Source organism: Myotis daubentonii, chromosome 1 (genome assembly GCF_963259705.1).
Source record: "Myotis daubentonii chromosome 1, mMyoDau2.1, whole genome shotgun sequence".
Taxonomy (NCBI): Eukaryota; Metazoa; Chordata; class Mammalia; order Chiroptera; family Vespertilionidae; genus Myotis; species Myotis daubentonii.
In genome coordinates, this window is record NC_081840.1 from 65,637,985 (window position 1) to 65,689,872 (window position 51,888).

Consider the following 51,888-nt stretch of genomic DNA (forward strand, 5'->3'; position numbering starts at 1 on the left):
TTATTGTGGTGATTACAGTTTTATATATTTGTCACAACCCATCAACTAAGTGCATTTTATTATATTAAGTTATACCCCAATAAAGTCGCTTTTTAAAGTAAAAGAAGTAGAAGTCAATTCACCGAATGATCAGTTTACCAAAAATGCAATCATCCTACAGGGCTGTCCGCCACCATCCCTTCATGTGGTGTTCACTGAGCCTCCTGGAACCCCAGCTGAACAATTCTCACGGATGGCTCACACAGCCCTGCTCCCTTTCGCATGCCCACTGCTGTCAACTGCCAGGACCCCTCACGCAGCCTTGGAGAGTTTCCTAGTCCTGAGTCTGCCCAGGCCTCTCCCTCTGCTCTCTGGTGGGCAAAGGGCACCTCTGAGGCCACAGCTCCCTAAGGCCAGTGGGCAGCAGGACACACGCACTCTCCAATAAGGGGCCCAAGAGTCTCTATTAAACCTTTACTGTTGGATAGTGGAGGTGGGGGCACATAATAGGATAAATGACTGAGTATTTTGTCATATCTATCATTTATAGGAAAACTGAGGCCCAGAGAAATTCAGAAGCTAAGATTTAAGTTCTGTTTCTCTTTGTATTTTAAAGATGGCCTCCTTCCTTGGGGCAGAGGCCAGGGGCCAGTTTGAGGGAAGAAAAGACTGTAGGGATTTCAGGAACCAAAACATAAGACGAAACTGCATAAGTTAAAATGTTTATATTCTGTTGTTTTCTTTTTTTTATTTTATTTATTTTTTTATTTCTTCTTCTTCTCTGATCACTGTGGCTGGGGCTTCCAGTACTATGTTGAATAAGAGTGGTGAAAGCGGACATCCCTGTCTTGTTTCTGTTCTTAGGGAAATGGTTTTAGTTTTTGCCCATTGAGTATGATATTAGCTATAGGTTTGTCATATATGGCCTTTATCATGTTGAGATATGCTCCCTCTATCCCACTTTGCTGAGAGTTTTTATAAACATGGCTGTTGGATTTTGTCAAATGCTTTTTCTGTCTGTTGATGTGATCATGTGATTTTTGTCTCTCAATTTGTTTATGTGATGTATCACATTTATTGATTTGCAAATATTATACCAGCCTTGCATCCCCAGAATAAATCCCACTTGGTCATGGTGTATGACCTCTTTAATATATTGCAGGATCCGCTTTGCTAATATTTTGTTGAGGATTTTAGTATCTATGTTCATCAGAGATATTTGCTGGGGTCCAACCCCAGCAGGTCCAGGGGTTCCCCAAGGTGTGGACAGAGTCGGCGAAGAAGGAATGACACGGAGACAGCGTTCAGTTGATCAGCAGCCTAGCCAGGATCTCTAGCCAGGATCTCCAGCCAGGATCTCCAGCCAAGTTCTGGTCTGGATCTCCAGCCAAGTTCTGGTTAGGATCTCCAGCCAAAGGTTCTGTGTCCATGTTCTCTAGCTAGGTTCTCCATGTTGTTTTCTTTTTTAACTCCTTGGTAAATCTTTGATTCTCAGGGGAAGATATTTTCTAAGCAAAGAGCCCCTTACGTGGAAGAAGTCTCTGTTCAGAATCAGTTTCTCCAGAATCAGAGCCCAGTGCTGGGACCTCATGAGCGCGCAGTGAATGTTCTCCGATGTAAAGTCAGCTGCTGCCACTTAGCAATGTTATCCGGGGCTGGCACTTGGCACCCTCTGGACTCCATGGCCAGGTGACTCCTGTCCAGCTCGGCCTCTGCCAACATCCAATCTCGATCCAGCAAGGGGCCCTTCTGCCCTGTGAAGTAGCCGGAGGGAAAGGCAGTGTCTGCCTGTGTAGACTTAGCCTGACCCAAACACAGGTGGACAGGGTTCTGCTCCGGCCTGGCCCCGCCAACCGGAGGCAAAGTGAAGAAATGAATGGAGCCTGCAAGCCTGCCTCTCACAATCTCCCTCTGATACCACGTTTCCCTCTGACACAGGCTTTGCTCTGAATCCCTTCTCCTCCTTCTTCTCCTTTACCCCTCTTCCTCCTCCTCCACAAATATGCACATTTATCTTTCTGAGCCCTATCCCCTTGGGCCGAGAGAGACAGCCAGTGAATCTGAGGCAGGGTCTGCAGGGCACTGGGGGCCCGGAGAGCTTGCGGGCGTTTGGATAGGACAAGACCCCGGGCCTTCGTCACAGGTGAAGAGGAAGACATTTGTCAGGGGCCGCTTGCAGGCACCGTTTGCCCCAAGGAGCCACAGGGGGCTGACTAAAGGAAGCGCACCTCCACTCCAGCTAACCGAAACCACACGGTGCCGATCACCTGTAGGAGTGGCATTTGCTTGTTTTCTTAAACGCTCTGCTCAGAAAACTTCCATAAGTCATCGCTATCAACAAAAGAACATTAATTCTTTCACTTGACACCTGGGTATTTCTTTAATCTCCGTTCTGAGTCTTCACACCTTTTCTCCTGCTTTTCATTCATCAGGTCCCCAGCCCCCCCCCCCCCCCTGTTCAAGGCCAAGTTCTTGCTCTCCAGCCTGGATGGCCATGCTCTCTGCTCAGCATGTTTTCACACCTCTCCTCATGGGTGACACGATCATCTAAAGACCGTTTGAATGCCTTCCTGTCTCACCCAACGTAGGTGGTGAGCTCCTTGGGGCAGGGGTGGCGTTTTTGTGTCTCTGATGTTACTGTAGTGTCTATCACACGGCTTATGTGAACCCATCGCTAATGAAGGGTCAGCCATGTGCTAAGATCTTTTCTCTCATTTAGTATCCACAACCAGCCTAGGAGGTAGGAACAATTATGCTGCACAGAGTTGGGGGGAAACTCAGGCTTACAGAGGTAAATTTACCCAAGTTTATGCAGCTAATATGTAGCCGAACCAGTGTTCAAAGTCCAGACCCTTCATCAACTATACCATACTCAGTCAGGTTTGAGACAATGACACCTTCATCCTCACAGAGGTGACAAGTGAGGGAGTAAATTCAGTGTACAAAAGACCCCAGGCAGTCTTGCTATGTGAGAGAGACGAGAGTGGTCAGTAAAACCTACTATCAGATTGAAACCAGAGGCCACAAGTTTGAGCCAAGCACTGAGCCAGACCTCAACTTCCTGTTGTAAAGATAAAGAAGAAAGACAGAAAATATTTGTGAGCCAATCCATTGATAACACTAAGACTATATATATTTTTATATTTTTATTGATTTCAGAGAGGAAGGGTGAGGGAGAGAGAGATAGAAACATCAATGGTGAGAGAGAACCATTGACCGGCTGCCCCCTGCATGCCCCACACTAGGAACTGAGCCTGCAACCCACGCATGTACACTGACCAGGAATCGAACCGTGACTCCTGATTCATAGGTCAATGCTCAACCACTGAGCCACGCCAGCTGGGCAACACTAAGAATATTAAGATGGCCTATATTGGGATAAAAGTCTTTTCTTGTCATCTCTCTCTTTTCTGTATCTTTTCATCATGAAATAGTCATGTCTAGCTTATTGGTCAGAGGTTCTGAGACATATCTTGATATAGTAAGTCCAATAGTTGATTTTTATTTCCCATTATCTGGACAGTGATGTTTGTTTTACTTTATGTTGTGAAGTTTTCTTTACTTACTGTATGTTTGTTTTAGGAAATTTAACTTTATTTGTCAAGGAACATAGGAGCATAAAGAAGCTTTAAAAAACAATGGGGAACCCTGCTTTTCAGGACAATAATGAATACTGAGAGGCTGAGTGTATGGCAGTTAAGCCAGAAGTTCTGGGGCCAGACTGGCTTTCATCCCAGCCCTGTCACTTACCAGGGTGACTCTGAGCAAGTTACCTATCCTCTCCATGTCTCAATTCTTCTTTAAAAGGAGAATATTGGTATCTGCTTCACAGGTAATATAAAATATGTAGAATAGTCTCTGTCCCTTTGTAACTTTTAATCTGTGAAGTAATCCAGGGTGTGAATGTGTCAACAAATCTAACCATCCCCTGACTGATGGGCATTAGGTGTGTCCAGTTAACGAACAAGACAAGCAATGTCCCTGCCCTGAAAAGGGTTACGGTCAGGTGGAAAGAGGCAAAAACGAATAAATGAGCAAGATAATTCCAGATATGATACATTAAGTCACATTCATAGCAAGAGCGATACGGAAGCACACAGGTGAGGGGAAAGCACACCCATTGGGGAAGGAGGTCAGGGAAGGGCTGCAGGAGAAGACAGCATCTGAGCAGAGCCATGATGGAGCAGAACGAGCCAGCTATGCATCGTGGGAGGTCAAGGACTTCAGAAGCCCTGATGTGGGAAAGAATTTGGCGTGTTCAGGACATGGAGGGCCAGTGTAGCTGGAACTTGTGCACGAGGGAAGGAGTAGAACAGATGTGAGGGGACAGACCATACGGGACCTTTCAGAGCCATGGCAAATATAAGGGCAGCAGAAGCTCTGAGAGAATGTTAATTAGGGCAGCCACACAGTCTAGCTAACATTTCTAGACTGCTTGAGCTCTTCTGTAGAGAAGGGCTTATAGGAAGACAAAAGTGGAAGCAGGGTTTCCATTGACCAGTTAGGCTAATGCAGTAGCTGAGATGAGTGAAGGTAATGGTCTGGACTGGAGCAGTGGCCATGAAGCAGGGGGAAAGCTGGAGGGGAGGATTTCACCTGAGGGCAACAGCTCAGGACATGGCTCGTATCACCCTTGGTCACAGTGAGGTTCCACGCTTGCCTTCTTTTTTTAAAAAAAAAAATTAAATATTTATTGTTCAGATTATTACAGTTGTTCTTTTCTCACCCCATAGCTCCCCTCCACCCGGTTCCCACCCCACCCTCTGCCCTTACCCCCACCTCACTGTCCTCATCCATAGGTGCACGATTTTTATCCAGTCTCTTCCCGCACCCCCACACCCCTTTCACCCTGAAAATTGTCAGTCCACTCCCTTTCTATGCCCCTGATTCTATTATATTCACCAGTTTATTCTGTTCATCAGATTTTTTATTCACTTGATTTTCAGATTCACTTGTTGATAGATATGTACTTGTTGCTCATAGTTTTAATCTTTACCTTTTCTTCTTCTTCCTTTTCTTAAAGAATACCTTTCACCATTTCATATAATACTGGTTTGGTGGTGATGAACTCCTTTAGCTTTTTCTTATCTGTGAAGCTTTTTATCTGACCTTTAATTCTGAATGATAGCTTTGCTGGGTAAAGTAATCTTGGTTGTAGGTTCTTGCTATTCATCACTTTGAATATTTCTTGCCACTCCCTTCTGGCCTGCGTGGTTTCTGTTGAGAAATCAGCTGACAGTCGTATGGGTACTCCTTGTAGGTAACTGACTTTTTTTCTCTTGCTGCTTTTAAGATTCTCTCTTTGTCTTTTGCTCTTGGCATTTTAATTATGATGTGTCTTGGTGTGGTCCTCTTTGGATTCCTTTTGTTTGGGGTTCTCTGCGCTTCCTGGACTTGTAAGTCTATTTCTTTTACCAGGTAGGGGAAGTTTTCTGTCATTATTTCTTCAAATAGGTTTTCAATATCTTGCTCTCTCTCTTCTTCTGGAACCCCCATAATTTGGATGTTGGTACATTTGAAGTTGTCCCAGAGGCTCCTCACACTGTCTTCATATTTTTGGATTCTTTTTTCTTTTTGCTTTTCTGGTTGGGTGTTTTTTGCTTCTTCGTATTTCAAATCTTTGACTTGATTCTTGTGATCCTCTTGTCTGCTGTTGGATCTCTGTATATTATTCTTTATTTCAGTTAGTGTATGCTTAATTTCTAGTTGGTCCTTTTTCATATCCTCGAGGGTCTCACTAAATTTATCAGCGGTTTCTAGAAAATTCTTGAAAAACCTTATAACCGTGGTTTTCAACTCTATATCCAATCGTTTGCTTTTCTCCATTTCTATCATTTGTGACCTGTTTCTTTGTCTCCCCATTTTGGCTGCTTCCCTGTGTTGACAAAGTGGCTTTGTGTGCTAGGTGTCCTATAGGGCCCAGTGGCTCAACCTCCCCAATTACCTGAAGTGGACACTCTTGGTGCACTCCTTTGTGGGCTTTGTGCACAGTCTTGTTATAGTTAAGCCTTGATTGTTGTTGGTATCACTAGGAGGAGTTGACCTCCAGGCCAATTGGCTGTGAGAATCAGCTGTGTCTACCGTACGAGAACTTCTGTGCTGGAGACACCCTTATGGGGCAAGACTTGCTTCAGTGTGGCTTTGGTGCTCACTGAATCTGCCCCCTGAGTGTGTCCCTTATGGATCTGAGGAGTTGTAATCTGGATGGTCCCACTCTGACCACTGGGTACACTGGCTCTTGTATCTCTAAGGAGGTGCTAATTTAGCCTCTGCCTGAGGCTACCCAGCAGGAGCAACAGAGAGATCTGCAGATTCCTCTTCCTTGTTTGGGGTTTGGAGGTGCCCAGATGAGACCCAGCTGGGAAGCAATGCAAGCTGCTGTGGGTTCTTGGGCCTTCTTTTGGTTGTTCTGGGTCTCTCTGACTCAGCTGCAGTTTGTTAGGTAATTTTAGATTGCAAAGAGCCAAGGCATTTATATGCAAAAGCCTCTGCGCACACCTTGAGTGGGGCGGGGTCTCAGGGAATCAACAGGGCGGAGCAAACAGCTATGGCTGATCCTCAGCCCTGCCCTAAGAGGCTCCGGGTCTCAGTGTCTCATGGTAATCGCTGTAAGCACCTCTGAGGGAAAGCTACCCTAGAGTTCTGACCGCTGCCAGACAGTCCAGTTTCTCCCCGTATGAGTATGGGTCCCCAGAGACTTGCCCAGAACTGGAGTTCAGAGCTGTCGGAAGCTTGTGACTCCCTCCAGATTGAAAAAGACAACTGCGTCCTCAGTTGCCAGCCCTTTACGCGTGCACCTCCATACCTCTGCACTTTCCTTCTGCACCTCCTCTGAGTCTCAGTGTGCTTTTCTCTTTCCTTCTAGTTGTAGAATTTCCACTCAGCCAGCCCTTCTGTGGTTCTGGATGATGTCCATTTTGTCTTTTTTAGTTGTATTTTTGAAGTGGTTGTACGAGGCAGCAATTTCAGGTGTTTACCTATGCCACCATCTTTCTTTTCTCCTCCCACGCTTGCCTTCTTGATGGCCATTTCCCTGTACCCACATGTCCTTTCCTATTCTCTCCCCATAGAAAGGCAACCACAATTCAACTTACTCAAGTGTTTCCCAATTTAATAGCTGCAATAAAATCTCATTTCCCTGGGTATCAGTAATTTTGAGCATTTCCTCAAGAGCTTATTAGCTTTCTGGGTTTCCCCTTCTATACATACCAGGTTCAAATCTTTGGCCCATTTGTATGTCAGCATGACCATTGTTTTCTTGTGGCGTCTGTAAGAATTCTTTGTATGACTAGATATTACTCCTTTGGTGATTTGCAAATGCATTGCGAGTATCTTCTGTCATTCTGTCAACTATCAACATATTAACTTTTTCTGTGTGTTCTCAGTTGATACAAATCATTAATTCTTATGTAATCAAATTTACAAGTTTTTTCCCCCCTTATGGTTCATGGTTTCAAAATGTTGTTTAAGAACTCCTTCTTGTACCAAGATCACAAATAGATTATCCTACATTGTCTTCTATTAACTTTATAGTTTTTCATTTCATGCATTGATTTGTTTATAGCCCATCTTTTTATCTGAGTTTAAGGGGAGATGTGTTATTTTCCTCTATATAGTGAGCCACTGGAGATCATGTCAGCCATTAAACAGTGTTCTCTTTTCCTATTGAACTGCAGTGCCGATTTTATCATACATTAAGTTCCCTTAAATATCAGGGTCTGTCTCTGACCCCTCTATTTTGTTTCATTGGTCCCATTCTTGCGTCAACAACCTACTGTTTGTGTTATGTGGCTTTGTAGTTGATCTTAGGATCTGGTAGGGCAAGACTCTCCTCTTTACTGTTATCTTTTAAGGTTGATATTGTTGCCTAGCGATATTTATTAAGAGGAGGAAATTTGGGATATATTTTGGAGCTGGAACTGTGCTTACGGCATCTCCAGCTTCACTGCAGTTTTACATTCCTGTATGTTCACACCTGGCAATACTTTTCCCTCTTGGCTTCTAGATTTTGTACTTTGTTTAGGGAGCTCTGCCTCATCCCAATAGTACATGAATATCCTCTAATAACTTATTTTAACTCTTCTATAGCATTATTTTAATAGATAGATATTTAACCTGTAGCATTTATTTTTGTATAGTTATGAAGTTAGGATCTAACTATTTTATTCCAATGGTAAGCTAGTTTTTCTGATAATAAAGTCTGTTCTTTCTTCCCTGATTTAAATTACTTCCTTTATCATAGACTAAAATTCGATGTATACGTAGGGCTGTTTCTGGGCTCTCCTTGGTTTAAGGAAGTTTTGGGATCCAGAATGTGTTGGCAAGAATGGAAAAGCATCGGATGCCCTGGAGCAGGGGAATAGCAGGTTGAAGGGAGTGGTCACACAGTTCACTGGCCGCCAGCCAGCGGTGTGGGGTGAATCCGGGAGAGGCAGAGGTGCTGGGAGAAAGATGCTGCTGAAAGACAGGGTGGGAAGGAAGGGACAGGTCCCGGAAGCATGTTGAAAAAGGAAAGGAAAGAATTCATCTTTGCTCTGTTCACCGGGGAGTGCTGTCAGCTGAGGCGCTGAGAGGAATGCACTTGTCAATGCTGGGTCACCGGAGGCCAGGAGGCTGTGGGCCAAAGGCAGGTCCTCGTCACCCCATCAGTGGGAGCCAGCGAGCAAGTCCCCAAACACGCCCACCCGAGGTAGAGGCCTCGACTCCCGCTCCTCAGGGAGGAGGGGTGCTGGGTGAAAGGAACTTGGTCCCTTCCACTCTGTGCAGAGACGGCCGCAGCATCCACATGAAGGAACGCAGGGGCAGGGAGAGAGGGGCCTCGATTAGAGCACCGGGTGTAGCAAGAACAGGCCTTTAGCTTAAGTTTTATGTTCATTTGGAGACACACTGGATTAGAGGAGGGGATTAGGCTCCCCTCATTTTGTCTGCAAATGTTGTCTCTTTGCCTGCCGCTCCTTACCTTCCCAGCCCGATTCCCACTGACCCCGCACTGGAGTTCTCTCTCCCCTCCTGCCCCGCACTGGAGTTCACCCTGGACAATTCAGCACTCAGTTTAGCCCTTTTTCCCTCTCACTAGATCATAAATTCTCTGTGTTTTCTTCCAAAATCTGCCCTGAGCCTTCAGCACCCAGCTGGGCACACAACAGGCACTCGATAAGTGCTTGCTGGTAGAACGTCGACTCGGTTGACTATGGTGCCTGGGTCAGAGGCTGGATCAGAGGCGGGAAACTTCCACCCACCTCCTGCTCAATTTGCTTTCATTTCACTGGAGCGAGGCTCTGCTCCTGAGGAGCTGGTGCACAATGAGCAAACACAGGGTGGGAGAGCGAGATCTTCCGTGCGCTGCCTCGGGCGGATGGAGCAGGGTGGGCTCCTCCGGTGAGAAGAGCATCAGGTTCCAAGCTGTGAAGAATGCCCTGGAGTTTGGGCTTGTCCTAGGCCTGTTTCACGGGGGAAGGGTTGGGAGTGGTGAGAATGTGGAGACAGGTGGGATCCTCAGGGAGAAGGTCCTCTGGGCCTCACCATAGCCCTCACCCTGTCACTTTTAGACGCTGCTGTGCTGTGGGTTGGGTTGCCCACCACATCAGCCTTGCCTGCTAGTTCAACTCTCCTGCTCAAAAACTATCGATGGCTCCCCATTGCCTGGAGAATAAGTGTAAACTTAAAGCATGGCCTTGAAGGGTCACAACTGTGGGCCCTAATGTATAACTGTCCAGGTTTTCCTCCACAAAGCCTCCTGGTTCTCTGCCCAATTTCCACCGCCCACTGTGTCCCACTCTCAATCCCCGCTCCCCGCCTCTATATCCTCCCTTAACACTCACTACTCTGACACCAGACCACTTGTGTACCTGGCATGCCCTGTTTCCCGGCCTCCCTATGCTTGCTCATGCTTTCCCTTGCTCTCGTCATGCCTTTCCCGCCTCTCATCAGCTTCTGCAATCTTACCCATCCTCCAAGACCCGATTCAGATGTCACCTCCTCCATGAAGCCTTTTCAGACCCGCTCTTCCCTTCCCAGCCGACATCCACTTTTCATCGTCTGTGCTCTCTGGTCAATTACTGGCTCTGTAAGCCACGGGTGCCCACCAATGTGAAGGGTTCTATTGACCCTCCTAGGATATCCCTGTTAGCACAGGAGACTCGCACTCTGAGCCTCTGAGGGGTTGGGAGCATTTGGCTCCCGAGATGGACTGTCAACCATTTCAAGCCTGGCATTTCCTCTCTTACAGTGTATGCAGTAGATGCTCACTAAGTGTGTAAACTAAATTTAATTTAGTAGGACCCACGGAGGGGTGTGGGTGCGAAGTTTGTGTCCTTGGCAGTTGGACAGATGTCAGGGGCAGGGAAGGGCATGGGCTGGGTGGGGTCCAAGCCAAGGCCCATTTCCCCGCTGGAGGGCCTGGCAGGCAGCGGGAACGGGGCGGGGACATCCTCTACCTGGCACAGGAAGAGGTCCCACAGATACCACCCATCAGGTTCCATCCCGTGCTTGGGCCCAGTCAGCTGTGTGTTCAGATCTCACCCTTGGTTTCATAAATGCACTTTAATCTGCGGGCCAGAAAAGCCGGTTGTGGGCCCCAGGCGATAGCTCAGGCAGGAAACTCCCACTATACCTAGCTGGGCAGCCGAGCAGGTGAAGCCAACTCACTGGGCCCCCTAGTGAACCAGCCACCAAGCCAGAGATAAGATCAGCTGGGTGGGGCAGGAGCATCCTCTAAGCTGCCCAGAGACCAGGCAGGGCTGGGCACACCCTCTCTCTCCCAGGCCTCGCGGGAGGAACAGCTGGGGGCACCTGCCCTTGACCAACTCTCTTCGCCAAGGATTTGGACAACGATTTTCTTTCTTTACCTTCTGACTTTAGGAGCCCTGGCCATGATCCCTGCCTCCCATGAGGCCCCTGCCCACAGCTCCTATGGTTCCGAGCCATGGGACTAAATAGAGTTAGGCAGGCATCTTGTCCCCCACCCCCGGGGGCAGGACTTCGATTAGCTGAAGAGACGGGGCTTATCCTATAGTTGTGAGGGTCAGCATCCTCTCCCTGCCACCCTCTGTTCCCACAACTGGTTATTCTGAGCTTCTAGGGGCAGAAGATTGCTGACCCAAGGGCCAGACCCCTTGCTGGTCCCTGCATTTCCAAGATCTGAAGACCAAGGATACTAAGAGGCGTGGGCCAGGGTTCCCTATCTGCTCATCCACCTTAACCCCCTCCCTGGGCAGTCCCAGCCAATGCCAAGAGGCATCCAGAGGGTGGAGCTCTGAGTCAGAGTATAAATTCCCAGGCTCACCACCCAGCTGGAGAGCCGCCACGATGCTCCAGAAGCAGATACTCGCCTGGGTCTCCCACTACCTGCCAGACCCACGCCAAGCAGAAGATGACAGACCCTCAGCCACCTGCGCCTTGGAGGTGAGGAGGCAGTGGTGGGCAGGTGGGGCCGGGAGCTGAGGGCAGGAGACAGGCTCAGGGAGGCTGGGGGCATTGTGGACTCCAGAGACATGGGGCTCCTCTGCTGGGGCAGCATCCATCTAGCACCCAAGGGCATAGCCTGGCCCAGTTGGGGCTGGGGCTCTGGGACAGTTGGCCCAGCTGTGGGTACCACCGGCTTGACAAAATGCCATCGAGTGGCTCAGGGCCATCCTGGGCCCAGGCCAGCAGCCAGGTAGACAGTGCTCAGCACTGCCAGGAGTGGGTCCACGTTTGGCCTATCCCAGCAGCGAGCAGGCACTTGCCCTGTGGACATCCTAACTGCCTGCTGTGTGAGTGTGCGGAGTGACGTCTTGTGAGGATCAGTGACGTGGGCCAAGAGGGCTCCCACCTGGGTCTGTAGTCAAGACTCCTGGGTCTCTCCAGCTCCTCTCAGCCTGGCAGGAAGACCCCAGGTTCATGGTCAGATTGCCAGGGCTCTGGAGCAGCTCTGCCCTGGCTTTCCTCTCTTATCTCACTCTTGTAATTTGCTTTAGACACGCCATGCCAAGGACTGTCAGCAGCAACTTATTTCTCATTACCTTCCCCCAGCCCACGCTAAATCACCGAATGAAATGAGTGCTGCCCTGAAAGTGCCTTGTCCTTTGGGGTGGGGGGAGAGGGAGACCCTGATCAGTCTCCAGGAGCCCAGGAGGGGAGCTCAGTGCTGCGTGATGTCAGTGCCCCGCTGCCCTTCAGGAATGTACCCACAGTTCCCCCCAGCCCTCGGGGAAACTTTACTTAGCAGCTAAATAGCCCTCACTGGCATCCTAGGAAGACCTTTATAAATCCTTCACATTACGGCATCTGTGGTTTGCAGAGCTAATAACTGGCTAGAGAACTCAGAAAATGAAAAGCGGATGTTACCTGGGAAGGGACAGAGTGGATCTGAGAAGGCTTCATGGAGGAGGAGGACAGCACTTGCTCCTCCCTCTCCAGTCTTACTGAGCCTCCAAGAGCCTGGGCTGGGCTGTGGGGTCCCTCCCCAGAAGGGACCGAGCTTACCCCGAAGGGGGAGTGAAGCAACAGAGAACTGCGTCTGTCCTTCTCAGCTCCTGGAGGGTCCATGACTCAGAGCTGGGACTTTTTGCCCTGACCCCTCACTTAGCCTGGGTGGTAAAAAAGAAAACAGGCTCCTTACAGGTGACCCCTGGTCTCAAACTAGCTGGGATGTGTCCATGGGCCCCACAGAGTCCCCACCCCAATGGCGTCCTTGTAAGGAGGGCCTGCGCATCCTGGAAGCTCTCTCCCGGCTGGTCGGAGCTCCGACAGTGTCGAAAGGGACTGTGGACCCACCCAGCTCTCTGGGACAGAGGAGATGGCATCACCAGCCGGGCCTGCTCTGAGAAGCCCTGGGGAGAGGAGTTCCCACAGGCTCCACGGGAGCTGTCTCCCCTCTTTAGCACCAGACCTTGTGGGCTGGCTTGGTTAGGGTAGGCCTGCCCCCAGGATGGGCATCGGACCTACCCCTTCCCTACGCCCACCCTCCCCTGGGAGCATGACCCTGAGTGACTATCTGTGACTAAACATCCGTCTGACTTGCAGCGGTGGCTACATTCTTGGCATGTAAGGAGAGTCCTGAATTGGGAGTCGGGGGTTTTACTCCTGCCTCTGCTATGAACTAGCGTAGGGCATGAGCTGGGACAGGATTGGATTCACGGTGAGGGCCGGCGTCCAGGGGGCTGCACTCCGGGAGACCTGCGCCTGAGTCCTGTCACTCCTGGGCTGTGTGGCCCAGCATGAGATGCAGCTTCTCTCAACTCAGGCTTCTCTGCAAAGCGGGCATCACAGCACCTTCTCGGCACAGGGGGAGGCTACAGATGCAGTGCACCCAGTGCCGCCAGGCCTCGCACCCTGAGGGTAACGGAGTGTGTTCTCCAGCCTCCCCGCCAGACGGTCCAGCTATAAAGTGAGGGGTGGGAAGGATACCACTGGATTGCACGATCGCCTCTCCTGAGAGTCAGGGGGTTACAGCTTCTCCCCATGAGCCGGTGATGCCCTCTGTCCCGAGGAAGCCTGGAGGGAAATGAAGTCCTGGTGAGATCAGCCCCAGGGACCAGGACCGGGGAGGGGGGCAGAGCCATGTGTGTCTGCAGCCTAAGGAGTGGTGCCCAGGAAACTGCTCCCAGCCGTCCTCCCCACACAGCAGTTAAATGCACCTCTGTGCCGTTTGCCGGAGTCCCTGCCTGGTGCTCCAGCGCACCGAGTGCTCCCTAGTCCTCACCCCAGGACCCCCAACACCCCATGACCCGCAGGATTCAGGCCTGTCCCTGCTCCAGGCCTGCAGCCCAGGTGGCACGGTGCCTGGCCATGCCTGTTGTTAGGTATTTCAACTTTCACCCTGATAGCCAGCGAGGGCATCCTGTCCTAGGGACCGGCTTATCCAAGTCCCTGAAGTTCTTACCCTTAGCACCATGGCTGCCCGTACACTTGCTTTCCTTAATCTCTGATTCCCATCTGCAGAGTCACAGACACTGTGCTTTGTTCTTTTGTATTTTTCTATTGTGTATCAATTGCCTCTGGGGCCATGAATTTTGCTTATCTCTAGCACCATGCGAACTGAGCACATTACAGCAGGAGCAAAATACTCATTTTAAGCCGAGAAGGTCATTTTTCACAGTCCTGGTTCCTGGAATCCTCTGGGCCCAAGACCTGAGTGCCCTGTTCTCTCTGCCTTCCTCCTTCCCTCCTCTGGGCTCTCTCTCCAACCTGCCAGGCTCTCTCTCCCTGCTGGGAGATGGAAAAGGGCTTTGTAGAGGCCTTTGAAATTAGGTCTCTCTTGCAAATGCCTGGGCTAGAAGTTGTGACTTGAGGCTCAAGGCAGACCACAAGGAGCCCTCTGTGGCTGCTAGAAAATGGAAACTTCTCCAAGAACCCTTCCGGCTCCGATGTTCCCTGGCAGTTTAAAAAGGAGAGGCCATGGGCTCTGTCTGTTGAGCACAAGTGGGAAAATGGTCAGAGTTTGGGGTTATTTGGGGGGCATTGGGGAAATTCAAGGTAAACAGAAGAATCTGTCAGGAAAATAGATTTTAAGACCAAGGGCAGCACCTGTCTTCATGTTTGCCAAATGCCACTTTCAGGTGAGATGACAGGATAGTCATGGGTAGGAACATGGCTTTAAGAATTAGAACTGAATTCAAGCTAGGCTCCTCTGATTCTAGCTGAGTGCCTGGAGTCAAAGGACTCAGGCTCAGACTCTCCACCTGTGAAGCGAGGCTAATAACAACGGCTTCATGGGGTGTTGTTTGAGCAAGACAGATGTAGAAGTTGTATACACAACACCTGGCAGATGGCAGACCCTCAGCCAGTGGTCGCTGATGTGGTTACTGTTGCTGAGTGGTCAACGCCAGTGGAAGTCATCAGGGTATATGACAGCTGAGACCTTTACTTGGAAGGCAGGGAGACCTCAAGTGAGGTCCTGTGGGAAGCTACATAGGCTCATTCCCTTCCGGAGAAGACACAAGAGAGCAGGGCAGGGCCAAGGACCGCCCCTCCTGGAGGCAGGAGAAGGGCAGTGATGGCCGAGAGGACCATGGCCCTGAATCCAGAGCCTTTCAACACAATGAAATGACCCTGAGGACTGACCCCTGCCTGGCTAAAGCCTTGGGCGGCTCCCCATTGGAGCCCTCTAGTTGCCCTCTGAGAAAGTGGGCCAGTGGGAACAGGCTAGGCCAGAACTGCTCTCCTGGGTGCAGGCTGACTCCTCCTTCCTTACCAGATCAGGCCATGATACCACTCTGCCCAGGCGTGGAGTGAGAAGTAAGAAACCCACTGTGCTCAGAAGGGGGCTGGACAAAGGCCACAGCCATATTTCTAGGACCAGAAGAGAAGTGGTCTGTGTGTCCTTTGGCCCAAGTTACAAAGCTCAAACAAAACCCTGTTAGAGCATGTTATTGACTATGAAGATAGTCAATATTTTAGAGCTAATCTTACCAAAGGAATCTTTAATAGAAAGCGTTATTGTTGAAAGTATTACATATATCCCCCTTTTATCCCTCATTGACTCCCTCCAGCCCACCCCACCCCCACCCTGCCCCAGGCCTTCACCACCCTATTGTCTGTGTTCACAAAAGGAATCTTTAAACTAACTGTCAGATTGGCTTTGATTCTCTGATTTTGAGTCAGCTGTTGGGGAGAGAGGAGAAAGAGACCCTCAAATTGGCTTACATCTCTCTCAGCGGCTAAGCAACAGCCTTCCCAGTCATCATTCTATTGTTGCTGGTTAAAATTAAGCCCCAGGAGAGGCTGGAAGGACAGACATCAAAAAGATAGCAGTTCTCAAGACAAGTAAAAAATATTGTAACTATGTGCAATGATGGATGTTAACTAAACTTATTGTGGTGATCATATCAAATCATTATGTTGTACACCTAAACCTAGTACAGTGTTATATGTCAATTATATTTCAAATTTTATAGTATATATGTATCAACACCTCTATTACAAAGGTTTTATGATAATTAGAAACAAAGAAAAGTGTCTGACAAATAGTGTTTAATAGATGCTAGCTATTACAGATATTATTATCCTATCTAATAAAAGAGAAAAATGGTAATTGGCATACAACGATACCCTTTTCATTGGCTAATCAGGGCTATATGCAAATTAACTGCCAACTAAGATTGGCAGTTAACTGCCAACTAAGATTGGCAGTTAACTGCCAACAAGATGGCGGTTAATTTGCATATGTAGGCACAATGCAGGGAGGCGAAAGGGAAAGCAGGAAGAAGCCCCCTGCCACTGACAGTGATCGGAAACCCAGGGGGGAGCTAAGAGCTGGGGGGCAGGGCAAAGGCGGCCCCGGGGCCACCTTTGCCCTGCCCCCCAGCCATGATCGGAGAATCAGGTGCCTTTGCCGCCCTGGCCAGTGATAGCAGGAAGTAGGGGTGGAGCCAGCGATGGGAGCTGGGCACGGTTGAAGCTGGCAGTCCCGGGAGCTAGGGGTCCCTTGCCTGGGCCTAAAGCGAAGCCCATGATCGCGGGGCTGCTGCAGCTGCGGGTCCCCACTGCCCGGGCCGGACGCCTAGGCTAGAGGCGTTAGGTCTGGGCAGGGGTGGAGCCTGCAACCACGGGGAGCTGGGGTTCCCCTGCCCAGGCCTGACACCTCTGGCAGAGGCCTCAGGCCTGGGCAAGGGGCCGATCCGGTGATTGGTGATCAGAGGGTGATGAGGGTCAACTCCTCTGGCCGAGGCATCAGGCCTGGGCGGGGGGCTGAGCTGGGGATTGGGGGGATATGATGGTCCCCTTGCCCAGGCCTGAAGCCTGGGTCAGAGGCGTCAGGCTTGGGCAGGGGGTGGAGCAAGTGATCAGAGGGAGATGGGGGTCCCCTGCCCAGGCATGATTCCTGGGCCAGAGGCCTCAGGCCTGGGTGGGGGCCAGAGCCAGTGATCGGGGGAGATGGGGGTCCCCTGTCCAAGCCTGACACCTCTGGCGGAGGCGTCAGGCCTGGGCAAGGGGCCGATCCTTCGATTGGAGGGTGATGGGGGTCAACGCCTGAGGGCTCCCAGTATGTGAGAGGGGGCAGGCTGGGCTGAGGGACACTCCCCCCCCCCACACACACACCCAGTGCACGAATTTCGTGCACCGGGCCCCTAGTCTTATATAATAAAAGGCTAATATGCAAATTGTCCCCTCAGGAGTTCAACCCCCCAGGAGTTTCTACTGCTCGCTATGACATACACTGACCACCAGAAGGAAGGCCCCAGCAGGCAGCCAGCAGCGGGGATGGGGGGTTGGGGTGGGGAAAAGGAAGGCCCCGATTGGCCCTGATCTCCAGTCAAGCCTAGGGACCCTACCCATGCACAAATTTTGTGCACCAGGCCTCTAGTCTCTGATAATAGTCAAGACAGATGAACTATCAGTGGACAGTCTGGATTGAACATATACATAATTATTATAACGATAAAAATTTTTAATGATAATTTTTGACTGGTAAGATATGGGTACTCTTTTTCTTCATACTTTTGTTTTTCCAAAACCCTAATATTATTTTAAATAGAGAGGAATTGTATCCTCTTAAAAAGTATAGAGTGATTTTAGCAACACAGAGAGGACTATGTGTAGTGTAAAGGTTCCAGTTCAGAGGCCTCTATAAATATAGTCGCTAAGTGAGTTGGAGGAGTTCAGTGGCATCTACCGTGGGCACAGGCTGGGAGTGGATTGGAAAAAAGACTCATCTAAGCCAAACTTTTATGGAAAGGGCTTCAAATCCCTAGATTCAAGCAGGAAAGACATGAACAGAACAGGCATGAAACTGTCCCTCTTCCAGATATGCTCACTCAGAGTGGGGTTAAGAGGAAACCTCTTATCTCAATGCCTGGGATCCCCTGGGGACCAGAGAGTCCTCCAGGGCCCAGAAGTGTGGGTTGACTGGGGAGGCCTCTGGAGGCCAGGCAGTGGGAGCCTATGGGCAGCTGGAGCTGCTCTCCATCAAGGCCACCTGCCATCATTGTCTTGATAGTGAGTCCACTGTTTTCTCAATCCACAGGAGGGGCTGTCTCCATGCTACCTGCTAACAGTGAGGGTCATCCGGATGAGAAATGTCCGGCAGGCCGACATGGGTGAGTATCTTCCTTTCACTTCCCTCCTCCTTCTCTGCCTGTGGGGTCTGGATGGAGAAATGGTGTGTGCATACGTGTGTGTGTGTGTGTGTGTGTGTGTGTGTGTGTGTGTGTGTGTATTTCAGACTTTGGAGTTTCTATTGATTTCCATGCCTTTCCCATTAGCTGTGACCTTGGCACTACCATGGTTCCCCTGTCACCTCACTCTCTTCCACTGCCCTCTTCCTGGTATCCATTTCCAGGAGCGCCAGCGTCTCCCACACTGGGCACTCCTTGCTCTACATGAGTTGAGGGACTGTTTGGGGTAAAGGGAAGGAGAGGCCCGTAGGAGTCTTTGGACCAGCTGCCAGCCTAGTCCTAGTGCTCCTCCTCAGGACTCACTACCATATTGGGTTCTAGGGTCCGAGCCAGAAGCCCCACAGCCCCAGTTCTGCAGGTCAGCCCCATGGTGTGGTTGACTCACCAGGGCTGCTTATACAGTGTTTTCTTGCGGCCTTAACTTCCCCTTCCTCCCAGCCCCTGCAGCATGCCTAGGCCATGGGAGCCCAGGGAAGTCTCTAGCTTCAGCATTTGGGTGAGCAGGCTGCTCCCCCATGCCTGGCTTTGGGTGGTATTTCAAGAGATAAGAGGAGCCAAAAGCCCTTCCAATGCTTCCCCCATCTTCCCTCAAAGAGGAGAAAGCTTGATGTCAAGGCCCCACGGCTGAGGGGCTATCCCACTCACTGGTGACCCTACATGGATGGCCCAACAGCCAGCAGGATTCCCCAAAGCTTTGTTATACTCTCACTGCCCCGGGATTCAACTCAGAGTGGCAGAGAATGCACAGAGCCATGATACTTTTTAAAAGTTTTTGTTTATTGATTTAAGAGGGGGAAGGGGTAGAGGGGAGGAGAGAGAGAGAGAGAGAGAGAGAGAGAGAGAGAGAGAGAGAGAGATCCACTTATTTATGCATTCATTGGTTGATACTTGTATGCACTCTGACTGGGGATTGAACCCGTAACCCTGGTGTATTGGGGTGACACTCTAACCAACTGAGCTGCTAAGCTAGGGACATCTCTGCCCAAAGTGAATATAGAATAGTCATAGAATATGGCATTCTAACCTTGTCACTACATAATTAAGACCCAGAGGAGGACAATGAAAACTGCCAGTAGCTAAGGAAGTCTGCACTGGGGACCTGGGTCTGAGAGGGGCAGGCTGTGAGCATCCAGAGGCCCAGGGAGACCAGTCTGGAGAGGGGCCATCCTGACGAGGAGAGGGGAATGTCTTCCCAGGCACCTGCCGGGGGCCAGCCTAGGCGAGACATCCAAACACCATTTGCTCCTCTGAACAACCTGAGGGTAGTGCTGTGAAGCCCATTTTGCACATGAGGGTTAATGAAAGTGTTGGATCCCAGGTCTGAAGAGCTGGGGAGTAGAGGGGGCAAGCCAGGAGAAGGAGGCCGGGCCATTGGTGGAGTGGGAGGAAGCCAGGCAGAGGAGAGATCAGCATCTAAGCGATGTGGCGCCCGAGTTCTTGAAGGAGGAATTGCATGACTTCCCAGGGCTCCTATGCAGATTGTGCTGGAGCCCAGGTGGCCAGAGCTGAGACACTTGCTGGGAAGCTGTCCTGTCGCTGCTGCTGCTGTGCAGGGTTGAGTGTAGAGGAGGGAGGGCCCTGGAGCCCTAGAGAAAGCAAAGGGATCAGACAGGATTCAGACCAAGCCCCCTGGATGGTGAGTGTCCAGAGCCCATTCCAGCAGGAGCAGTTGGAGCCAGAGTCTAGTTTGGGCCTAGCTCTGTGGACAGGGCCAGCCAAGGGCCAGGGATTTCTCCTCGGGCTTCTCAAAGTCTCCCAGCCCACCAGGAGTGATCCGAGGAGCCTGGAAGTGTCCCCCGGGCTTGGGGTCTGGCTGCCTCTTTCACCTCTATTGCCCATGCCACACTTCATTCCACTCCCCTCAAGGACAGCCTCGGCTTTCCCACACCCGCAGCTGCACACCGGCCTCCACTCCTCTCTGGGTGTGTCTGTCCCAGCCCTGCCTATACCTGTGTCCAGAGCCTTTCTGTCTTCTCCCTGTCACACCCCTGCCAGAGGTAGGGGGATGGAGGAGGAGACAGCCAAAGAAACGAGCTGAGGTCTGGCTCCACAACCCCGTCTCTCCCTTCCCCACATGTGCCTGGGCACACAGGCTGCCTTTTGAGGGTACCTGGCCCCCGTTGAGCACCCTTAGTTGTTGATTTTTTCTTCCTTTCCCCTGAGGAGCAGGGCTGGGCATGCATGGTGCCTGGGTGCCAGCCCGGAGACATTGTGTCTAGTCTCCATGGCTGGGCTCTGTTGCTGCCTTGCCGGGTGAGATTTGAGACTATCCCGATGCCTTCCAGGTCCTGAGTTACCCTGGCCCCAAATTGTTCCCTTCTGGCCTGTATCAAAAGCACGTTACTCTCTGGTTCCACCTCTAATGTGTGTCTAAATTTGCAAGAGTTCAAGGAGCCTGAAAAGGATGAGATTGAGGGATGAGATTCAGCGATGACCCCCCCTTGTCAGGGAGCGTGCCGCTCACACCTTAGCCAGAACTGGGAGGGAGTCTGCCCAGAAGCCTCCTAGCTATAAAATGTTTTTATTCCCCTTGGGAAAATAAATTAAAATGCAAACCAGCACCCCAAGGGATGTGAGGCAGGTATCTGCAGAGGTATTAGCAAGACAGTGTTCTCAGCATCTCTGGAGATCATTGCATCACTTTTGCCACCCACCTTCCAGGAAAGGATACATGTCATCAGATGACCAAGCCTTCTGTCACTCCCAGAGGATTAGAACCAATCTATGCCTAGGAAATCCCCTGTAGTCCCTGGAATTTCAGAACTGGGTCACCGTTGCTTAACCATTATTCTCCATTGGCAGACATGATGTTCCCTGTCCTTACAGTCAGCTAATGACACCTGCCATCTGGGCCGGACCGGATTTCCTCCATCACCCCTCCCTCCCCGATTACCTCTTCTTTGGGTTGCATTCTCCTCCTTCCCGCCTTGTTGGGGTGGGGGTGGGAACCGCTCCCTGCACAAGGACTGAAAAACAAATTTACGCTTGAAGTGTGGGTGTCTGATCAGCCCTGTCTCTTCCAAGCCAAAAGTGCTGAGATTTTATTTAATGGGTTAACGGGAGAATTTTAGGCATGGACTGAGATAGCAAAGGGATTTTAGGGGGAAAGGGGCCTTTACAGGGTCCATTATGTCATGCTAAGCAAATGGGTGTGCAGTTGGTGGGGTTGCTGCCTGTAGGCTTCTAGCGTACAGAAGGCAGACCAAGGAGAAGGCTACAGGCCCAAGAGGATGGCCAGTATCCAGAAAAAGCTTTGGGAGGGGCCCTGGAGGGCTGAGTAGATCCCAGGGAGGCTCCCTGTGGGCAGAGGGATTAGGCACGGCAGCTTTCATGCTTGTCTGCGGTGACTCAGCCTGGAAATCTGGGGTACTGGGATAGCCCAATAGCAGGAAGTTGGGCTTTTGCATGCATTCATTTACTCAGCGAATATCTCGTAAGCGCTGACACATGGTCTTCCGGGCCTGCCAGTGTTCTGGGTGCAGTGTCAGCCAGTGCTCTGCCAGGGGAAGAGCAGGGGGCTCCAGGTGAAGAGGGAAGGTTTCCAGAGGAGTTTCCTTCTGAAACCCAAAGGGACTAGCCAAGGGAAGGGAATTCTAGGCAGAAGGAATGACAAAACGGTATGGCACCTTGTGAGACCTACAAGTGATTGGGTTTTGCTAGAGTCTCAAATGCAAGTGTGAGCACCTCTGTGTGTACATACATATGTGTGTGTGTGCGTGTGTATGTGTGTGTGTTTGGGGGCAGGGCACAGGCTGGGTTGTAGGGAGGGTGGATAAATGAGGCTGAAGCTGGGGAAGTTGGCAGGGCAGCCCTGTTGACTCCATCCTGAGGGCAGGTGGGGAGTGACATTGTCTGATCTACAAAGATCCCTCTGGTTTCTCTTGAGAGAGAAGACTGGAGTAGAGGAAGACAGAAGACAGGGTACCTAGTGGGGAAGAGGCAGCAGAGATGAAGGTGGCCTGCACCAAGGCAGTGGCAGTGCCAGGAAGGAGATGTAGATGGGCTGGAGCAATCAAAGGAGTTAAATCGACTCAATGCAAGAGTCAAGGACAGTCTTTGGTGTCTGGCCTGGACACCAGAGTTGGCCATGAGGAGTAAGCAGCGGATTGGCCACAGAGGGGAGATGGGGGTCATTATTTTTTTTTTTATTCTGTTGGGTTTTGGTCATTCTTTGTGTCTGAATTAAATGATGAGTATGACATATAAAGGACAGTGTCATCTCACCCTTATTCAATGGCAGGAGGGCTGCAAATTCCAATTCACTGAGTAGTAAGCCCTCAGAGGTTAACCAGACATTGGGGCTAAAATCAGAAGCTAGGGGTGCTTGTGATGCAATCCCTGGTGGAGAATTCTGGTAAAGTCCTCAGTGTGGTGGCAATGTGGTAATAAGTCAGTCCGGGGATACACACCTCTGGTTCCATTCTCACAGAACATCACTGACAACCATTGGACCAGTCTTACCAGTACAGAACCCTCATGCCCACACCATCTTTACCTCTAGAGGACTCTCTGACACTGGAAGCTATTGCCTTTACTCGTTTTCTGTGCATCTGGTGTGAGCCCTGGGAATTAGCCCAGCAGGCTGCCGGGAGAGTAACAGGGGCACGCATGGCACCTCTTTCTCCCTCCTCCCAGGTAGAATGGGAAGAGGGAACCAGGCTGGGTTGCTGTTTTTCGCCCTTTGCCTTCTGGCGCTCCAGCCAAGAGACCTGGGAGGCCTTCTTCCACTTTGGGAGGGCTTATTGGGATCACAGCCCTTGTCTCTTCTTCAGAGCACATCCAGCATCAGCACACTTGGGTTGTGCATTTCAAATGGGGAAAAAGTATGTGGCTCCATGTGACGGTTTCTTGGGTCACACACCTCATGCTGGAAGACAAGGGTAGGTATGAAGAGCCCAGCAGGGGCAGCTGAGGCATGTAGTTGTATGTAGATGGTGGTCCCTGCTCCTGGATCCTACTGAATAGCTGTTCCCCCCAAGCCCTTTCCCACTGTGGTCCTCTGGGCTGGCTCACAATAGATTATGCCCCTTCTAATCCCTGCTTCTCCTCAGCCCAGAGGAAGAGCTGAGCCCTACTTTGGTCCCCCTGGGGCCCTGGGTTAATGCAAGAGGTAAACTGGACCTTTTGGGGCTGGTCCTCCAGATCTTTCCCTAGCAGAGAGAAAAGCGTGCAGCCATGCCTTGTCCCAAACCCGAGAGCCAGGGTGCTTCTGACAAAAGTCAGAGGCCGTGTGTGTCCATGAGAACAGTCAGTGAGACCTGTGTCCATCTATGTGAAACGTCTAGCCTGCAGTTTGTGACTGTCTTAGGGTTCTGGAACAAAAACTTCTGCAGAGTCAGACTGATGAGTTAGGAGAGGACCTGAAGCTGAGACAAGGCCTTCTTGCTCTGGAAGTGACTTGCCTGAAGTTCCCTTCTGACTCTGCACTCTCTTCTCTGGACCTGGGTTGGCACCTCACCCCTCCCTCTCACCCTTGTCTTCATTGGACAGTGAGCCAGACAGACTGCTATGTGAGCCTCTGGCTGCCTACTGCCTCTCACAAGAAGCTGAGGACTAGGACCATCTCCAACTGCCCAAACCCGGAGTGGAATGAAAGCTTCAACTTCCAGATCCAGAGCCAAGTGAAGGTGAGATGTGGAGGACTGCACCTATCTGCCCTGCCTGCATTTCTACTCCCCTCTTTGCCTACTTATCCTTCTCGTTGCTTATGTGTCCTTCGTATGCCCATTTATCTTTCTTTCTGCCTACTTCTGTCCTCCTATTGACTTGTCTTCCTACTCACCCATTCCTTTCAGCCTGTCTCATATTTGTCCTTCTCTGAGTCTGTTTATCTTTTCACCTTCTTTCTTGTCTCTCTTGTCCTTCTACCTAATTGTGTCTGGAACTGGGTGTCTCCTGTCCCCAACTAGAGTGTGTTTCCAGTACTTTCCAGAACATACTGCAAGCAGGAGAATACACAAAGAGAAAAGCCATTCTAGTCATTAGGCCCAAGGTCAGTCTAATTCCATCCAGAGGGCCTTCTCTATCATAATTTTTCTTAGATTGCTTTATTCTTTCTAATTCCTTGGGTGTGTGTGTGCTTACATTTGTTGATTTATTTCATGGTGTTGGTCCTATTCAGATATATGGTGACCCTATGTAGAGTTCCCGTCTCCTTGCGGGAGAATTCTCCCTTGAGCGCCCTGAGTCATGGCAGCCTTGGCGGAGGGCTCCTTATGAGAAACTCCGCCTCTTCATGGAGGCATCACCCATCTGAACACTTGAGACATGGGAGCTCTAGCCAGCTTCCTGCTTTCACAGTTTAGGCATTTCTGTTCTGGTTCATGACAAGTACTTTTTATATTTATTGTTTGAAACATATCTATCATATATGTGGTTTTGGCAAAAGGAGGAGATTTCTGTGTGGGCTCAATTGGCCATCTTGAAATTAGAATTTGGGCTTCCTTTGTCTAAAGATCTAGGGGGCTACTGGGTTGGTTCTGGACATACTTGGGTTTCTAGTAATTACAAGGTCACAGATCTCATTCAGTTGCAAACCCCCAGAACCACCTCATGTCCACCAAACAGGGACCAAAGAGGCAAACCCAGTTGCTGCCCACATCTCCCAGGATCCTTAGAAAAAGAGGCCTCAGAAGCTAATCCATGTTACCTGAGACCATTGACCTCAGAGTTCAGTCAGATGATGGGGTAGGTCCTCAACTCTTGACATGCTGCCTTGGGGCCCTCCATGAGATCTCATTAGGAGCTGGTGAGCCAAAGAATGGAGTTCCAACCCCATCAAGCATCGGAATGCCTATGATCTTTGGCACAACACTCCCTGGATGTTAACATGCTAGCTTCCCTCATCTGGGTTTTCTAACACCACAGGGGCTGTCTTCAGCTCCTGAGGCCCTGGTGCTGAATACATTCCATATCCTGGCAGGAGTCTTGCTTGCTCTGCCCTTCTGTTCTTCTTCCAGGTAAAATGAAATCCCTCCCACTTCACAGGCCCCTGCCAAGCTTGCAAAATCCTCCAACAGGGGGAGTCAGAGCAGAGGGGCAGGAAGGTTTTAGAGAGAGTTTGAAAGGTTGGAGTAGACGCTTTCCTCTTTAAATTCATTTCCCTACAAATGTGTCTCACTTCCGAGCAGGGACCTTCGTGCTGGCCCCTGTCCCTCAGACCCACCTCCTGGCTAGGACTGAGGTCAGGCCCCTTGTCCTGAGAATGGGTCAATGGGTCAGTGCAGTCACTGTAACCAGACTTGTACCCTGCGTTCTCCCCTAGAATGTGCTGGAGCTGAGCGTCTGCGATGAAGATGCAGTGACACCAGATGACCATCTCCTGACAGTTCTCTATGACCTCACCAAGCTCTGCTTCAGGAAGAAAACCCATGTGAAGTTCCCACTCAACCCAGAGGTCGGTACAGCTGCCAAGCCCCTCAGTCTCCTGCTTCCAGAGGTGCAGCTGGTCATTCCCATGATGCTTTTCCATGGGTTCCTCTCTGTGTAACGGCCAAGTCAGAGAAAGATAACTGCTGATCCAAATCCCAGCGCTATTGCTTACTAGCTTTATGACCTTGTGGAAGTTATTGAATTCCTCTGAGTTCTTTTTCCTTGTCCATACAAGGGTGATATTAGTACCTACCGCACAGGGTGACTGTGAGACTTAGCTGGGAAAACGTGGCTAAGGCACCTAGCATTGGTCACAGTACAGAACAGAGATGCAATAGTGTTGATTCCCTTTCCTCTTTCTTTTCCCTCGGGTCCTGCTGCTGGGAGAGCCCCAGGGGACCAGGACAGAGGAGAGTAAGGAGGGCAAATCTGCAAGTCAGAGAAAGTCTGAGCTGGAAAGGACCCGAATGTTATAGATTCACTCATTCAACAAATACTTGAATGCCCACTGTGGACCGGCAGGGACGGGGCCCCTACCCTTCAGAGCTGAACTTTCTGGGGACCATATCACAGCTCTCCCTTTCCCCTGGCACAGCCCTTGGGGAAGGCAGGAGACCATTATGAAGTAGAATAATGGGATGGAAGATGAAAGGGAAATGTTCTGGGTATAAGAGTTTCATGCTGGGGTTGGGGGTCATCTCTGTACCCTGACCCTCCCCTGCGTGGTCAGCAATGTGCTTGTTGTTAAAGACTTGGGGACAGCAGAAGGTAGAGAGGACAAGAGCCAGGAGCAGCTGCCCCCACTCCATGTTAGCGGGACAGCTTCGTGGGAAGGATGGGGCAGGTTCACAGAGGCTCCTGGGGCAGCTCGCAGCTCACAGCTGCCCTCCCTCCCTCCCCCACAGGGCATGGAGGAGCTGGAGGTGGAGTTCCTGTTGGAGGAGAGGTGAGTAGCCCACAGTCCTGACCTCCTAGTTGCATTTCAGTTGTATTTCATTTGCTGTCTTCCCCTCTTCCACTCTCTCCCCTGGCACTCACCTCAGACTCTTCGCTGTGTATTAGAATCACTGAGAGCCTTTAAATACTGTAGGTGCCTGGGTCCCATTCCTACTCATCCTGTTGTACTGACACCAGTATTGCTTTAAAGATCTAATACTCTGGCCAGCCCCCTGCCTTAGCTCCCCTGCCTTCCTGAGAGTGGCCTCTGGAAGAATTCCTGCCACCACAGTGATCAGGGCTTACTGAGGCCAGGCAGAGAAAGAGGTCAGGACTAAGGGGTCTCCTCCTTGACCCAGAACTGTTAGAACAAACTCCCCCAAACTTTGGTCTAGGCCCTAGAGCAGTGATGGCGAACCTTTTGAGCTCAGCATGTCAGCATTTTGAAAAACCCTAACTTAACGCTGGTGCCATGTCACATATAGAAATTTTTTGATATTTGCAACCATAGTAAAACAAAGATTTATATTTTTTATATTTATTTTATATATTTAAATGCCATTTAACAAAGAAAAATCCACCAAAAATATGAGTTCGCATGTCACCTCTGACACGTGTGTCATAGGTTCGCCATCACTGGCCTAGAGCATATGCTGCCTCCTGTCCCCCTCTGTGGTCTACTCTGGAACCAAGTGAAGGGGAGGCTCTGACCCAACATGTGGACTATTTCTCATCATGTTCAATGAGAAGAATGATCCAGGGTCCTGGAGGTCTGACTATGCTGCGGCCTCAGTGGAACTGGGGACACAGAGCTGAAAGGTAGGAAGGACAAGCGGATAGAGAGTGAAGGAAGGGGAGGGGCAGTAAGGGAGGGCAGCAGGTCCCCTGCCCAGGGGGACAAGCCTGCCCAGGACGGCAGTGTGCCCTGTGATGGGGCAGCTGGCTGCTCCCCTCTTCGTAACCATGGCAGAGCTGCGCCCCCTGGATTTATGATCAGCCAGGGATGGGGAGGACAAGAGGAATGAGCTAGAACAAGAGGGCTTGTCCCATTCCACTCAGAGGGTCCTCTGCTAGGGGCTCTTGGATCTACAGCACGTCCTCGGATAATGTCTCAACGTCATTTGCCATTTCGTTGTGATGATGAGCTGATATAGAAACTTTACTCTTATTTGTGTCCATTGGCCTATGTTAAAACTGGTTTTGTGACACTGCAGTTCCAAGAACCCCTCGAGGACGTTAAGTGAGGAATCGCAGTATTTGAGGGGCTTCATTTCCCATCAAGAGCAGAATGACAACTTCAAATCAACTTTGTTTCACATTAAAGAAAATCTGGGCTCTCTTCTCCAGGTCTTGATTTGACAGAGTTTTAGGGTGGGTATCCTCAGCTGAATTAGAAAGCGGCCTGCAAAATGACACATGTCAAAGTTGGTGCTTAGAGTTGATCTGGAGACAGTCACCTTGGGCTTAAGTGGGCTGCTAAGTGGTGCCGTGGAGACATAAGCGCTGGGCTCTATAGCACAAGGACATTTCTTGTTCACCAGGCCCCTTTCTGCCAGGGTCAGAACTGTTTGTTACACACATAAGTGAAATAAAGCACAGAACGGAGAACGGGCCAGTTTCTCTACCAGAACTATTTACATCTGCTCTAGCTGGTGGTCTGGACTTTTCCTGCAGCCTGTTTATCCCCAAACTGCCTTCTTCTACTCCTACTAACCTGTAAATCTATTTTTGTCTGGACATTCTATTGGAAACATATGCTAGTTTTCTCCTTGACAATTTACGCATCTAAGGTTTCTTAGGCCAGTATTTTTCACTAGGACCAGGGAGGCTCTGCTATCTCATACTGACCCTATTGCGGCCTTTGTCACCTTTGGACTGATATAACTGACCAGGAGTTCTCATTTTGTTTTTCAGTCCCTCTCCACCCGAGACCCTCATCACCAACGGCGTGCTGGTGGTAACTGTCCTTCCAGGTTCCTGTAACTCCAGAGGCCACAAGGGGCTGCTGCTCTCAGGGGAACAGACTGTGGGAGCGAACACTGAGCCCAGTGGGACCCTGTCCCAGAGCCCCCTGGGAAGCAGCCTTCTCCCAGAATCAGTCTCAGTTCCATTTCCTCCCAACCCCCATCTCTCTACAGGCACAAGCTCATGATTAAAAGGGTCCCGTAGTTCAGCTGTTGATACAGCCGTTTTAATTAGATGCATCTAAAATCCCAGGAGTCAAAATCTCTCCCCCAAAAATCAGTCTTTGGGAGTTTGTGGTGGAGGCATTTGACCGGCCTCTGCCTCTTGAGAAGGCTCTTTCATTGGAAGTTCCTCACTTTCAAAGCCCCAGAGAGGAAGGTTCCCTTGGGTTCCACCCTCTATCTGGCAGAAATGAGCCCTAGAATTCTCAGGAGAGCTTCCTTTTCAAATATGCAGTCTCTGAGTAAGGTGATAGGAGTTGATTGGGTTCAGAAAATGACCAGGTGACCAGGCTTCCTGGCCTGGGATGGCTTGTGCTAGGGATGCCCCCCGCTTCTTTGTTGCAGGCTCGACAAGTCTCCCGCCTGGAGGTTCACGCAGAATCCAGAAGGCAGAGGAAGAGCAGGAGAAGTAGGTCCTTTGACTGCCTCTGCCTGCTGGGGGGACGGCTGCTTCCCACCCCTGCCAGCTGCCCCGGGCTTAGCCGGGGAACCAAGAGCTTGGTGGGAGATGCCTCAGTACCGCCTCACCCTCAGGGGTTGTGAGCCCCTGTGTCCCCATCCCCCACCCCTCTTTAAGGGGAATGCTCTTCCAGGCCCCAACGTAACCCTCAGAGCCTCCCGGGCCTGCCAAGCACCGTGGGTCAGGGGTCAGTGGCACAGCACTGCTCACACTGGTCTGCACGATACCCCTGCCACGCCAGGGCTTTGCTGGACCTGGTGCAGTGGTCAGCACCGGGGTGGGCGGACCCTAACAGTGCCCAGGGTCCCTCTGGCTGTGCCCCTTCCTCTGGCGAGATGACAATTCATAGAGAGTCCTAGCATTTGGTAGCTGGCAGGGACCTAAGAGATCCATAGACATGAGACTCTCCTGTTCACGGCTCCACCCATGACGCCCATGCAAGGACTTCCAGCCCTGTCCCAAGAGAGGGGAGCAGCACGGCCCCACAGACATGGGTGAGGAAGGGAGGAAGAGGCCACTCCCCCAGACTGGTGGTGTGGTGAGGGCTGCTTTCACTGCAGTAGGAGAAGCGGAACCTCGGAGGACTCGGCACCTCAGAGGGCTTTCTGGGGACCTCATCTGTCAGCATCACATGCAAGCCTTGGGCTGGCCCTGTCCTACCGAATGAGACTCTGGGGCATTTTAATCCATGTCCCCACGTAGTTCTAAACCCCTGTCCTGAGCACCTCCAGCTGTGCTTTTAACTGGGCCAAGTGAGGATGGGGGAAGTGAGAGGCTTTTGGGGGTCTCAGCCCTCTTGTCTCCTCTCCCAGGGAAGGACCTCCTGGTAACAGTGACGGAGTCCTTCGAGCACACCCAGCGCATCCCGCAATACGTAGAGCCCTGCTGCCCAAACCCCGCCTGCTTCCACTACCCCAAGTATTTCCAGTCCCAGATGCAAGCGGACGTGGCCAGAAGACAATGGAGCTGTGGGGTACAAGGCGGCGTCAGGGAGTGGCGTGGGGGGACTGGGGCAGAGGGTCACCAAAGGAGCCCCCCACCCCACTCACAGAACCACTCCTCCTTCCAGCTTTGCTGCTGCGGTGCGCACAGGAAGAATAGCCCTGTCAGCCAGCCCCTGGATTGCCTCGCCGATGGCCAGGCGGTCACTCTGCCTGTGGTGAGGGCTTGGGTCTGGGGAGGGGCCTGAGCAGCTTAGGCTGGAGCTCCTGTGGCAGGAAGATGGGAAGAGCCTGGGGACACCTGGGGGAAGGTGACTCATGGGGTCCCTCAGGCAGGATAGAGGAGTCCGGTGGGGTAGGAAATGCTGGACTGCAGTGTGGAGCCATAGAGGGGGTACAGAGGCCAAATTAAGGAAGATAGGGAGGGTCAGGTCTGGAAGAGGGTGTGGGGATGGAGCATGTGTGTGCATGCATGTGTGCATGTGAGCGTATGTGTGTATGCACACATGTGAGCTGAGTCAAGTCAGGAAGTGGACAGTGTGGTGAGTCTACACTTCTTTGATTGGGATCACTTGGCTCTGAATTGTCATCACTGACAAGCTTTTCATGTTTCACGTCCCAGGGAGAGAACTGTGAATTACACATGAAGTCTACACCCTGGTAAGGTACCCTCTTTCTGTCTGTCCCTCTGATCTGTTCAGTCTAGGGGTGTGACGTGGAATCTCTGTGTGGTTTTGATTTGCATTTCCCTGATGGCTAATGATGGTAAACACCTTCTCATGAGCTTATTGACTATTTGTAGATGTTCTTTGGAGAAATGTCTATTCAAATCCTTTGCCCATTTTTAAAGTGGTTTATCTGCCTTCTATCTAAAGTTGTAAGAGTCCTTTGTGTATATTCTGAATACAAGTCCCTTGTCAGATATATGATTTGCAAATATTTTCTCTTTTTCTGGTGGTTATCTTTTTATATTCTTTTTTAAAAAAATCTTTATTGTTGAAAGTATTACATATGTCCCCCTTTTCCCGCATTCACCCCTTCTAACCTGAACCCACCCTCCACCCCAGCCTTCACTACCCTATTGTCTGTGTCCATAGGCAATGCATATATGCATGTAAGTTCTTTGGTTGATCTCTTCCCACCAACCCACCCCTATCTTCCCTCTGAGAATGGACAGTCTGTTGCATGCTTCTGTGTCTCTGGATCTATTTTGTTCATTAGTTTATTTTGTTCACTAGATTTCATGTATAAGTGAGATCATGTGATACTTGGCTTTCTCTGACTGGCTTATTTTGCTTAGCATAACACTCTCCAGGTCCCTCCATGCTGTCTCAAAGGATTAAAAATCCTTCTTTTTTACTTCTGCATAGTAATCCATGGTGTAAATGTGCCGCAGCTTTTGTTTTTATCAACTCAGCTACTGATGGACACTTGGGCTGTTTCCAGACCTTAGCTATTGTAAATTGTGCTGCTATGAACATAGGGGTGCATCCATTCTTTCTGAATAGTGTTTCAAGTTTCTTAGGATATATTCCTAGAAGTGGGATCACTGGGTCAAATGGGAGTTCCATATTTATTTTTTGAGGAAACTCCATACTGTTTTCCACAGTGGTTGCACCAGTCTGCATTCCACCAGCAGTGCACTAGGGTTCCCTTTTCTCCACATCCTCACCAGCACTTGTCATTTGTTGATTTGCTGATGATAGCCATTCTGGCAGGTGTGAGGTGACACCTCATTGTCACTTTAATTTGCATCTCTGATTATCAGTGACTTTGAGCATTTTTCATATGTCTCCCCATCTGTATGTCCACTTTGGAGAAGTATCTATTTAGGACCTTTGTCCATTTTTTAATTGGATTGTTTGTCTTCCATTTGTTAAGTTGTATGAGTTCCTTATATATTTTAGATATTTATCAGATATATCATTGACAACTATGTTCTCCCATACAGTGGGCTCCATTTCTACTTTGTTGATGGTTTCTTTTGCTATGCAGAAGCTTTTTAAAAAGATATATTTTTAATTGATTTTCAGAGAAGAAGGGAGAGAAAGAGAGAGAAACATCAATGATGAGAGACAATCATTTATCAGCTGCCTCCAGCATGCCCCCTACTGGGGATCAAGCTCACAACCTAGGCATGTGCCCTGACTAGGTATCAAATCGTCACCTCCTGGTTCATAGGTCACTGAGCCCTGTGTGCTGGGCCAGAAGCTTTTTATTTTGATGTAGTCCCATTTGTTTATTTTCTCCTTAGTTTCCCTTGCCCTAGGAGATGTATCCACATATTGCTATGAGAGATGTCTGAGATTTTGCTGCCTATGGTTTCTTCTAGGATTTTTATGGTTTCATGACTTACATTGAAGTCTTTTACCCATTTTGAATTTAACTTGTGTATAGTGTAAGTTGGTGGTCTAGTTTCATTTTTTTTACATGTATCTGTCCAATTTTTCCAACACCATTTATTGAAGAGACTGTCTTGACTCCATTGTATGCTCTTGACTCCTTTGTCAAATATTAATTGAGCATAATGGCTTGGGTTGATTTCTAGGGTCTCTCTTCTGTTCCATTGGTCTATATATCTGTTCTTGTGCCCGTTCCAGACTGTTTTGATTACAGTGGCTTTGTAGTATAACTTGATATCTGGTATTGTGATCCCTCCAACTTTGTTCTTCTTTCTCAAGGTTGCTGTGGCTATTTGAGATCTTTTTTGGTTTCAAACAAATTTTTGGAATCTTTGTTCTAGACCTGTGAAATATGCCATTGGTATTTTAATAGGGATTGCATTGAATCTATAGATTGCTTTGGGTGGTATGGACATTTTAATGATGTTAATTCTACCAATCCATGAACACAGTATATTCTCCCACTTGTTTATAGCTTCCTCTATCTCTTTTTTTTTATGTCTTGTAGTTTTCCAAGTACAAGTCTTTTACCTAAGTATCTTAATTTTTTGTTGCAATGATAAATGGGATTGTTTGTTTAGTTTATCTTTCTGAAAATTCATTATTGGTGTATAAGAAAAGCCAATGATTTCTGGGTGTTAATTTCTATACTGCTACATTGCTGAGTTCATTTATTAAATCTCGCCCTGACCGGTTTGACTCAGTGGATAGAGCATCAGCCTGCGGGCTCAAGGGTCCCAGGTTCGATTCCAGTCAAGGGCATGTACCTTGGTTGTAGGCACATCCCCAGTAGGGGGTATGCAGGAGGCAGCTGATCAATGTTTCTCTCTCATCAATGTTTCTGACTCTTTATCCCTCTCCCTTCCGCTCTGTAAAAATCAATAAAATATATTTTTAAATCTAGTAGTTTTTTGGTGGAGTCTTTAGGGTATTCTATGTATAATATCATGTCATCTGTGAATAATGAAAGTTTTACTCCTCCTTTCCAATTTGGATGCCTTTTATGTTTTCTTCTTGTCTGATCACTGTGGCTTGTACTTGAAGCACAGACATTTTAAATTTTGGTGACTTTCAATATATCTATATATTTTTTTTCTTTTATTGCGTGTTCTTTTGTTGTTGTATTTAATCCAAAGTCATGAAAATTTACTCCCATGTTTTCTTCCAAAAGCTTTATGGCCTCTGTCATATTTAGATCTATGATTGATTTTGAGTTAGTTTTTATACACAATGTGACATAGAGGCTCAGCTTTATTCTTTTGCATGTGGCTATCCAGTTGTCTCAGCATTATTTGTTGACAAGATTGTTCTCTTTTTATTGAATTTTCCAACCCTCGTCAAAAATCAAGTGATCATAATTTCTATTTCCAATTTGATTAGCTCTGTGCTCTAGACAGGTTATTTTAAGTCTCAGTTTTTCTCCTCTGTAAATTGGAGCAATACCAAGAGTACTGACCATTGTTGGTTGCTTTGAGGATCCAGTGAGATACATAACACATGTCGAGAACCCACTGATCTGTTGGCAAGTGGGACACTCAGCAAATATCAACTGATGTTATGATTATCATTGGTCTATTATCCATTCCTTGTTGAGGTTGAGGGAAGAGTTATTTCCTCACAGTTGTGTCTGCAGACCCATGGTAGCCATGGGAGAATGTGATGGAAGAGCTCCCAGGCCCTGCCATCAAGGAGGTGTGACCTTGTTAGTGACTCAAATCTCAGAGTGTCAAGGTCCATCTGCCTGGAGTCACTGAAGGGCTGGGCCTTGGAGGATGCAGGGATGTAGGTAGGAAGAGGAAGGAAGCATCCAGGGAAGGCAAGGACCTGTGCAAAGGCTCAGAACCAAAAGTGCTCCTGAGCTTGGAGAGCCAATGGACCCTTCCAGGAAGTAACTGGAGGTGAGGTTGGACAGATCACGTGGGGTCTTGGATGCCAGGCCAGGAGCTGGACTTGTTCAGGGCAGGTATGAGATGCAAAGAGGACAGGCATTGTAACGCTGCAGCAGCTCCTGCCCCACCTGTCTTGCAGACCTGGGGGTGACATAGTGAGATCAGGGAAGTGAAGGGTTTTTGTCAACTGCACACACACACACAGGACAATTATTATTCCAGGAACAGGAAGAGCTTAAGGAACAGTGTGAGCTCCATGAGAACAGGGCCATGTTTTTCTGGCTCAGAAGAGCTCTTACTGTAGAACCTTGTCCAGAGAGAGTGCCAGAAGGACCTCAGGGACCCTTGTCCCCATGTCTGGCCTCGGTCTATAGAAGGTGCCGGGGGAAGCCTTTCTGGACTTTCCAGATCTTGCTGAGGAGGTAGAGGGCTGAGTCCCTAATTTTGTCGAATACCTGCTTTCAATGCACCAGCTAAGGCTTTGGGGCCTTTATATTTGTTGTTTCATTAAGTCCTGAAGACAGTGCTAGAAGTTAAGCACAATTAGCCCCATGTGACAGATGAAAAAACAGAGGCCCTAAAGTCGTGTCTTCTCCATGGAGGAGGAGCCTATAGGCCTGCTCAGCCAAGGTCCTCTGTCCCCACAGCCCCCAGACATTGGACGTGCGGTTGGGCTACAGCCTGTGCCCGGAAGAACTGGAGTTCCTGCAGAAGCGGAATGTGGTGGTGGCTGAGACGCTGAAGCAGGTGCTGCAGCTGGAGGAGGACCTGCAGATGGATGAGGTGGGTAAGCAGAGGTCAGCCGGCTGGGCTCAGTGCCTGCTCTGAACTTGTCCTTCCGATGACACCGCGCCTTGATGTCTGCTCCCCCAGCCCCTCCCTGCCCAAGCAGCCTCGGCACTGCCCGTCCTGGTTGCTTTTGGTGCTAAGTTCCAGGTAAGGGCTGTGTTGGGTATGATTCAGTTGTGTTCACAAGGGGAGGGGAGATCAGAGTGGAGAGAGAAAGGAAGGAACACTAAAAGATCCTGAGGTGACAAATGGCCTCCTCTCCCAGCCAGGAAAACATGTGACACTCCTCCTCCCACAGCCCATACCACCACTCAGAAGGCCCTGGGACCTTCATTCTTCAATTCTCCCTTCCCCAAAGCTTGCACATATACACACACACCCAGAAAGAACAGCCATGGAAGCTGGACAAAAGCAGCTTCCACTCCCATAGCTAGCTTCTTCCCATGGCGCAGACAATGGTGCCTCTGTTGGAGCCCTCTGTCACCTCGCGGGTAGGACTGAGGTCACAGTCCCCTCTGCAGCAGGGCAGCCTTCTGAGTGTCGCCTTCTGAAGCTGACCATAGACGTGAATGGAGACCTCGGGCCTGAGGAGGGCTGCGCTGGGGCTTAGCCAACAGAAGGATTTCAGTCTCCCCTCAAATGAAAACAGGGAAGTCGTGGCAGACAGCCCCCTCCTCCCATCATTAGGGAAGCACACCAGAGCATATGTAGTAAACCTGCGTCAACCCAGAGGTGACAACCCTGACCCATCGCACGTCAGAAATTCACGTCCTTCTGCTCTTACACTATATATATTAGGCGCATACCATGCACCAGGCTGATGTCCTCACATCAAAGCCTTCTATAGGACATCATCAATTTGCAACCATTACGGGATCGTGTACAAGCTGGGTTATTGAGCAAGCCACCCAGCCCCCTGTACCTCTGTTTCAGCATCTGTTAACTCAGGGCTGGCCTAACAGTGCTAAGGACTCTTCCAGACAAGACCTGATTCACTAAGCCCGTGTGAGGCTTTGGAGCCCTTTACTGACACCAACTATTGGGTTTGGGCTAAGGTCTAATTCTAGACCACCTGGCTGGCCAGCCACTCTGCGAAAGACAATTTTCAAGTCACTCCGTGCCCCACTCTCTGCTCTGTGTGCCGGCTCTCCCTCCTCCACTGTCCTTCTCAGCTCCTGCCTGTCACTGCCAGCGTTGCCTGAACAGTCTGCCTCCCTATGCCCCTAGGTGCCGCTCATAGCCATCATGGCCACAGGGGGTGGAACAAGATCCATGACCGCCATGTATGGCCACCTGCTGGGGCTGCAGAAGCTGAACCTCCTGAACTGTGCCAGCTACATCACTGGCCTGTCAGGGGCCACCTGGTAAGAAACTGGGGGATACTGTCGGGTGGAGCCCAGAACAAACAGCTGAAGGGCCAGCCTGGGGTCTCTGGTGAAGCCCCCGGGTCCCATGTAAGAGGGACTCATGAAGCTTGGGCCGCTCTCCCACTTACAGCTGTGTGAGCTCAGCCTCTCTGAGTCTCAGTTTCCACATCTATAAAGTGGGGATAATAGTAGTAGCGACCTTATGGGGTTGTTGGAGAGGCTCTCCCTGTCCTGGGTACACGAGAGACACTATACACATCATACACATTGGTCGTTACTGACGGTACTGTTACCCTGGGGCTGTGCGGAGACCCGGGGGCGTGGTGGCCAACCAGGCGTGAACTCCTGGTACCGCTGATCCCGTCCTGCTGGGGAGAGGCAGCTGCCCTCTCTCCTGAGGGAGTGGGTATCAAGTCTCCCAGGGACGTGGAGCTGGACCAGGTGCCCTGGCTGCCCACACTCCAGCCCACCACCCCACCCTGCCCACTCCCTCTGCACTGCAGGCGTCCCCAGGCTCGCACCTCCTCACTCTGCTGCCCAGCAAGGAGAGTGAGAACTTGGCTCCCCCAGGTGAGACCAGCGTGAGGTGGCTCCTCCACAGGAGACACCAGGCCTGGGTCCCACGGTCCTTGTAGGCCCACAGAAATGTTTTCTTTTCAGGTCAGAAGGAAAAAATTGAACTTCTAGATAGAATAAAATATTTTAATAAAGACATTCCTATATTTGTCTTTATACAACAGTCCTAAAACAACATTTTTAATAATTGATGGTGAAGGGGGCCACCAAAGGCCTAATGCAGCCCTAGCCCAGTGTGGCCAGGGCCCTCTGACCACCCCAAGGCCTCTCTCTCGGCCAGGCCTGTGTCTTATTCTGTCTGGGGCTGGTGGGCCTCTGTGCCTTCGAGGTCTGTGGCCCTCATCCTGGAGGCGCTCTGGGTGGGTGACTTTCATTTGGGAAAGTGGATGTGAACTTTCCTGGGAAAACCAAGGGTTTCTGGGGCGTGAGGGGCCCTGAGGCTGCAGCCCAGATGGGCCATAGAGGGAACCGCTGACAGTTATTGGCATGGCCTCTGCGCCAAGCACTGGGGCGACTGTTTCCAATGGGTCCTCTCATTTCTTCTTCATCAGAAAACCATGAGGGAGATGTTGTCATTCTGCTCACTGTTTAGCTGGAGAAACAAAGGAACTGCCCTGAGCCGCTCAGCTAATGAGTGGTCTAGCTGGGGTCGGAACCCAGGCTGTCAGAGTCCAGGGCCCAGGTGCTTAGGCTCCCTGTCAAATGGCTGCCCCTGGGTAGTAGGTTAAGGACAGAACCTGCTTCTATGGGGCGGGGGAGGGGGGGGGTGGTACCTGGCCCAGGAAAGCACTGGAAAGGATTCTTTTAAAACCAGTTATTTGAAATGGCTTTGAAAGCTTTTTTAAAGTAATTGAGTGAACCTTGTAGAGAGCAGGGTGCTTTTAGTTGAAGAAGTCTCCTGACCGACCTCCGCCTTCCCTGATTAGAAACAAGTGCTGTGAAGGATGAGGCCACTTTCAGACAACCCCGCAGCTGCAGACAAGGGCCACTGTGAGGGGTCCCGGTGCTGTGCTGACATAGGCAGAAAGCTGGGTCCCGGCCAAGACGAGGCAGACAGGGACAAAGACCCAGGACTAGGGGGACCCCCATCTTTATTTTTCTCCCCCCCCCCCCCCCCGCCGACGGCCCACGTGTAAATTACGAAGAAGGGGGAACAAACCTTTAGCCAGCCTCATAATTATGGGAAGTACTAGTGTGGCAGAGTGGAAACAGCCGGGGATGTGGAATCAGCCGAGCCTGGTTCCGACGATGGCTCCACCACACCAGGGCCCAGGACTTACTCTGTGCCGGGTGCCATTCTAACCACACTACATGGCATTAACTGATATAATCTTCACAATAACCTTGTGAGATAAGTACAATTATCATAACTCTCCCCTTTCCACAGATGGGGAAACTGAGGTGAAGCGAGGTGGAGTTAGTTGCCCCAGATGACATAGCTAGTGAGTGGTAGGGTCTGGATTAGAACAGGAAGATCTGGGTCCTGAGTCCTCCCTCTGAAGCAACATGCTACCTGGCACACAGTAGGCAACCCAGAAATGGTAGCACTGCGACTGTACGCAACCATGTTCACTCCCTTTCCTCCAGGCTCTTCTCCAGGCAGGTTGGGGTTTTCCCTGAGCTGCCGCCTTCTCTCCTGCCAGGGCCTGGGGTTGACAGGACCAGGGCTGGCTCAGCTCTATCAGCCATGCCTGTCTTTCTCCAGGACCATGGCTACCTTGTACCGTGACCCTGACTGGTCCTCCAAAAACCTGGAGACTGCCATCCTTGAGGCCCGGAGGCACGTGGTCAAGGACAAGATGCCCGCCCTGTTCCCGGACCAGCTCCGCAAATTCCGGGAGGAGCTCCGGCAGCGCAGCCAGGAAGGCTACAAGGTCAACTTCACAGACTTCTGGGGCCTGCTGATCGAGGCCTGTCTGGGGGATGAGGTAGGTACCAGCTTCTCCTGGGCCGCACCCCGCCTTGGCTGACGCCCGGCTCTCTTCCTTCACCGGGGCATCTGGGCTTCTATCGCAGCAGGAGGGAGTTAGGTTGGACCTGCAGGTGCATCCTTGCATGTCATAGGTGTGAGGTGCCCGAATGTGTGATGGAGGAAGATGGTGGGACTGTCTGCCCACCTCCCTTTAGAGTATGACTGAGACCCCCTGATTGGGGGTGGCTTCGATGCAACCTGCAGAGAGGTAGCTTATCCTCTGAGAGCCAAACCAAGACGCCTGTGAGAGACAATAGGGAGCAGCTGGGAAAGGCTGGAGAGCCATCACACTGCGATGCAAGTCTGACCCCTAGTGGAGGAGAGAGAAGAAAGGTTGGGTGGACGCATCCGAAACAGCTTTGTGTGATTTAGAAGGTTCAGCAAGACTTTGAGAGTCCTACAGCCCAGTAGGCTGTCAGAGGAGCCCGACACCCCCAGGTGGGCCTGCCTCAATAGCCCTGTCCCCCATGTCAGTAATGGGCTGGGAGCCACCCATGGGAAGCGTCGCCTCAGCACACACTCAGCATGGATTTCAGAGCAGCTGGGACCCTCACTCAGTGATACTCCAGCCGCTGGAGGTCTGCAGGGCTCCTTCTCAAGGTCACCACACAGAGAATGGGCCCAGTGAGGTTCCCTCCTGCGCTGAGAGCCAACCACCTGAGCAATATGTGCCCAAGAAGAGAACCCGCCTGTGCTGAGACCCAGCGGTTGTGGAAGCCATGTGGGACGTGCTGGAGGAGTGGGACCGTGGGGTGCTGTGGTCCTGGGTATCGGGGTGAGCTCAGCTAACACCTGGATCCTTCGGGCTGCGCAGGCCCCAGGGAGGACCAACTGTGGCTTGGCCCCAAAGCAGAGCCTCCCACCTCACGTCTATTCAGGCCTGCAGCTACCTGCCCCACCCCCAAATGTGTCTTAATCGTTCTGATTTCAAATCAAAAGTTTCCAGAAGGAGAGGAAACAGTAAATTATTTTCTAGTAGGTCCCCTCTTCCAGAAAACCCAGACAGTTAGACCAACCAAGGATGGCCCAAATCACATCTTCGACATTCATTCATTCCCTCCCTCAATCTTTCTACACATTAAGTACCTCCTGCATGCCAGGAATATACGAGGACATGGGGATTTGGACGTGAGGCACTCACAGCTCTTGATGAGTCCCACCCCCTCCTGCCCGCTTTGGCAACCCACCATGTAACCTGTCCTCAGGATGAAGCAAGGCAGGTAGAGACTTGCATGTCATAGGTGTGAGGTGTGAGGGCTCAGGCAGGATGGGGTTTAACCTCTGGCCCTCTTCTGTGCTAGTCCTTAAATGGGAGTTGCATCAATAAGTGGTAGCTGATATTTCTAAAGAGTTAGTGTCCCCATGACTGAGAAGGAGAGCAAAGCTTCAACGTCGGAAGTCTGAGCACTGCCTCCCGGATTTGGTGTGGGAGGAGCCGGGGTTCCCAGGAAAGCAAGTCTAGGATTAATGTCAGGAGGCCTCTGCTCTTCCTCTCTGGCCAAAAGTAGGAGCCCGTTCCCCTCGGGCCCCTTCGACAATGAGTTTAGACTGGCTCTTCTCTGAGTCTGCAACTTCCTCTACTTCCAGGGTAGTCAGTCCTGTGGTGCCCAGATCTCTGGGCCCAGTTACAATAGGTATCCTGTTTGCCTTTCAAGCGAGGCCCAAGAGTCATTTGGCCTACATATGTGTTTACCATCCCGCATGGGTTCCGCGGCCTTCCCAAGCTTGGGTGACCGTGGATGGTCACTTGGTAGGCAGCTGCTAAGCCTGGGATCAGCACCTGGGCCTCTAAGGGCTCAGTTGGCCTTGTCTGTACTGGCTGATTCTCTTGGGAGGGTGGCCTGTGGCCCCAGCTGATCTGCAGGACCCTCACTCTGATTCTACAGCACAGTGCTCTGGGAACTTGGGGACCCTGGCTGCCATCTGGTGCCCAAGTTTCCAAGCTTTAGGTTAAAAAACAAAAGAGGAGAAGGAGAAGAAGAAAAGGAAGGAAGGAAGGAAGGAAGGGAGGGAGGAAGGGAGGGAGGAAGAAAGAAAGCTTTCTTTCCCTTCCCAAGCACATTTTATGCAACATGCAAAGCAGATAAGAAAAATGGAGGAGAAAGTTAAGTATCACATGATCTCACTCATTTGTGGAATATAATGAACAACATAAACTGATGAACAAAAATAGATTCAGAGACTAGTAGAAGCATCGAACAGACCGTCAAACCTCAGAGGGAAGGCAGGGGAAGGTATGGGGGGGGAGGGGGGAGATCAATCAGAAGATTTGTATGCATGCACATGAGCATAACCACTGCACACAGACGGTAGGGGGGTGAGGGCCTGTGCTGGGAGGCAGGAGAGGTCAATGGGGCAGGGGGAGGGTGGAGACATATATAATACTTTCAACAATAAAGAACTTAAAAAAAAAGAAATGAGAGAATATTAGTAGTAACAAGACAAACAGAAACTAACAGCAATTCCTCAGATTTAAAAAAAATGGAGCTGCTCCAGTTTGAGTGGGTGGAAGATGATGGGGGGGAGAGGGGCAGTGGTTGCCTCTTCCACCCCTACCTCTTCCTTCTCTGGTTCCCGAGACACCAGGAGAACCCTGGGGCTCTGAGGGACAGCCCTAAACTGCAGACCCAGTCCCACACCACCCACATGTCTGGGGTGGTGAACAGTCCAAGGATGAGTGTACCTTCTCCCGGTGCATTTTAAAAGCGGGTTTAACTGGTGTCCGCCAGGGCCCACAAAGCAGCCTGGTGGGATCAGGCGGTCCAGACTGTGCCCTTGTTCCGTGATGCGCCGAGCTGGCAGCTTCTTTTCCTGAACCATGTTGTTTCCCCACAGAGAAATGACTGCAAACTGTCAGAGCAGCGTGCTGCTCTGAGCCATGGCCAGAACCCCCTGCCCATCTACCTCACCATCAATGTCAAGGATGATGTAAGCAACCAGGATTTCAGAGGTAACGCTGCTGACTAGCAATTTACCAGGGGGACCGTTTTCAGCAGGAAAGGCACCCTGCACCCAGCACACACAGGCCCCACATCTTTGCCAACCTCCACATCAAAAGGTGCTCCTGACAACTGAAGAATCGACTTTGCTCCCCCTTTCTGCCCTGGGGTATGGATGGTGGGGGCGCCGAGACGGGTTCACAGTCCCCTGCCTGGGTGGCAATTCGATGGGACAGGAGGAAATAAAGGTCAGGAGGGAAAGGATCCTAGATAGTTCTCAAGCTGCCCAGGAGAAGCTCTTTTATTTTATTTTATTTTTAAAGTATATTTTATTGATTTTTTTACAGAGAGGAAGGGAGAGGGATAGAGAGTTAGAAACATCGATGAGAGAGAAACATCGATCAGCTGCCTCCTGCTCACCCCCCACTGGGGATGTGCCCGCAACCACGGTACAGGCCCTTGACCGGAATCAAACCCGGGACCCTTCAGTCCGCAGGCCGACGCTCCATCCACTGAGCCAAACCGGTCAGGGCATGGGGAAGCTCTTTTAGAGACCTGCCCTGCTTTAGGGTCAGCCCTGCTTTGGGGTCAGTTTGGGTCCCTCTTATCTGGTTTTGAGGAGCAAATGTGCAGTGCAGGTTGCAAAACTGTCTTGCCTGGCCATGGCACCCCGTGTGTCCTGTGAGGGAACTGTGGCCTCACTGTCCAGGTCTTCCCCAGGGTGGGGGGGAGGGAGGGAGGGGCTCAGTTTCAGACAGCCGGGATGGAAGGCGTGGCTGTACCACCTAAGACTGACACCGTGTCCTGCTGTCTGTGCAGAGTGGTGCGAGTTCTCCCCGTACGAGGTGGGCATGCAGAAGTACGGGGCCTTCGTCCCCACCGAGCTCTTCGGCTCTGAGTTCTTCATGGGACGGCTGATGCGGAGGATCCCAGAGTCTCGGATGTGCTACTTGCTAGGTGACTCCTGCCGGGGAGGCCCCGGGAACCCTGCCCCATGCTGAGCTGGGCCCTGCCTTTGAGTTAGAGAATGACAGGGAGGCAGGCTCTATTCCCCCGGGAATCGTCCCAGGTGAGACTGGGAGTGGCAGGCTGAGATGGAAGCTTTTGGAACTCCCAGCCCTTTCCCCTCTGGCTCCAGGCAGCAACACGCCTGCTGCCACGGACTGACCTAGCTCCCGGGACCCAAGGGGGCAGCGGGGATCAGAGGGGGAAGTCAGAGTCAGCAGGGAAGCCTGGCCCAGCCCCCAGCCTTGTGCTCCCTGCTCCTCCAGAGGCAGGTGCGCTGAGGGCAGGGCCCTGACTATAATGTCCACTCGCTTAGTTCTCCCCTCCAGGGTCTGGACCTCACCTACCAGAGGGCGACCTTAAAAAACAGACCCGTCTTTACGTGCTCACCAGAGTTAGGCCCTTATTTAAACTGGTCTGCACCCCCTCTCTTCCATCTATCCCAGTCCAGCCCATCCCAAAAGGTCCAAATCCAGCCCCATAGCGTTTGTGAAGCCCGCCCAGAAGCCCCCAGCCTGTGGCGGCCTCTCCTTCCTCTCAGCACCAATGCTGTTGGCATGTGGTGTGGTTCAGAGATCCGCAGTTAAGGCACTGGAGCTGGAACTCTCTGAGCCGGTTGAGCCTGTTTTCTCATTTGTAAATTGGGCTTAAGCGTAAAAACCTATCTTATAGATCCAAATGGGTCAGCATATGTGAACGATTTCATATGCGTGTTATCATTAATGGGTTGCATCTTAAAATTATGATAATAAAAGGTAGCACTACACGTATCAAGTGCTCATCACGTGCCAGGCACTATCCTACACTCGTGTATTAACTGATGCAAGAGTGGGCATTTGGACTTGAACTTGAAGCCTGCAGTGCTCAGCATTAAGTCACTGCTGGGGCAGGGCCTTACATACCTTCGTACCCTCTCCCAGCTCTGAGAGGAGGGCTGGGGAGAACTGAGCGCTGGGGGGCATCAGCCGTCTGAGCTGAGCTACACGGCGGGCAGAGGGACATCGAAGTCTGCCCCGGCCCCTGAGCAGCCTGACGTGGAGCGGCAGGAGTAGCCAGTGCCTGGGTGAGGCTGGGAGCTCTCGGACAGAGCTGCTCACAGCTGGCCCTGCTCCCTAGGTCTGTGGAGCAGCATCTTCTCCGTGAACCTGCTCGATGCCTGGAATTTTGTCAAATCTTCAGAAGAGTTTTTCCACAGGTGGACAAGGGAGAGAGTGCAAGACATCGGTGGGTGACCCACTGGCTTTCCCTCTTGGTTGGGTACGAGGAGGGGGTGGTGGGGAGCAGTGGGTCACAAACCGAGGACTCGTCGGCCTGCCACGTGTTTTAACACCATCTCTGTGGTCCACAAACATCGGAAGGCAGCTGGGGTTGGGGGTCTTCCCTGCCTGGAAGGGAGGGTAATTGTAGGTGAAGACATATGCACCGAGGCCCAGCCACAAGCCCCCGGGGCCAGCTCTAGGTGGTCTAGGAAATGGACCCACGGAGTAGCGTGTGGCACTCAGGAGAGCTGAAGGGAAAGGGATCTATGAGCACAGTTAAGGGTTACTCATCTGGACCATCCTCTCTGGAACCCCTCCTTACTTGTCACCCTCCTTCCCCCGCCCCCACACCCCTGTTCTGTCTCACCTGGGTGCTCCAGCTCTGACGCCAGGGTCTTGAGAGCTAGGCAAGAAGGTGTGAACGGCACTTACAGTGGCTCACCTCTGGGTGCTGGGCCACCATGCAGGGCTCCACCTGTGCAGTCGGGGACCCCAACTCTTGTGACCTGCTCCCCATCCCCCTGTCCCCTGCAGAAGATGACCCGCTCCTTCCGGAAATCCCCAAATGTGATGCCAATGCCCTGGACACCTCGGTAGTGATCCCCGGGTCATGGCTCTCCAATACTTTCCGCAACATCCTCACCTATCGGTCCTTCGTGTCCGAGTTCCACAACTTCCTGTTGGGGCTGCAACTGCACACCGGCTACCTCCAGAACGGCCAGTTCTCCAAGTGGAAAGGTACCCCGACCTGCCAGTGAGGCCCGCCTATGTTTGGAGGACGGAAAGTGGATGTTGAGGCTGCCATAGAGCTAGGATGCAAAAACTCCTCCGAGCATGCTCATGAGCCCATGTGGCAGATGCCCCCCGACACCCCCCACCCCAGTATATTCCTGGGTGAGGTCTTGAACAGTGGGCAGTGTGGTATGCGTAGTTAGTTCATTGAATTGCACAACAACCCCAGCAAGCAGAAGTTGGCCCATTTTACAGACGGGAAATGTGGGCCCTGACTTTCTGTAGTTGTGCTCTGAGGGCACCTTTTCCTGTGAATGGTGCCACCTTGAGTTGGACAGGGCTGGCCCAGCTCAGGAACCCCCAAGTGCCAGGCCTTAGACTTTGGTCTTGCAGCTTCAGCTCAGTGCCTCCTCCCCACCACAGTAAGGCTCTGAGATAGATTTCCCACCACCTTTAGTATTTTATCGGGCCATGGCTGCTTGGGCCTGGCGCAGTAATCCTTGTCCTAACTGTCTGGGCAGAAAGGGCCACTGGGTCCCAGTCTGTACCAAATTATAGGATAGTCTGATGCCCCTGCTACCCCACAAGCCCTGTGGCTGCGTCGTAGTGTGTTTTCTGTGCTTGTGCCTTAAAAGACTTGCTAAAACCCCAAGATAACGCTGTTCTTCATTAGCCCACCCAGAGGGGCACCCACTCACCTGGGCATCCTGGACAGGCATGGGAGGGCTGAAAGTCCAGGCTGAGGCGAATGAGTTCTGGGCAGGGCCCTCCATCCCCACCAGGCCCCTCTGACCACCTGCTGAGATCCGGGTGGCGGGTGTGATGATAACTGGAAGCCTTGGATTTCAGACACTGTGCTTGACAGCTTCCCAAACCAGCTGACGGAGACCGTGAACCACTTGTGTCTGCTGGACACTGCGTTCTTTGTCAACTCCAGCTACCCACCCCTCCTCAGGCCGGAGAGAAAAGCCGACCTCATCATCCATCTCAATTATTGTGCCGGGTCCCAGACAAAGGCAAGTGTGGCAATAAAAGGCTCTCCTCTTCTGAGACAGGCCAGAGCGTGAGCCAAGATTTAGCTTCACAGAAACTCATGCTGCAGTGCATGCTGTGAAGGGAGCCATCCAAACCTCAGGGGGCAGCCACCTGCTTTCACACGCAGTGCCCACCCCCCCCACCCCCCCACCCCCCCCACCCCCCGCCCAGGGTTTTGGGAAGACTCACTGAGCTAATTCCAATTCTTGCATCTGAGTGTTTGCCATATTTGGCGATTCTTCAGCTGCAAAAAAAAGAAGTTTTAAAAAACAACTTTAATAGCCCTGGTTGGTTTGCATAGTGGTTAAAGCATCGGCCCACAGAACAAAGGGTCTTGGGTTTGATTCCCAGTCAAGGGCATATACCTCAGTTGCAGGTTCAATCCCTGGCTCCAGTTGGGGCTCAAGCGGGAGGTAGCCAATCGATGTGTTTCTCTCACGTTGATCTCTCTCTCTCTCTCTCTCTCTCTCTCTCTCTCTCCCTCCCTCCCTTCTTTCCCCCTCCCGGCTCCCTTCCACTCTCTCTAAAAGTCAATGCAGCCTGGTTGGTGTGACTCAGTGGTTGAGCATCAACCCATTAACCAGAAGGTCTCTGTTCCAGTCCCCAGTCTGGGCACATGCCTGGGTTTTGGGCCTGATCCCCAGTAGGGGGTGGGGGTGGGGGAGAGGGGTGCGGGAAGCAGCTGATTGATAATTCTCTCTTGTCATTGATGTTTCTATCTTTCTCTCCCTCACTCTTCCTCTCTCTCTCTCTGAAATCAATTTAAAAAAAATAAAAGAATTTTTTTAATCAATGGGAAAAATTTTCTCACTCCTCACCTTAATAGAGCCCAGTCAGTTCTAAAGTTTTATACCACTTCAAGAGCTTGTAATGTCCTATTTCCAAAGAGCTTGTAATATCCCTTCTCCCAGGGAATAAGACCCTCATGTAATTATACTAAAGAACTAAGACCAGAGGAGGTTTTTCTTTATTTGCTTTTGAAATGTTCTGGCCTTTTAAGGGAAAGCAGCTGATTTGGGGTCTACTTTAATATAGACCTATCCTAAAGCCAGGAAAGGGGGGGGAGGTGTTAAATAGATTTATGACAGTGATAATGACCTAAGTTTGTAAATGGGGGGGGGGCAACATCCTTTCCTACACACCTCTCACTTGATCCTTACACCAGCTCTGAGGTAGATGGCACAACTGCTGCCATTCCCACGTTGTAGCTGAGAAACGAGGTACAGAGAGGGTACGCGGCTTGCTTAGGATCACATAGCTCGTGAGCACGGAAGAGGGGGGCACACGGAGGGGATTCTGATGCTCTATGTCCACTGCTCTTCCCGTTACATTACATCTACAAAGTCCATCCCCAACAGTCCACGCGTGCAAGGACTTTCAGAGTCCTTGGCAGCCCTGAGATGCTCTGTCAGTTTGAAAGCCCATACTTGTCCCCCAGAAGCCTGCCAGCCAGGGCTACCCATGGCTCAGCTCGTCACCCGCAGGCTACCGCCCGCGTCTACCCAGGTCTGTGTCTGGGGGCAGCATCATGGAAAGGGCTTCTGTCCATTTTACGTGGGGAAGGAGCCTGCAGTTAGACACACACCAACCTATTGCCTCAGGCCCTTTGTTCTGACCTGGCTTTGCTCTAAAAATAGCACAAATAGGCCAAGCAGTTGGAGACCGGAGTTGTTAGCTGGGGAATCAGGAGGCTGGATCTAAGAGCTCTGTGTTTTTTATCTACCTCCACCCCCTCTAATACTCACACATGTCCTCCTGTGATATCCCAGCCAATGAAACAAACCTGTGAGTACTGCGCGGTGCAGAACATCCCCTTCCCCAAATATGACATCAAAGAGGAGGGGAACAGTAACCTCAAGGAATGCTACCTGATGGAGAACCCCCAGGAGCCGGATGCTCCCATCGTGCTTTTCTTCCCACTCATCAGCGACACCTTCAAAAAGTACAAGGCCCCAGGTAAGCTGCCTGGGGGCTCTGTTCCCACCGCCCACGGGCCTGGGACTAGAGCTCCCGTCTTGAAACGTATGCCATCTTCCAATAGCACTAACAGAAGCCTGGCTGAGCTCCAGTCAGCGCCAATCTTGGTTTGGCAAGAAAGGAGAGACACCTCCTCCCGACAGCTCCATGAGCTGGCCGTGTCAAACTTCACTCTCCAACTCAGGCACTCAGCATTTATTGAGATCCAGCTATGCTGGTGGCACTGTGTTCATGTGAGGGCAATCCTAAGGTGGGCAAGCTGTGTCCCCTGCCCAGGAGCTTGGAGGTGTGTGTGCATGTGTGCACGTGTGCGTGTGTGTGTGTGCGCGCGCGCCCATGCATGCAGAGGTGAGCTGGGGGAGAGGTAGGATGCAAGTCATTGCAACCTAACACAGTAAGAGTCTATAGCAAGTGTTTCTGCTGCCTCCAGGTGTGGAGCGAAGCCCGGAGGAGCTGGAGAAGGGCCAGGTTGACATTTATGGCCCCAAAACTCCCTACGCCACCAAGGAACTGACATATACGGAGGCCGCCTTCGACAAGCTGGTGAATCTCTGCGAGTACAACATCCTGAATAACAAAGACCAGCTCCTCCAGGCCTTGCGGATGGCAGTGGAGAAGAAGAAACTTCTGAAGAGCCAGCGTCCCTCGGTCCCAGGGAGCTGCGTGGACCCTATGTCTGCTTCCACCATCCCAGGCACGGATCCCATCAGGGCTGACCAGCCCGCACAGCCAGCTGAGCTCTCTGGCAAGGGCTTTTGGCAGGCTGGCCTGGACCTTCTATCAAAAAAATAAAAAGTTGAAAAAGTTAAGAGAGACAGAGAGAGAGAGACAGACCATAGGAAAATAACAAGGCATGTTTTGGGGTTTTATACCCACTGGAATTTTTTCAGGGTCCAGTAGCCACAGGCTCCCATACATGCTTAGAGTGTAGAGAATAAAAGCAATGTCTGAGGAGGAGGCTGGTTACCCAGAAACCTCAGGCTCTGGGCTGGAGCTCAGAGTCCCCCTCCCCCGTCTCTTGCTCCTCCCCGCCTCCTGGAATGGAGGACCATGGGGATGCAAAGAGGACCTGAGAAGCACTCTGGGTTCTCTGGAAAGCACTTTTTAAAATTTAAGGCAACTATATTCTTGTGAATTTTATAGGTAATTATATTTTATTTTTATTAGTCAGGATATTAATAGGGAGGGTGATGCTAGAAGATCTAGATGGAGCACTAGAGACGACATCCTGGTCTGTTCAACAACAAAGCCAAACCAGTGACAGGTTTCAGCAGCCCCTCTGTAGCCACTCAGAGCCCCAGGACTGGCGACTCCCATGATCCCAGCCGGACAGCCCTCTCTGAGGATTCAGCTCCAATGAGATGCCAGGCAAAGCCCAAGCCTGCAACACAGATTCATGGCACAAGAAACTGAGTGCAGCTCAGGGGCGTTGAGGCAGGTGAATGGAGTCAGGCATCGGGTGGGCGGTGCTGCCCAGTGCCGTCCACTCCAAGAAGCCAACGCTCGCTGACCAACCTGCTCCGGGAGCGCGTCTCAGCTCTCCTTGCACCCTCCCCGCTGTTTCCCAGACGGGGTTATTTATTTCTAAATGGGATTCCTCTTATTTATCATGAAAGCACCATGGCCAGCACATCCTAGCTCTTTGAGTCACCCTGAGAGAACAAAACTAAGAAAGGACTAGGTTAGCCCCAAAGAAAAAGCCTCCTTGGTGACGGTTTCCAGATGAATCGCTGAGAAAGCTCTGGGACACAGAAATCAAATCAAAGAATCCAGGCCTCCCACCAGGCTGGGAACTTAAACAATGTGGAACCTGAGCCACTGAGATGCCCAGGTGGGTAGAAGGTGTGATCAGAAAGGCATGCGGTCTGCACAAAGCCCTGCAAACCTGGAAGACGTGTCCTCGTTCTGAGTCACCGTGCTCCCTAAGCAATCCTATAGTTGTTAGGAGACAAGTGGCGACAGGTACCAAAAGTTTAGAAAATCTGGCTTCCAGTTTACATTCTTGCTACTCAAGGTGTGATGGGGAACTGGTTGGAAATCCGGAATCTCCGGCCCTACCCCAGCCACACTGAATCAATCTACATTTTAAGGAGATTCCCACCTCCTCTCCATGCCCAGATGCCCACCCCCAGGTGGTGCCTATGCATGTTCAAGTGTGGGAGGTGTGGATTTATGCCAAACTTTCCCAACAGCCTGGAAAGCATAAACAATGGACCCCCCTGTGCCACTGATAAACGGGGCTCCTGGACCTGCAAACCCGGTCCCCCTGCCCCTCCCTCCCATAATGCTAACCTGTGACGCAGCCCCTTCCCTCCACCACAGCAGCCAGTTGCCTCCTCTTTGACATCTTTTCCTTCATCTGCAACAAACAGGCTCTCCTTAAATTACCGGAGTGAGCCATCCGGCAAGACCTGTTTGTTGTAAGGTCAAGGTAGGCCTGCCTTGGATTCATCAAAGTAGGTAGAGTGAGGTTTCTAAAACCATTGTATTATTTGAACACAGAATAAAATGGCCATGTGGGCAAATGCTGTTGACTCAACCGCTTTCATTATCTGATGCTATAAAACAGACGTAACTCCTGCCCTCATTCCTGCCTGGCCACAGCCAGAGGTGGAAGAAGGACATTTCCGTCCCATCCCCCTCACCTGGGCATCGTCCTTTTCTCCTGCAGGGGCCCCTGCCTCCTTGTGCTGGGGTGCCCCTCTCTTTCTGCAGCCATGTCAGCCACCAGTGGAGCACCAGCTCTTGCTGACACGTGCTGTCTGAGCCCCGATGGCTTTCAGGAAGTGCTGATGGAGAGGAAGGAAGGCAGCAGCGCCAGTTGCACGGTTTCTCCGTGCGTGGTGGTCGCAGCCAGTGAACAGCCTCTACTTTCCAGGGTCTTAGCTTTGGGTTGAGGGGGAAATCAGCTTTGGGTTGAGGGGGAAATTTATACGGATTTGAGAATTTGAATGAATAGTGACTTCGCTTCTAAAACAATGCTGGCGGTGTTACAGAGCAGGGAAATGAGTCAGGCTCCCTCCCCAGGTTCCCTGCTCTCTGCCTGCAAGATGATTAAATAGAAAAGTTAAATAAAACTCCTCTCTCGCCCAGGGTCCCTCGTGGCTGTCTCCTTTTTCCTTCCCAGGAGAGCGGCCAGCATACCACACTGCCATGCAACCCAGTCACCCTGTCCCACAGCAGATGTGTTCTGCTTCTATGTCCTCGTGAAAATACTTCTCCCCAAGGTCACCAGTGTCCTCCCAGTTTCCAGATACACTGAGTTATATGTCGTTCACAGGCCTTATCTTACTTGATCTCAGCATTTGGCACTGCTGACCACTCCCTTCTTCCTGAAACCCTCCCTTCCCATGACTTCCTTGCCAACAGCAGTTCAATTCAGTTCTGCTTGCAAATATTTATTGCCTTCCCATTCTGTGACAGTCACTGTTGTAGGCACTGGGACAATGAAAAGGATTATCAATTGACCCCACACTTCAAGGAGCTTCCTTCTGGTCCCAAGTAGGAAGCCCACATGGAAACAGAGTCTTGCAATGCAAAGAGAAAGTTCCATGTTAGCTGTATACCCAAGGGCATACATAAGGGGCTGCCAACCCAGCCCTAGAAGGAAGGGGCCAGATGTTTGTTTGGGTTTTTTTTCGTTGGTTTTTGTTGTTAATCCTCACCTGAGGATATTTTTTCCATTGATATTTAGACAGGGTGGTAGATGGGGGGGAAACAGTGAGAGAGAAACATCGATGAGAGAGACACACACCAATTGGTTGCTTCCTGCACACGCCCTGACTGGGTCCAGGGATTGAACCTGCAACGAAGGCACAAGCCTTTGACCGGGACCCTTTAGTCCAGTGGTTCTCGACCCCCAAAGGGGTCGCGACCCACAGGTTAAGAACCGCTGCTTTAGTCTGAGGGCAGACGCTCTATCCACTGAGCCAAACCGGCCAGGGTGGAAGGAGCCAGGTTTGCTGGGTACCTTCT

At 51.0% G+C, this 51,888-nt stretch overlaps 1 protein-coding gene across 1 annotated transcript; it reads left to right on the forward strand.

Moving 5' to 3' along the window:
- Positions 1-11,278: 11,278 nt before the first annotated feature.
- PLA2G4E (phospholipase A2 group IVE) lies at positions 11,279-51,490 on the forward strand. Its single transcript, XM_059704541.1, has 20 exons — positions 11,279-11,382; positions 17,927-17,999; positions 23,568-23,704; positions 25,342-25,473; positions 26,354-26,394; positions 28,299-28,341; positions 28,916-28,979; positions 29,843-30,003; positions 30,100-30,189; positions 30,594-30,631; positions 34,910-35,045; positions 36,279-36,415; positions 38,700-38,922; positions 41,802-41,916; positions 42,725-42,862; positions 44,027-44,134; positions 44,704-44,907; positions 45,751-45,917; positions 47,706-47,892; positions 48,344-51,490. Exons 1-20 carry the CDS (start codon positions 11,287-11,289, stop codon positions 48,703-48,705), a joined length of 2,652 nt encoding a protein of 883 aa, XP_059560524.1. The 5' UTR covers positions 11,279-11,286; the 3' UTR covers positions 48,706-51,490.
- Positions 51,491-51,888: the final 398 nt, after the last annotated feature.

What these genes read in the sequence shown, in the direction of transcription:
- PLA2G4E (XM_059704541.1), top strand. Translation starts at nt 11,287, where the DNA reads ATGCTCCAGAAGCAGATACTCGCCTGGGTCTCCCACTACCTGCCAGAC. An exon ending in AGTTCCCACTCAACCCAGAG is followed by an intron (nt 25,474 to 26,353) that starts GTCGGTACAGCT and finishes CCTCCCCCACAG; the next exon opens with GGCATGGAGGAGCTGGAGGT. An exon ending in AAGCAACCAGGATTTCAGAG is followed by an intron (nt 41,917 to 42,724) that starts GTAACGCTGCTG and finishes CTGTCTGTGCAG; the next exon opens with AGTGGTGCGAGTTCTCCCCG.